Below are 72,089 nucleotides of genomic sequence, written 5' to 3'. Positions count from 1 at the left end.
AATATCAGAAACCTTAAGAGATATACCCAAACCTAAGCCTAAATTAAAATAACTTCAATCACAATATATATACACATCGCAATCATTGTAGAAGTATAATTTACTAGAACCTTATAATGGTCTTTAATAAAGATTCAGTGAAAATTAATATTGTTTGTAGTATTTGCACTATGCGTTTGTTTTTTGGTTTTTAGAAAAAAAAAAAAAAATAAATAAATCAGTACCTTAATTTGATGAAATTAGAGACTCTAGATTGTGAAAAGATTCCACTTCATATCTGGAGAGAAAGAAATTGAATGATTTAATATTTGCAAAATAGACGAATTGAAAAAATCTATTACCGAAAAAATTAAAAAACAAATAGTCACATATTAAAACCTTATTTCCTTAGCCCTAATTTCTGAATTTAAATTTGGAACCAAATTGAAAATTTTGAAAGATATAACAGATCTAATTTACCCAAAAAAAAAAAAGAGAAATAATAGAACCCATCAAAGGCGTTGTTTGTGGGTGGAGGGGACATTTTTTGGTTCTTGATGCCGAAGTCGGTATCATCTTCCTTCTTCTGCTTCTTTCTCTAGAAAAATCAAAAAGGTGAATGAACTCTGATCTTAGTTTTAACGAAAGTGAGTTAAAGATTTTTTGGGAGAAATAGAGAGGCATACTGTCAGAAACTAAAGAGTGCAAAGTTGAAAAGAGCAGATGGCAAGGAAGTTTTTTCTTTTGGCCGTGTGTTTAACGAATTGGAAGTTGAAACAGCGAATGACTTTAAGTTTTTTGCTGGGTTGCAGCACTTGGGTTGGAATCAATGGGTTTAATGTCTGGCTTTGAGTTTTTCATAGGATGTAACTTTTCAAATTAAACTCTATACGCGGCAGATTTTTAGGTGGAGATTTTTCCTACAGAGAGATGCTACGTACGTCTACAACATTTTTACAACAAATCACAGGTGGTTAGTTGTTATTGATTCAAATTTGAAACTAACATTCAGATTATTTTTTTGCCCTAATAATAACAACCAGTAATAACCTACCATTTAGGATTTATTGTAACAATGTTGTAGACATATCATTTCTCTTTCTTACATGTCAGAACCACCTTAATTGTAGGAAAAAACTTTTGCTTTTATATATAGTATTAGACAACTCCATTATCCTTGATGATTATGTAACTGATTCCTTAATTGCATGATCCTTGCTATCATCCATTAGCTCTTTGATCCTTCTTTCCTTTATCCTTGCTAGAAGCTTTAATTTCTTTATCTTTCCTGTGATCTTTTGGTTGTCGCTAATAAATTCATCCATCTCATATGGGGAAAATTATACAATACTTTGAAACCACACTAATGGTATATTCTCTTTCCTTTCACGTGAATAGTAAGTAGGTTTTACCATAAATTTCATTAATGTGACCCTTTATCATTTGAGAGAGGGGAGTAAAGTATCATTCTACTCTTGGTGGAGTTTGTACCATTTACTCACATTAAAATGTCTTACTTTAGTAGTTTAGTGGGAGAGAGCAGAGAGAAAGCGAGAAAAGACAGGAGAGAGAATAAAATTGATTTTACACAATGCTACAATTGTTATGTATATTTACTTAATTAACCAAGCTGTAAAAATTTATTCAAAATACCTCTCCAGGTATGGGGTGTTTTTTTTTTTCAACAATTAATATCATATGTATTTTGCATTTTGTTGGGTTTTAAACTAAGCAATAAGAATGCTCTTACGACGTGAGTCACTGGATTAGAAATAAAACACTACATAGGTTGAGGATGGATAGCTTCCTAATTTGTGTGGCAAACTAAAACCCAATTCCATCACAATAAGGGTTATATTGGTGTCCATAGCTGAAATCAATATCAATATCATATGGGTTGGTTGAGAACATAGAAAACTCTAATGACATATCAATTAAACTTACTCCTATTGAAAAACGAGGAATGTAAATAACAATATATATACAGCATCAGAGATAAAGGGAGAGAAGATCCGTATCTTGAAGTAATTGTGGTGTTGGAAGAGAATGGAGGTTTTACTGACTTAGGCGTGGCATGGTGACTATTCCGAAAATTGGCTAGGTCCCTAATATGGAATTAGTAGAATGAAATAATATATGATACCTATATAAAATTCAGTAGAAATTCTTGTAATAAAATAACTAAAATAATTGTGATAATGGTCAGCAAATAAGTTTTTATTTTTTTCCTATTAATCAACACATAAGCTTTTTTACAATATACACAAGTCTTTTATTTCTGGCTATATAGCTCTAATTAATTGGTGTGTGTTACTTAAATTAGTATTCTAGACTTAATAGATAAGATGACATTAAAATAATATATGTTTGGTAATGTAAGTCGGTTCGTAGGCTCTCTATTAACCTAGCCAATCAAGGATTCCGATTAGTGCAAGGAAAACAAAGTAAAAACCCTACCAAATATTTTATATATAACTCTCTTAAAATTAATTCACAAAATCTACATAGCTTATTCATTCCAAAAAAAAAAAAAAAAAAATCTACATAGTTTCTTTGTTTTTAATTGATTAACTCTCAACATATTCTATCATGGGTAAGGGTATCAACAAGATTCAAGCCACAGTGCAAGAAAGCCTCCTCCAACACCTTTACAACAAAGCAACAGGAAAATCAGACAGTACTACTCTCAAATTGAATATCCCAGAGTGTGACTTGTATGGTGATGAGCCTTGCAAGATTTGGAGTGATCATTATCATCATGGGACTGGTAGTACAACGTTGTTGTTAACTGAGAACAATAAGAACAACAAGAACAACATGAAGAAAAACGAAGAGCTTTACGTGTTCACAAAGCTGAAGAAGAAGAGTGTCAAGGGCACACGTTTTGATCGGACGGTAGGGGACAAGGGTGCATGGAAAGGCGAGGACTCCGGCGTCAAGATTTATTGTGACGACAAAACTAGTGCTCTTGAGACTGAGACGGCAACGCCGCCGATCAGGGTTCATGGGTTGAAGAAAAGGTATCGGTATGAGAGTAGTTCTAAGTCGGTGAACGATGATGATGGGCGTTGGATCATGTACGAGTATAGCCTTGATGCCTCCATGCTTCCACATGCAAAAGTAAGCAAATTAATTACTACTTTTTCAAAACTTTTTTTTATTTTATTTTATTTTTTGGGTGGTTTATTTTCACTATATATTTTAGACGTGCACAGCCTATAATAATAATTATATAGATAGATATATTTGGTTTTGGAGTAGACACAGAATCAATGTTTGATATCTAATTGATTTAATTGGACGTCTTTGGGCTTTAAAAAAATAATAACAATAAGAACAACAAAATAAAAATTGAACCAATTTAATAGTCTTATATAAGAAATAAAAAGATTTTTGGGGGTTAATTAATCATATTTCTTTTGAAAATTTTAGGTAAATTTAGGGGTAAAATTTTAATATTGGAGAGGGGGGCAACCATACATCTTTTGAAAATTTTAAAAAAAGTTTAGGGGTAATTTTTAATATTTGAGAAGTTTGGGTATAAGTTTTGGTTTATAATATTAAAGAACGCCAGGTTAACCCTAAATTAGTTTAGGGTTAGCATGATTGCTATACGAGTACATAGATGATAAAACTACAATAAATTTAGGTCTTTTGGGCATAATATCTCTAACAACATTAAATTTTCTCTGGTTGCTTTAGGTTTCTAAACGAGACCGTGTCACTAATAAAGTTGGTAGTTGCTAGGTTCTCGCCCTTCTGATCTGGGTTTTGGAAATTTTTTGGAGTTTAGATCCAACATGGGGCACACTAGAAATTAAGAAATTGGTTTTTATGTAAATAGTTTTCCGCAATAATATTTTCAATGGACCCACTAAACTTCATATATCAATAGGTTCTACAAAAAGATTATGATTGTAGACAATAATCACATCGTGACCAAGTTTCAATTCATTTTCATTTCAATTCTCTTGTAATATAAGTTCATGTACTTAATTGAGAAAAACAAATCCAATTACTCCTGCCACTGTTGTTTGGCTTTGCCTTTTATCTACTGTATTAGCATTATCCTATTTGAACATTTGTTAAAGACAACGTTGTTAACCCATCAGTGATGGTCAACTACTTTGATAGACTCTTAACTTAGCTATTAATTTGTGTACCTATTGCAGTTCCCAGATTATGTTCTCTGTCGAATTAAAAAGAATGATGAACCAGAAAAGAAGAGAAAAGTAAGAGAACCAGAGAATGCAAAGAAGATGAAAGAGAATAAAGGTGATCAAAGGACGAAGCCTGAGCATATACACGAGAAAACAAAGGTGGTTTCACTTGAAATACAAGAAAACAAACAATTGGAGCCTATATGCAACAACAATGGCATACCATCAGCAAAGACAACCACCACAAATCCTAGTAAGGTTGCAGCTATTGATGCTGAGTTGCAACCTGTCAGTGATAGAGTTATTATTGACTTGACCGATGATGATGATCACGACAATTCCGCTAGTGAAGATGCGGTAGTGATCAACAATATTGGAACTACATTAGTGGTAAAACAATTGGATTCAAAGGACTCACCCCCAGAGAAATTAGCGATTGAATCTCCTAAAGTGGATGAGTCATTGGAGGAGATTGACTGGGATATAGCATTTGCTGAAGAGCTAGTGGAAGGTCAATCACAGCCTATGCAAGAGCCAGGGATTGAGATGTTGCCTAATCTGTTATTTCTAGAGGATTGGCTAGTTATCAAAGTCTTAAAATGATAGGATAGGATAAAATTCAATTACATAACCAATATGTAACATGCACTTCAGTAACACTTTGTGTGCAGCATTTATGTTTCTTCACATGTTCAGGGATGTATTCAAGGATAATTGGTGACTAGTTGTAAATTTATTCACCAAGCAAGAATTTTCTTTTCATATGTTAGCTTTAGCATTTAACCATCCAAGCTTATTCAAGAGACAGCGATTGAGATGTTGACTAATGTGTATTTTTCAGGAGGATTGGCTTGGTTTCAAAAGCTTTAAATGATAGGAGATGTTAAATTCAATTAGTAACCATTAGTATCTATTGCAACATACATGATGTTTACTTGTTCAGCTTTTATAAACGCTTTGACATGTTCAGGGATGTTTTTAAAGATTATTGATAACTTGCAAATTCATTGGCAAAATGCAAGAATTTTCATTTCATATGTTAACTTTAGCATTTAACCATCTAAGCAGAGACATCAAATAAGATGAGTTGCTTGTGAATAGCTAAGATTTATTATTGTCAGCTTAAAGGGAGAATTAAATCCCATTTGATCACTTTCTATTCAAATAAAAAAAGGGAAAGAGTCTTCATGTTGGGCATGCTACAAGCTTTGTATTCTACTGACCCTTCGTGCGTGCTACAATCATGAAATCTTATCAAATGGATTACCAAAAATTATTTAAAAAAAAAAAATCACAAACGTAAGTATTCAGCTTGAAAATACAGATTCAAGTAACTGTTTACTAATTGCATATAATGGAGGAATAACATGAGCAAGCTTTTTGGGGTCAACTCTCCCGTTCAAAATTCAATATCTGAATCCAACTTGAAAATCTTAACTGTGAATCAGCAAGCCTTTTGAGGCCATTCAAATCCCACGTATGTCTTATAAACTACTCATTTGAGACCTACTGAAAGAACCTATGCAAACTAGTCAATTACAAAGCAATACATTCTCTCCTACACTTTGCCTAGGCACTTACTAAAGTGGAAGTTTTTCGTTGAAACAATGTATAATGTGTGTTATAGCCTAATCTGTATTGTTTGTTAACCAGCTTTCTTGATCAGCTGATGTCTCATTGATTATCTGGTGTTGAAATCCTGCGGGTGTTGTATGAATTGCAGTGGCTGCACTTGTGCCCTAAAATGTGGTAGCGAACATTGCTAGTATTGTTGCAATCATTGCAAAGAATTGAAACCTGCAAAATATACAAACAACTCAGTATGTTGTTTAGTAGACTAACTGCTTGCAGCAGTCAGATCAAAATAACCACTATACAGATTAGCATAGACTGTTTTGGTATATTCCAGATCAGGAATGATAAGAGGAACAAGCTATTAAAAAAAATCTCTCTTTTAGAAAGAGGAATAATTGTTGCTGCACAAGTAAGGCCCTCAATCACTTAAGTATATGTACCATGTTTTATGCACTTAGGTAATGCAAAGAACCAGAATAATCATCCTAGAGACACTTTGATAGACCAATAGTGGTAGAGTGGGAGGTGGGGTTTGAACCACAAACATGAGGCACCATAAAGGATGCTATTACTGTTGGGCTATCACTTGAATCCCCATCCTAGGGACACTTTTGGAAGTAGTTTTATGCAATTACCATCCAAATTGGCTACTTTTCTACTACAATAAATCATGAAATTTTGTCAGCCACACAACCTTTTTTTTTTTTTTTGGAAAGATAAGATAAGAATCGAAACCTATGGTATCCGCTCCATGATAGTAGCTCTTTACCATTAGGGTAAGACACCAATGGATTCTTTTCTATTTAGGCAAGATTCAAATCCAAGTCTCTTACCTGACAATAAGAGAATTTACCAATTGAGTTAACTAAAAATCAGGTCCAAACAACCTTTTAGATTTTAGAAAAGTATTTTTTTATGTTTTAATCGATGTTCACAAAAGGCTTTTAGATTTCGGATTCAAATGTCTAAGTTACATTGGAAGGTTTATTTGCACTCTATGCTTCAGAAAAGAAATGAATAATGAGTTACTGTGAACAGCCAGACGTGTCACTATTGAAAAAAAGAAAAGAAAAAAAGAACCACATTCTTCAGGGGATATTAAAAACAGTCTACTTCAGAGGTCTGGTCAGTGTATAAACATTCCACATAAAACAATTTTTAAAACTGACAAATCCTATCACAAACTACTATGAATGATCTGAAAGATTTTTATGGGGCAGTAAAAATTATTCTTCCTACTTTCTACGAGCTTCATCCAAATCAAGTTTAAGCTAATGTGGAATTTGAGGCATGAAATGCATACTTAAAAGCAAACTAATATAGAAAGGCATGGATGAAGAAACTACCTCATTCTGGTATTCCTCAGGCATGGCAGTAGCTTGTATCTGTCACAGGAGATACATAGCCATATTAACACAGAACCACTTTATACAAAAAGCAGGAGTGGGAAATAGTCATCACAAGCAGGAAAAAGATAATATTCAGCAATAATTACTAATTTCGTATAAACATACTACAGTCAACTTTGTGTATATAGACACATACATGCATATAACAAAGTCACACATTCCTTCAACATTCAGGGCTACCAAAAGCAGAGCTCTAAGGAAACCCACCCAAAAAGTGGGTTCTTTATGGTGCAAGAATTCATAGCATTTTCAATTCAAGCTAAGTAAAATAAGCAGCGTGTATTTTAGTTCGTAAAATCTTAAACTCATCTCCTTAGATCAATATATTCTTAACATGATGAGGACTTTTTTTTTTTTTTTTTTTTGGGGGGGGGGGGGGGAGGTATAAATCAATAGTTGGGGGTGGGGAAATTTGAACCTAGATGTCTCCATTGAAAACAAAAGGAGGTTCCAATTGAGCTACAAGCCTCTTGGCTAATATGATAAGTTATAAGATCTAAATACTAAAACTTATAGTAAGAGAAAAAGAAACTAAGATACCATTCAGGGTTCCTGCTACCTATGAAACAAACAAGCCAAGCCATATAGCTTCAACACTATCTCTTTTTTCCTATAAATAGCTTCAACACTATCTCACTTGATTGATGTAAGGTAATGTTCAAGCTCAACCCAATCCTTTTATCATTATACCTCAGACCACTACAATTGGAGGCTGGGATAATGTGATTCTAGATAACCATGCTTAATCCTGAACCCAAACTGGTTCCTTCTATTAGATAAATGGATAATTATACAAAATAAATGAATAAGAAATGCATCCTAGAGTTGCACTCTTTTTTTGCACTTTTCAATACAATTATTATTACTATTTTTTTTTTTTTTTTTGATAGGTAACTTTTCAATACAATTATTTACTAATCTAAAAAAAAAAATTGTATAATTCTACAAAATAAATGAATAGAAAAAGGGAAAGTATTCTTTTTGCAATAAAACAAGAAAAGTAAAAACTCCATACCTCCTCATCCAACGATCTCCAGTAAGCAGACATCTCACACACTGTCTTGGAGCAGATAGGACAACGATACCTAGGTGATAAATCCAACACATTTACAGATTATAAAAAATTGTTTTTATTATCAATAAATAAATGAAATAAAAAATTGCAAAAGCAAGCTGAAGTTAACTGATTCTGCCCTGCCATCTCATGAAAGCAGTCCATGTGCATTGTGTGTCCACACTTCATAATTGTGGTGCCTTTAATTGAGTCAAAAAGATACTGATGCATAAAAGTAAATAGTTAAAACATAGTTTTCTTCTAAACTTTAAAACAACTGTAACACTCAAAAGCTCAGACTTTTTTTTTTTTTTTTTGGAATAAGAAATCAAATTCACAGACCTCATAGCAAACAGGGCAGAAATTCTTCATGGAGTTCTCCACACATAAGTGATTATCACGCAGACTCACTGAATAGCAAGATCCTGAACTCAAGACCATAAAGATCCAAAATATATTCAAATACTAGCTCGAAATTAAAAAAAAAAAAAAAATACAGATAATATATAATATAAGCAATGAGGATCAAGTGTTCAATAATAAAAAAGACAAACATTAGGTAAGACTGCAACGAAACTAAACTAAAATGAGAGAACAGACTTAGACTTTAACATCTTCATATATGTTGATAGGATGTTCAGAAAATAAGGATGCCAATTCTGTACCACATTTAATCAAGTGGCAAACTCAAAGTTTGGAACATCAGTACTATAACAAGTAAATAACAATCCAATCTAGAAAATTCTTACGGCATTATTTGTTGGTAGTGCTCCAATCCGAATATTTCTTTTCACTTATCTGTTTCCTATTGGTAAACAGATAAACCCAAAGGGTCTTGAACCCACAACCTCACCTTCCAACTAGCTCTTACAACAACCTCCTAATCTTCACCCTTTCATCCATCTCACCATCATCTTTTCAGGTTCGTTCTCCCACCCACTTAGTGCCCAAATTTGTTTATACATACTGCTCTCCCATAAATTCTGGCAGAAACATAAATAAAAACTTCCACATGATGATGGCAATTCAATGAGTAATGTACAATTTAAAAGCATTCATGCAACATACAAACTCAACTTCTATATATAAATAGACACACACAAACCCAGCATTTTTATTGTACTTGCCCTAGATTTCTTCAAAGTCTTTACTCTGTTTGGATGCATAAAAGCCCAGCACTAATCATAATAAATTTCTTGTAGTAAAACGTCAGTGTAACCATAATGCCATCATATTAACCACCAATTGCATATAACTAACTTATATCACTAGAATGATTGTCCCATTAATCTGAAAGCCTGTTCTTAACAATCAATCAACAATAAAATGCACCAACTTCAAAGTAAATATGATTGGAAAAGAAACCGACCCAATGTTATGATAATCTAATAATCTTACCAAGGAATAACCTCACTTATATACAGGAAAATGAAAGTATGTATAACTGAAATACAAACAATCCCATAAATAAATCACTATATTAAAAGAGCAGCAAGGTAAGAAGTTATGTACCGCACTTCTTACAGTGAAAGAAGTTATCACGACCACCAACTCTGAAAGTCACAATTCAATTAGCATAAGACATTTATGCAGAAAACTGAAATCAGATCAACCCATGAAATTAATTTACAGATAACCCAGTTACTTACCTACAAATCCCACATTCTTCACAATGAAACTGCCCCTTATCAGTCTGCACAAACAGCAAGATTGTATAGTTTCAAATACTGAAAATTTTAACACCATGAAAAGATCCAGAAGCTTAAGTCTGCTTTGACCAAATAACTAATCAACTGAACAACTATCTTACATCATCATAGAATTTGCAAACGTCGCAAAAGTACTCTCCCATGTTGACACCACAGTTAGAACAAACCTGAGCAACCTGCAACACAACACAAAGACAATATATGCCCATTAACCCAATTCAGAAACATAACAAAAATCAACATATAAAAGGAGAGAAGAATCATTCAAACCACAACTTCAAACCTGCTGCTCAGTATTGCAAATCAAACATACAACCTGAAAAAAAAAATAATAAATAAATAAAAATCATATTCCACAACCATTTTCATTACTAATAACAACTAGCCTCTTCACATAAGCTATATGCGCAATCATAGGCTCTTAAAAACAATATAACAGTTTTAAGTTGTAACCGCAAGTAGTTATAATTTAAGTATTGAATGTGCGTCCTAATTTAGGGTGGCACTACTTCTAACTCAGGGTGGTCATGGGACCACCCTAACTTGCCAAAAAATGTATATATATACTTGGAAAAAAAAAAAATATATATATATATATATATATACACTAAATTAACCTATTTGGACCACCCTAATAAAAATATTGACCACCCTAACTTGAAAATTATAAGAATTTTGGTTCAATAAAAATAAGAGTGGTGCTACATTCACAACATTTTTACAATATTTTCACAACAAATATTATGTAATAAGCAGAAAGTGGTTACTAATTCTAATTTTGACTCAATATTGACATCAGTTTTTAACCCACTAATCACAAATTATTGCATAAGATTTGTTTTGAAAATGTTGTAAATGTAGCATTTCTCCAAAAATAATTTTGTCCCCACAAACATAATCCTTAAGCCTTAAAAAAAAAGAAAAAAAAAAGAAGAAGACTAGGCCAAACAAAAATGAGTTAACAAATTATTCAACAAAAAAACTATTCAAAAAATAAATAAAAATAATAATTCAAATTTGTAACTCTTTCAACCTGTTACATAAAAATAATCTCTAATTTCAATTTTCCTTGAAAAAGGGACTCAAGAATAATATTGTAGTTCATGAGTTTTCCTTGGCAGTGTTGGCAATTATGCTCTTTTTAGCTTTACAGTTGTAATAATTTTGCTTTCCTTAATGACTTAGCTTGTAGTTACAGCAAATATCATCAGTTTTTCTTACTCTTTTCTATTGTCATTTCAATTCTCATATTTTATTACTCTTATCACAACATTCTCAATTCCCACTTTATCTCTTATCAGTCCTTTTTTTCTTTTACTCTTTGTTAGTAGAAAAAACTTGTAATAGTTCTTTCTTTTTTTTTGTGACGTAGATATAGTCAAGTTATCTCTTTATTATTTTGTATAATTTAAGTTTCTTAACTACCACCCTAACAAATATTTCTAGAGCGGTCATTGTCCTAATTATTATTAATAATAAACCCCATCACCTACAATTTACAGAAAAACACATACATGTCAATATTGAAAACACATACATACTTGCTTAACATCTTGCCTGACCAGCTCATGATGATCTTTTGGGTTGCTCAGGTTGCTCTAAAAATCATCAAAATATTGAAAAGAAAAAAAAAAATACCCAGATGAAAAATTTTCGTATAAATGCAATTAGAAGTTAATTCACACGTAAACACCAACACACACACACGCACAAAAATAATATAGAAAGAGACCGTGACTTCATTGTGGCAGTGGCGGCAAGGGAAGATCTGGTTGCAACAGGGGGCTCGAATCTTGCATCGTCTCTTATAGTGCTCACACCTAAACCAAAAACAAAAAAACCACACAGACAGTTACTTCCATCCACAAATTTGACAAACAAAAACAAAAGCACCAAAAAGCAGAGAAAGTGGATGAGAGGGTGTGATGAAAAAGATGTTGTAACCCGTAATCGGATTTTCCAAAGTCCTTCGGTTTGGTAAGAGGAGTTAAAGCAGAGTCTTGTTGATGTTGTTGTTCCATTGATGTTATTGTTGGGGGTTATAGGGAGTAAGGAGGGACCGAGAGACAAATAGAGCTGAAAGATGAATTGGACAATTGGGTTTATTATGATTTTCATAGGGAAGAGAAGGGGACATTTTGTTTCTAATTTATATTTCCCAATTATTTTGTTCCATTTAGCCTTGGGGCTTTTGTTTACCTTTTTCTTTTCTTTTTCTTTTTTTGATAAAGTTTGGTTAAAATTTTCTTTATAGCAAAGGACTACGAATCTCATTACAAAAGTAAGGTATTTATATATTTTGAAAATTTAAATATTAAATTATATGTTTTTTATGTTCTTAATAAAAATACCAAATTTCATATCGATTGAATGTTATTTATTGTTTAATCCATAAATTTATTTTTTTTATACATAATTTTAGAATATAAAAATTTAAAATTTAAACATTTAATTGATAACATAGCTATTGATCTTTGTTTTTTTGAATTTTTTGCAAGTATGAAGGATATAAAATAATGTTATTCAATGGTTTATTTGTTGAAATTCACATTAAATAAAAATATATTAGGTAAAGTTATAGCCAAACTCTATCCTTCCTTTTTTGCATTTTTTTAGTTTGAAATTTAATTTTTCATAAGTATATTGAATAGTTTCAACTTACAAGTAAACCATTTGAATGAGATAGGATAATAAAAAAACTTTGACCAATATATCTTGCAACTCATGCTATTTGTTGTCCATAATCCATAACTATGGTTACCATAGAACATAGTAAGGGTTTTCTTATTTAATAATAATAATAAAATAAAAAAACCAAAATGGATGATTATGATCGTTTTAATCAACTTTAGTAGTAGTAATTGATAGAGGTGATTTCACGGTGAAAATTTTGATCTTGACATATCTAACACTATACAGTCATATAAATACCATGTCCAATTTTGTTCAATTTATTTTTATCCTAAAAAGGAATATTGGTTACAAATTAGCAATGTAAGATCACAATTAAAGGTTAGAACAACCAACTTTTGGTAATAACAATTAGAGATGTACACAGTTCAATCGGTGCATTCACTGAAATTGGCCATTTTTACACCGCATCACATAGGTCAATTTGTCTAATTACATTATTGCACTATTGGATTGGTCCTGAGTCTCCTAACCAACCACTTGTGGTCGAATTTTGTGGCGTCGGTGCAATCGGCCCAACCGGTTTGAGTTGATTGACCGGGTTATGCCAAAAAAATACTCTTTTTTATGTAAATATTTGTTAACCTACATGGTTGGGCCTTTTGAACCAAGGCAAAAAATACAATTATATTAAATAGGGGTCTTCACACGAGTCACATTTAAAAAATAATAATAATTGGTGAAACAATATTTTCATTTTTTTTAGATGAAAGATAGAAATATTTTCATTTTTAATATGGAAAATCTAATACTAAATCTTGTGCAAAGCCAACTATGAAGAACTTTCTATGATAACCCTTGTACAAAAGGTTTGTAGGTCAAATCATTAAAGTCCATACTTAGGGGTGGTAATTTTTATCTATATTCATGAACCCACCCATTACCCACATAATTTGAATAAGTGTTAACTCAACCCATTTGAATATTTAGGTTAAATGGGTAAAGATCCATTGGGTTATTTAATTATATGGGTCTTAATGAATAAACCCACTAAAACCTATTTAAAATTTAAATAAACAAAAAAAAAAATCTAAATTCCTAGAAAATAACCAAAATACCCCCATGAAACCTAAAAATGACCAAAATACCCCCATAACCTAAAAATTACCAAAATACACCCTAAACCTAAAAAATGACCGAAATACTCCTTGATGGGGATCAAAGGTTAAGTCATCCTTGGATGTCGTCCGTGACCAGATCACATCCAAAGAAAGCAATCTAAGAATGAGTGAATTTTACTCATCCTTTAACAATGAAATGGTCCAGTCTAGAATTCCTTTATGGATGATTAAATGCATGGACAAGTATATGTGTACACATAGACGATTGAATTACACTTGATAAATCCTACAGATAATTCTCCAAAAAGTTTCACATAATCATACCATGACACATTGTTCTTACTAAATAGAAGAGACTCCTCAGAATTCGCTCCATATACCCCATTTTCTCCGTTAACTGCCCATATCATCCATGATGATAATGGATCCAAACAAATGGACCCACTACTAACTCTCTATAAAAGGAACAAATTCCATTCATCTAAGGTAAGCTCTAACCATTCACTATTTTCCATCATTGTGTCCTAAAGAAAAAACTGATTTAACCATTGGAGGGTTCTTGGCCGGGTCACACCGATCACCTTTGATAGTTCTTTCTTTCTTTTCAGTACTCACTGTCATCACCATAGCCTGAAGCATTCCAGCCTACTAATTTTTGTGTATCATCACTCCTAAAACCTATTGTTGAGGGCAATTTTTTGTGCGTAGTCACGTGTCTTTTGTTAGAGGTGTGACTTTGCTAAGCTCGGATTTGTTTTAGGAAGTTCAACCCAAAACTCAACATTAGACCGCATAGACCAGTGGCTTCCGGTGCATTTTTAAACCTACAAAATAGATAAAACCCAAAGTCTTAGAATCATGATAATGGTTGAAATAAATAAATAATATATTTAATTGAATATATTTGATTAAATGATTAGTTGAACATCATTATTGTGTATATTAAGTGATGTCCAATAATAGAAAATAATTAATTAGATATCAAATGTCCAATAATGGGATAAGTCCAATAGTTCGTATCCAGCTGCAGTATAGTTCATATTCAATACAATAAGGTATTTCCAGCAATGGTCTATGTCCAAATAATATATGTCTATCAATGGTCTATGTCCAAATAATACATGTCCAGTAGTGATATGGATTCAATTTATTAATATATATATATATATATATATATATATATATTATTTATTTATTTATTTATTTATTAATGAAACATTAGTGAATCCATGTTTATTAAATGGTGAGATAATATTAAAGTAATTTGCATCCAGTGGTAAAATGATAATGGGTTAACATATACTTAATAATGTAATTTCAAATATGGAGAAAACATTGACTTACCTTTTATGTTTCTGACTCCAGCTGTATGGTAGTATTTCATTCTTTATATGATTTGTGGCTACAGCTGTATTGCATTAGTGAGCTTCATAGTTTGTTGCTCCAGTCGTATAACATCACTTTGTTCTTTATATGATTCGTGGCTCCCAGCCGTATAGCGTTAATGAGCTAATAACATTCCAGCGGTATAATAACATTAGTCGAGTGGTATAATAATAATGAATAAAATATACTTAATAATATAAATTTGAAGATAAAAATATAATGACTTATCTTCATAGTTTGTAGCTCCAGCCATATAACATCAGTGCACTTAACATTTCAGCAACATGAGAAAATAAGTCTAGCGGTACAATATGATATTATGAGTCTTTTCATGGTGACTTCATGATTGAAAGGGAAAAATGGGTACAACTGGAGGGAGAGAGAATATATCCAGCCGTGTGCATAGGTTGGTTAAGTTCATCCTCTTTATCATACACTTAAATGATTTTCTTCATATAATACTCTTTTGGTTTTTAGTCAAATATAAGTGTTATTGCCTTCTAGCAGAAGAACCTTTAGTATTAGAAATTTATATCTTTCATGAGAATGACTTTAATATAAAATCATTGTGCCTTCTAAGAGAAGGACTTTTAGTTTTTAATGTTCATATGCGTTCCATGAGAAAGGGCTTTTGTAACCTGTTCTTGGAAGAGTATTTGGTATCTTTTAAGATGTATGGAGATAGTAAGAAATATATATATTTTGTGAGATATGGTGTTTGTAAGATAAATTAGAAATATATGTAAGAAGTATGTATGGATAGTTTGTGAGGAATGTGTTTGTAAAAAATATGGAAGTATGAGATAAATAATACGAAAGTTAAATATAGTAAATATATGAGCTTATAGTTGCTACTGGAGTTGTTTTTTGTGTTATGACATTGATTATGTTGCTTTCTAAGAAGAGATGTATTGTAAGAGAAATAGAGAAAGAGATGGAGATATGTTTATGAGCAGCAAAATGATGATATTTCAAAATAATAGAGTATGGGTAATGGATAATGGTGTGGTGTAATAGGTGTATTGTAATGGTGTTATCTAAGAAGAGATATTTTTTTTAATAGAGATGGGGAAGTATAGAAATGCTTAGAGATATGGCCAACAAAGTGAATGAAGTTTCAAAATAAGGAGGTGAGAGATGAATGGATAATGGTTCTGTTAGTGTGTAGTTTAGTCCTCTTTATATAGAGTCAAGTATCTAACTAGATTAGAATTAATTAAAGAGAAATTTAGCAAATAAGGAAAAATCTTTGACAAAGTAAGTGGTTTCTTTAGTGGATTTTTGTCTTTTAGCCAAAAGAAGAAAATTTGAGACTTTAATGCTGCTGGAGCTGCTGTTACAGTTGTCAATCACAACTGTAGCTGCTAGATGATGTTATCTGAATGACATCTTCTGCTGGAGGAAAATATTTGATATTAAATTCATGGTTTGGCTGAAAATGGTAAGATAACTTTTACTGGACCTTCCTATTTCTAGTACTGTAGCTAGAGGCTAAAGATCTTAGTTTAAAATGGTAGGATTTCTTTTATGGGATCCTTACTTCTTTTGGTATAGCAAGCAGTTGCTGGAATTGACCATTAATAGGGAAGTGATGTCATTTTAGGACATGTATCAACTAATGAAGTTGTTGTTGGAGCTATTGCAATTGCTACTGGAGCTACTGCAACTTCTGTTGAAGCTGTTGCAGCTTCTGCTGGAGCTGTTGTTGGTATTTTTGGCTAAGTTTCCTCTTTTGAAAAATTATATGTTTAGTCCATATATAATTTTGGTAAGTAATAGACTAGTTGATTGATATTTGATAAAGTTTTAGAGATGTAATTATGATTTTTTTTATATTTTAACCAAATCTTGGAGAGTAAGGAGAGCATTTAATGCTAGATATGAGATATTAATATATATTTAGCCATGTGCTTGGAACTGATTTAAATGAAAATAATAATATAATTTATATGAAATACTATAATTACATTTTTAAACTTATATTATATAACATTAATTTTTATGTAAAGAGCATGAGGGGTTTTATCATTTTAAGTGTTATGTGATATAAGAGGCTTACCAAATGTTATCTATTGCATACTGACCCGTCAAAGTTCAGGGAATTGGGGAAGACATGCCAAACAACATCCTTTCCTTTATCAACTTTAAACCACTAGAGCTTTACTGGACATACTTCTTTGCCCTCCAAACCACAACTCCCAAAATTCCCCCGATGAGACTCATGAGCTTGGATCATGAACCAAAAATGAGATGTTGTGTCATGAGCTCAAACTATGGGCTTTGATGAGATTATATTGTCATGAGTTTTGGACCATGGGCTTCAGCGTCATTTTGTGAATATGGACTCTTTTGGGTTTTAAAAGAGATTTTCCCAAAATCCATGATAGTGTTGACATGATACAAGTCGTCAATGAAATGAAGTCATGTGGTGTGAAAAATTTGTCCTCAACACCTATAAAATGACCAAAATACCCCACCCCAAAACCTAAAAATTATCAAAATACCCCCTAAACTTAAAAAAATTACCGAAAACCTAAAAGATTACCAAACTACCTCGGTCATTTTTTAGGTTTAGAGGGTATTTTTGTAATTTTATAAGTTTTAGGGGTATTTTGGTCATTTTTTAGGTTTCAGATATATTTTGGTCATTTTTTAGGTTTCAGATGGTATTTTGGAATCTTTTAGGTTTAGGGGGTATTTTGGTCATTTTTTGGTTTTGGTGGGGGGTATTTTGCTCATTTTAGTGGTTTTTGAGCATATTTTGTGATTTTAGAAATATCAGGGATATTTTGGTCATTTTAGTGGTTTTTAAGCATATTTGGTGATTTTAGAGATATCGGGGGTATTTTGGCCATTTTAGAGGTTTCTTAAGTATTTTAATCATTTTAGAGATTTTTGGGATATTTTGGTCATTTGAGTAGTTTTTGAGCATATTTGGTGATTGTTGAGGGTGTGTTTCGTCGCCCACATGATGTTAGGGGAGTTAAGACCGAGACTCGACTTTAGGCTTGGAACATGGTCCAAAGGCTATCGATGAAATGTGAAAGGCCCATTTTGCTCAAAGTCTAGGTTGCATCCAACAAAGATTATAATAAGGCCCTAAAAATACCTCCTGCAAAGATAAGCTAGCACAAAAGATGCCCCACCACAACAAATGCTTAAATAATAGTCTAGCGGTAAGTAAGAAAAACGTCCAATGGTAAATGTTTGGAAAATCAATAAATATATTTGCATAGTAAAAATTATGCATTTCCTCCTTAATTGGTTAATATAAAAGTGGGCCCATTTTAACAAGTACACAAGAAGAAAAATGGTCCAGCAGTGAAAATGACAAACCTCTAGCAGTAGATATTGACAGATTAATAAGTGTGTTTACATGGTAAAAATCATATGCTTTCCTTATAATTATTAAGTCAACATAAGAAAAAACTTCCATAGTATCCAAAACATTATGACTTTCGTCATAATAACAATAAATAAGGATTAAAGGCTTCATAATTACAAATAAAAGAGGAAAAAATATGATGGAGTGAAGGAAGAGAGAGACTCCAGCTCAGAGCAGCACATATTGAACTAAGATTTTTGGAATATCTATATGTGGGGCATGAATGGTGTAGTGTAGGCTATTTTTGAGTGAGTGGGTATTTAAGCTTATGGTGATGTGATGGAGTTGATGTTGAGGCTAAGACTTTAATGGGTAAAGAGTTGTTTGTGACTGATTAAGAAACATTTATGGGCTGTGAATAAGCAGAAAAAAAAAAAAGGTAATGTTTGAAGCTAAGTGAGTGTGGGCTAAAGGGGATGATTTATGAGCTTGGGGAGAGTTGAACCACAAGTAAAGTGACAAGAAAATCAGAAATTTCAGATTGGTTGGTTGGTGTTTATTTTAAGGTGCTGATATTTTCTGAGAAGATGGAATTTGATGTTTATGGGTAAGTGTATATGAGCATTTATGGACTAAAGACTAGTTTCTGAACTAAGGGACTGACTTATGGGCTAAAAATAACATAATGGGTGACTAATTTTATGATAAGATTTTGTTGTTATCCATAAGCTGATGGTAGTTCCCTTTTATAATGAAGCTTAAGGGATTGATTAGCAAAAGTCCAAAAATGTAGGACTGATCAGGGGCAGGACAATAGATTTAATTATCTTAGGATTTGGCCAAAAATGGGAGATTTGCTTTTGGAGCTGTTTTGCTTCTTTGGGCAATGCCACATATGGGTAAAAATTAGCATAATCTTGCATTAAATGCTAAGAATTCTGAGATTGTGTTCAGCTAATGAGATTAAGGCAGGTTTTAAGGAGGAATCCTAGTACTGCAACTGAGAATTGGACCCTAGGAAGTAGGATTTAACACCCCAAACCAGGTGTCAAAGTTTAAGTCCACTTCAGAGGGTTCTACTGGAGATCCCTTTATGCCCTCCAAACCACCTGTTCTCAAATTTTCCCCTTTAGGATTCATGGGCTTGGCTCATGAACCAATTACATACATTTTTAGTAATAAAATAAACTATTTGGTTGAGAATTTCATGAGCTTGGAGGTCTTAGTTATGACTTCCTTGAGTTGGGACCAAAACTTGGGGAAGAAGAGTATTTATTGCCCATTAGCCTTTAGGTGTCAGCCTCTGATACTGTTCACATCAAAGTTGGCAGTGGGACAGGTGGCCAGCTTCTAATTTGGTTTGAGAGCTTGATTGCGTCTTGAGGTGACCTCCAGCAGAAGGCAAAATTGAATGGAGTTCTCTAGCAGGATTAGTTTGCACACATCGGTTGTTTTGGCTGAGATTTCATATTGGGCTTGGCCATGAGGACTGAGTATTTTGGTGGGGCTCGGACTTGGTGGTTCTCTCTATTTGGGCCTATCCTTTTACTTTCTCATTGTGAGCCCTACAAAATGGACAAAGCTACCATATATTGCCATGAATTTTTATTCCACATGGGCTTTAGTTGTTAGTAGAAATAAAATGAATTTATGAGTTTTAATAAATATTTATGATAGGTTTTAGGTATTAATTTCCATGGGTTTTAAATAACAACTTGTATAGTTTCTCATAATTTTTGCTATGGATTACTTTGTAAATGATATTTTCCTTAGGGCTTTTTAAATAATAACCTCCAATATTTTCTTGAGAATAATATTTACCATGGGTTTTAAATAGAGGCAATATCCATGGGTTTTAAATAAATATGATAACAACCATTATAATAGAATAATATGATATTCTCATGAGTTTTTCTATAGATAATCATAATGGATATGTAGGATGAATAATTACCATGAGTTTTGGAAATAAATATTATGAATGTTGTGACGTAAGATAGATAGTGAACATGAGTTTATAATATGACATGAAATAAATAAATGTCATGGATCTAAAATAAATAATCATAACTTTTCATAAGCTTTTGGGTTTTGAGAATAGATAATTCATAAATTTCATAAGCTTGTAATATTATAGTAATAGATTTAAGAATCTAAAGTATTGTTCATTATTGGACTTTTAAGTGAAATAATTATGATATAGTATTTTGCCAAGTATTAATAACCTTGGACTTTTGATAAAATAATGTCAAGTAGTTAGCTTGAGATTTTAATAGTGCCAAAGTAAGTTGGGTTTTTGATATTGTCAATAAGAATTGGGTTTTGATATTATCAATGAGAGTTGGGTTTAAATATTGTTAGCGAGAACTGGGTTTTGATATTGCCAATGAGAATTGGACTTTAATGTTGCCAATGAAAGTTGGGTTTTAAATATTACTAGCAAGAACTAGGCTTTGATATTGGCAATGAGAACTGGGTTTTGATATTGCTAATGAAAATTAGGTTTTGATGTTGCCAATGAGAATTGGGTTTTGATATTACCAATGGGAATTAGGCTTTGGATATATAAATTGCCATAGATTTAAATCATGGGCTTTGATTATGAATTTGAATTCTATTGATAAAATTGTCATGGGTTTAAATCATGGGTTTTAATTATGGATTTGAATTCCATTGATAAAATTGTTTTGTCATGGACTTGAATCATGGGTTTTTCAAATATTATCAAGCATAAGTATTCTTAGGCTTTAAATAAAATAAGATGTGTGTATTGAGTTCATAGGGCCGGTTTTGGGCTTAGCTAAATAATGATAATAAAATTGGATAAAATATGAGTTTTTGGGCTTTTTGTGATAGTTTATATCATGACCCAATTTAGATAATGAGATATGAAACATTTGTGATTAACATAATAATAGAGCAAAAAATATTTGGGAAAACCTAATAACTTATTAGTAGTATTTGAAAATACTTGAATAAAATTAGGTATATATATATATATATATATATATATATATATAAAAGTACCATAACAGTGATTTTAGAGAAATTAGGGGTATTTTGGTCATTTTAGAGGTTTCATGGGTATTTTGCTCATTTTAGAGATTTTGGGAATATTTTGGTCATTTTAGTGGTTTTTGAGCATATTTGGTGATTTTAGAGATATCGATGGTATTTTGGTCATTTTAGAGGTTTTATAGGTATTTTGCTTATTTTAGAGATTGTGGGTATAAGTTTGGTGTTCAAGGGTATATTGGTAATTTTGGAAGTGTATGGGTATTTAGGCCATCTTAGGTATTTAAGGGTATTTTGGTAATTTTGGAGGTCAAGAGGATATTCAAGTAGTTTTAGAGGTATGTGGGTCATATTGGATTAAATGGGTGGTTTACTAATTAAATGGGTTGGGTTGGTAATTGATAATTAATTTATATATAAATGAATCATAAATGAATGAATGGGTAATTACACACCCAACTCATTTATGACCCAACCTGCCCATTTGCCACCCCTAGTTCCTTGCCCACAAGACACTTGAAAACCCCATGAGTATATAGTGTGGTAGTTAGAACTTGAGACCTTAGGTTGTACAACACATTCTTTAAGTCTGTTGATCCCACCACTCGAGTGTTTCCAAATAATTTTATTTATTTATAATAATTCGATAGTTATAACTAGGGAGGGGGAGTTAACCCAAAATGTCATAGATATATCAAGAGATGCTAACAAGTTTAGCTACAAGGCTCTTGAAATCGGAAGGAAACTTATAAATCTTATTTTGTTAAGAACTTACAATTTTTACAACTTACTAAATAAAAACAATCCTAAAAAAACCAACTTAATGAAAAATAGTAATTAAGATCAAATGAATCATATCCTAATCTAATAAATGCTTTGACTAGTGATAAAGACTTACCTTTTTATTTAAAAAAAAATATATATATATATATATATAATTCTATTAACTATATGAAAAGCGGCTATGCCACTACAATGTTTATGCATTGTTCATTTCACTATTTTCACTGTTCATCTACAATGGAAATTTGGTGAGGCACTTTTTTTTTTTTTTTCATTTTATTTTATTTTATTTTAAAGTTTCAAATAGTAGCTATAGTACCAGGCGGCACTATAGCTACAGTAGTTACAATTTTTTTTTTTTTTTGCCTTCCGTTTGTACTTTTTTCCTTTTATATATATTGTTATATTGACACAATAAATTTCACAATATTTTCATAATTATTGAGATGTCAATTTTTTATAAGTCAAGATAAAATAATAAAATATAAAACTGTGACCGATCACAACTGAAAATAAATGTTTTGTGAAAACGTTGTGACACTTGCTAGGTGAATGTGTAAAAACTACAGTACTTTTGATTTGTTCAATATGTACTTTTTTTTTTCAATCATCGATTTGTGCTCTTTTTTCTTATATATCTATTAACTATATAAAAAGCGGCTATGCCGCTACAGTGTTTTGTCACTGTATATACAACGTTTTCCATTATTCATCTATAGTACAATTTTGGTGAGCCACTTTGTCTTTCTTTTCTTTTTTTTTTCTTTTTTTTTTTTTTTGAACCATAGCTACAGTACCAGGCTGCACTGTAGCTACAATAGTTACATTTTTTTTTTTGGGTCTTCCGTTTGTACATTTTTTTTCTTATATATATATATATATATATATATATTATTATACTGATATAACAAATTTCATAATATTTTCACAATTATTAAGGTGTCAATTTCTTATAAGTTAAAATAAAATAATAAAAAATGAAATTGTGACCAATCACAACTAAAAATAAATGTTTTGTGAAAATGTTGTGACACTTGTTAGGTGAATATGTAAAAGTTACAGTACTTTTTGTTTGTTCAATATATACTTCTTTTTTTTTTTTTTTTCAATCATAGATTTGTGCTCTTTTTTCTTATATATAAAAGCACGAATGCGCGTAAAGTGTTTTCACAATATACATCCAGTGTTTTTGCGCTGTACATCAACAATGCCATTTTGTTGAGCCACTTTGTCTTCTTCTTCTTTTTTTTTTTTTTTTTTTTTTTTTTAGTAACTACAGTACCAAGTTGGTTTAATCAACTTTGTTGAGCCAAAATTCACTATTCCACGTACAATTTGTTTGGATTGACTTTTTGTATATTTTTTTCTTTACACATTATTTTAAGTAAAAACACATAGTTTTGTACACAAAAACAAAAACAAAAATTTAGGAAAAAAACATTTTTCATCCTTTATGTTTGGGGTAGTTTACAATTCTTCCTTAAACTTTAAAATCATGGAATTTTTCCCTTAATATTTTGGAAAAGAGCAAATATATCATATTGTTATTTTCTCAGTTAAACCCTAATGGAAAGCTTATGATTCTTAAAATATTTTATTGTGTAATGTCTAAATTACTCCTGCTAAATTTTAACATTCTAAAAATTTTTTTTACATATTTTGAGTTTTAAATGATAAAAATTCTTAGAAAGTTAGAATGATGATATTTAATGACACAAGCCTTTTCTTATCTTTTTTTTTTTTTAATTTCTTAGCAAAACTCAGTTGTTTATTGTTGAAAAATGATGATATTCATTATCATTTTTAGAAGTTTTTAGAGAATAGATATATTGTCTTTAGCAAGTAGGTACTAAAAAACTATTATAGTTAAATAAATATGTATATGTTAAATAGCTACCCTAACTTTGTGGTTGATCAAAATTCTTAAACGAATGAGATTAATTTTTTATGACATAATTATCAAAATTCTTAAAATTAATATCTCTTTTGATTAATGTAAATCTCTATATATTTTAAAAATCAAATAATTCATATCTTTGTTTTGTAATACAAATAAATCTAAAATTGATCTTAATTACTACAATACTTTTTTTCCACGGCAAGCACGTTCCTTACACGTGCTGCCCTAACTAGTATTTATTTAAAACTAAACATCCCAAATTGAAGTACAACCAACCACCCTTTTTTTTCTTTTTTTTTTAATATCAACACATAAGAATGTCTAATATATCAATTAGACTTAGCAACTGATTTTCAAGGCTAATAATTGATTAATAAAATAGACTGTCAAAATTATCTCTATTTCACCTATGAAAATAGTCTATTTCATAGTTGATGTTTTATTTCTTAGGAAAATTATTAGGTATTCCCGAAGTATCATAAATGCGTAGTCCCCCCTCTCACACAGGGACGTAGGCAGTAGGGGGCGAGGGGGGGGGCAATTGCCCCCCCTTGACTTTGTGAAAACAGCCCCAGAGTACTATTACTATGATATATATTCAGATATTCTTAAGCAATTGACCCCTCTGACATTAGAAGAAAAAAAAAAAAAAACAAAAAAAAAAACAAAGAAGCAATCCTTAAAAGAATCAGACGCCAAAAAATAAGGGAAATGAACTTCCCTGACCCACCAAACCAACATATCATTTTTTCTAAATTTTTTATCCTATCCCACTTGTAACGATTTTTACCCGTCACTATTCAAGCATTTGAATTTCTTGCTTGTCTCATAAATGAATATATATCATAGATTCATAATAGTAGTTATACGAATAGTGAAATGCAGTTAAAATTGTTTAGTCTTTTAGATAGGAATAGGATGAAGCTTTTTACTTTTTACTTTTTTAGAATAAGATAGGATGAACCTAAATTACCTAACACCGAAGAACAATTCAAGATAATCTTTTTTTATTATACAATTCAATTAGTGGGTCTCATATATAAATAAATAAATATTAAAAATATTTAATCCTCTTATATTGTACCAAAAACCTAGAGCCTCCAACCCTTCATTATATTTTTCTTCTCCTCTATCTCTTGGCTTTTTAATGGTTTCAAAATATGAAAATTTTGTTATAAACTCAAATTTTAGATACTTAAAAGGATAGATAAATAAATGTTGAATTCTACATATTTTAAGAATCAATTAAGATGGTGAAAAAAAAAAAATATATATATATACATATATATATATATATATATATAATTTTACAGGTATTTACTATTTACTATACTCTTAAGACCATCAAATGAATCTATTTTTAAGTTTATTTTAATGAATCAATTAGATGTCTAAACTTTATGTATTTACATTACTCTCTTCTTTTAATTGTTAATAATTATGAACTAGTTATTTTTGTTTCTTATTTAAATGATACAAAACATATACTTGTAATTACATTTATTTACAATTGTTTATTTATTTTGTTATTGTTAATTTGTTGTTGATTAACATATTTAGAATATTTTTTCTTTTAATCTTGCCCCTCCTAAACTAAAATCTTAGCTCCGCTACTACTCTCACATAAATGGTGGATCCCACCATGAATTTAATTAGTGGGACCCACTCACCATTTATGTGAGTGGGGGAAATACGAGTACACAATAATTTCCTTATTTCTTATACTCCCTTCGTCCCAATTTGTTTATCCTGTTTGAAAAGTCAAACTTTTTTAGGGAACATCATTTATTGTCTTGTTTACCTTATAAAAATATATAAGTTTACAAAATTACCCTTAAATAAATTTATTAATTTTTTTTAAAAGTTATTCTTAATGAGGCAATTAAAAAGGTGCCTCAATTAGAATGACTTTTTAAATATTTGTTAGTTTTCTTTTCAAATAGTTTTGAAAATAAAGTAGGGGTATAATAGGAACATTGGTAAATTAATAACTTTTATTTTTAGAAATAGGACAATATTTTAGAACATCCTAAAATAGAATAGATGACAAACAAATTGAAAAAGATGGAGTATTTAAATTATCGAGTGTTGAGTACGTTGCATGTATATTAGGAGTTAGCACTGGCATATGATGAACTAGGCTTATACGAGTCAAAGAAAAGGCAAATTTGACAACTAAATGATACTAAACACTATGAGAGATTTCTAGGGAGCTTTACGATTGATTAGATATCAATATCCTATCTATATCACATGATTTTTATTTTTATATCAATATCCATATCCTATCCATATCAATTATCACATGATTTTTTTTTTTTTGGGTAGGTTGCTGTGACATTTAGAACCCTAGTCGGCCTACAGGCCATTAGCCTATATCACATGAAATTTGGGAGTGTAAAATGGACCCATAATACGAAATGACATGAAATGAAGAAAAAGTTAGGAATGAGTCATGAGGTTTGAAAGAGTACATGTAGGTGCAAACTCAATTTTCAAGTTATTGACAAAATAGGCTTTGTTGTACATAAGGTGGCCATTCAGGAACGTAGAGGAGAGGACCCCATGCTTTATGATGATACCAACGTGACATGTGAACCTTTAAAACTATATACCGACATAGTATTTATATTACACACAAATTCCTTTGATGTGGTTCGCTTGCCTTTTAATTAGTGCAGGTCTCATCGCCTTCGATCAGATTTTCCAGCGAAGATTGTGTGTACCACAAGCTTAAATATCGACTATGGCTGAAAATGAAGTTCTTTTTTGTCCTTCTCTGAATGATAAAAATTTCTTTGAGCTAGCCATGCAAAGAGTAGAAACTTGAGGAAAGAGACCATTACTGTGTCCTTTGAACACATCAATCATTAATAAATATATATATAAAAACTGAGACCTCATGCTAGAGAGCATGAAGTTTTACCATATGGCGCACTCTATGAAGAGAATTGAAATACCCTTAAACTACATTATAGATAAGAACAAATTTAAAATAGAGACTTTTTATTTCCTTTGGTTCCATGTTTCAAGACTATTTTTGTTACATTATTATTTAATGTTTTAAGACTAAGGGTTTGTTTGGATATAACTTATTTTGCTAAAAACATTGTAGCAAAATAATTTTTAAATGTGTAAAAAACTATTGTTCATTCTTTTTTTACTGTTCATATGCATGAATAGTGCACCGAGCGCTGGTCTTAAAAAAAAAAAAAAAAAAAGGCAGAAAACGCGCATTTCACAGCAAACGTGAATGTGGACGTGCTATCCAAACTAGGCTTAATATTTGTTTTATTTGGTTCAATGTTTCAAGATTTTTCATCTCTCACACACACAAAAAAACTCTTTGTATTTCCATTCACTCTTTTCACTTTTACTCCTTTATATACACATGTCCATAGCCTTTCATACCATCCCATCTCAAATACGCTTAGACAAAAAACGATGTCATTTACTTTCAACCTTTTAGTGACACCTAAATAACTCCAATGTTGTAGTATCATTTGATCGTAACCCGTATGAGTAGGCTAGGACCAAGGAAGGGGGCTTGTGCTTTTTATTCAGTGATGGTCGCTTACGGTTTTGATGTTGAAGTCAGACATTGTAGATTTTGTAAAGATTATGATTCGCTTGGAGTCTTTGGGTGTTTGAGATTTTGGTTTGGGAAAGTTATAAATGTATTTTTTTTAGAACTAAAGAAAAAGAAAAAGAAACATTCTAATTGATTATTTATGAAGTTAGCTATTTTTTTTTTAAAAAAATTTTGTGTTAGAATTCATAATTTGTAGGTTTCTTTGTAAGTTTATTTTACTGCTATTTTGTGCGGTATGAGCCATAGTGATAACAACAAAAATCAATGGTGATTTAAAAGTGTTTTTCGCTTTGTTTTAAAAGATATGAAAGCCCAACTAAAGACGATTGAATTTTGATAAATAAATGTGTTTTTAGCAAATTTCTCTTTGTTTAATAATGTTCTCTTTATGTTGATACTTACAAATGATTTTCTTAATTTCATTGAGATAATTAATTGGGTGTTTGTGATCAAGGTCTCTATATTTGGTTGTGAGAATAGAGTGGTTGAGAAAGTTTTTGATAGGTTGCTAAAATTTACGTAATTTTAGGATATAAAAGTATTATATACTTTAAATTCTTATTTGTAGATTTCAAAATCATTTAATCAGTTTGAAAAATAAAATCTATTTTTAATAGTACATATTATAATATATTATAATCTTAGAGTGTTATACAATTTTTTTAAAGAAAATATTAAGAAAGTCAAGTTTCAAAATTAACAATATTGTGGGTAAACATAAATATTATACAAAAAAAAAAAAGTATTAAGTATTATATATAGATTTTAATATACATAAAAATGATTTCAAATAAAATTGTAAAGTAATCTGCTTATCGCGCGGGATATCATCTAATGTTAATAATGAATAGGCATTAATCTTTGACATACTAGCATCAATGGATGCTGCTTTGCAATAGGCAGTTCAGTTTTTAATATTTGCATCAATGGTCTAATCTCCCAATAGCATTTCACTCTTCTTTTTAATTTGCACCACATGCAAAAATATATATAAAAGGCAACTTGCCAAAATTATAGATTAAATTAAACAATAAGGGTTCCGAAGGCCATGCAGCAACTTCACTGTTTGGCAAGAGAGGAAGATCCCCAATAATTTGCCATCATAATTCATAACTAAACTTTTTGCATTCATTTATTCTAGGGATAACTCTTTTGCACAAGTCGTTTGGCTGAAGGCTGGACAACGGGTTCAGTTATGAGAAAAGCTTAATTATACTTTTAGGTGAATTATTTTGCTAATGTCATATTGTGGAAAGAACTTTTGAAGTGCTGGTTGATCTTTTGAATTCATATAACTGCTGAAAGTCACATGAATTTTTGAGGATATTATTTTGATTTGTGAAAATTTATGTTAAATATCCTTGTTAGTTTATCTTTATGGTGAAAATCCTGCTTTGTCAACTGTTGACTTTTTTTTTTTTGGCAACAAATGAGGAGGAATTCAAATCCATATTCTACTCATGTAAAGAACAGAGAAATATCATTGAGCCACAAAGTTCTTAAACAATGTCGGTAATAACATACTTTGTGTGCGTTTGGCATTGATTATTTTTTTCAGCTTATTTTACTATTCAGTTTATTTTTGCTACTATTTATTGATCTCACTGCACTTTTTTGCACTATTTATGGGTCTTATTGTACAATTTCAGCTAACTTTTACTTTTATTTATAGTACTTTCAACAAAAAGTTTTCAGTTTCAACTAAATAAACTGTTTCCAAATAAACACTTTCTCTTATGGACAAAACTTAGGTACAACTTAGGTGCTGCTCTTTAAATTCTCATCTTAAAATTCAATTATGTGTTTATTTAACTAAAAAATACACTTTTACCCCATGAGAAAAAACATACCAAAATTTTAAAAAGAAAACCTAAAAAATAGTATCTAAATATTATACCTGAATTTTGTGCTTCTCTTGTACTAGTGGCCCATAAGCTGATTGAATTATTCCCATGATCCTATCGTCTTGGTGGTATGCCTAAATAACTTTGGTGGGTACTTCATGTTTACTTCAATCGCCAAATCAGATGGCTACTTTTCACAGTAAATTACCACCACCAAATTTCTCAAACTAGTAGTTTGGGAACTTAGCTTATATAATAAGATAAAATTTCTTTTAGGAGGGAGTGGTTTGACAATGAGAGCGGGCCAAAATAAGCCTTGGAAGTTTGTACTTCAACGACTTCGTCCACCTTCTTAGCTAAGAAAGCAAGTAAATAATAAACCCTTTTGATTGACAAAAAAGTTGAGATTGGAAACTCCTTCAGCTTTCAAATCTCAGCCAAAAAAAAAAATTGTAATAATTATGGCTACTTTTGCTACAATTTTTCTACCTTCAAGTAAGAATTATGGCAAAATTATGATGAGAAAAAGTGGCCAATCAAAAGTGAAATAATTAATAAAAGATCTCAACTACACGCTCAAGAATCAAGATACTTCTTGGCTTCTTGCTCAACAAGACAACATGTCTCTCTCTCTCTCGCGTATAGTCATACTATTTATGATGTTGTCCTACTTAGCGCTGTTTCAAAGCTACAACATTCAAACTACCCACCTTCTTCTTCTCCTTCTTTGAAGCAATAAATAGGCAAACCTCTAAACCCTTCGGAAAAAAAAAAAAAAAAAAAAAAAGAAGCAGAAAAGAAAGAAAAGCATGAAATAATGGACTTTTCTTCTTCTTCTTGTTGATTTGAAGGAACAGAGAAAGCAAAAAAGTACACAGAGCTCTAATACCCAAAACCCTTGAAACATAGAGCAAGAAATGACTGACTCTCGAGCTCAAATAAAACAACAAGACCAAAACATCATGAGCCCTCAAATTCAAAAGCGACTCTGTGACTATTGCTCAGAAACCACAGCTCTTCTCTACTGCCGAGCAGACTCAGCCAAGCTCTGCTTCCTCTGTGACCGTGAAGTCCACTCTACCAACCAGCTCTTCTCCAAGCACACTCGCTCACGTCTCTGTGATTCCTGTGATTCCTCCCCTGCTTCCATTTTCTGCTCTACAGAGTGCTCTGTTCTGTGCCAGAACTGTGACTGGGAACGCCACAGCCTCTCACTTTCACAAGTGCACAATAGGAGGCCACTCGAGGGGTTCACTGGGTGTCCTTCTGTGCATGAATTGTTGGGTATTGTTGGGTTTGAAGAGACGGGTCATAAAGCTCTGTTTTTGAAGGATGAGAGCACTGGTGGTGGTGATGGTTTTGATGGGCTTTCGGATTTTTTGGTTTGGGATACTCCTTGTGCTGTTAGTCTTGATGATTTGATTAGTTCGACGAGTTCGGAGCATGATTTTCAGGCTATGGAAGTTCCTCCTCTGCCCAAGGTCAATTATTCAACTTGTTCTTCTGCTTTATTTTTTATTTTTTAAATAAATTAAGTTGTTTTATTTGGTTGTCGTAAAAGAATACATTTAGTCAACTCTAACTAGTATGTTGGGTATCCGTGGTTGACCCCGAAAATTTTGGGACTAAATCTTGATATTGTTGTTGTTTTATTTGATTTCTGAGTGGTGAGAAAACAGAGGAAAAGTGATATGAACCACCAGAAATGAACTAGTAAGTCTGGTGTTGTATTAAGTTTGAGCTATTAATCCACAAGTATTACGTTAATTAGTCATTTATGGTTCTTACCAAGTATCATCCATTTTATTATTGTGTTAGACTAAGTGTAGGTTTTTACTTATGGGGTTCCTGTGAATTAAAAATTTGTATGATATGATATATATTTTTTTTTAATGAACTCTTTTCCTTTTGGCTTAGGAATGTATTGTTTATTCTTACAGTAATTGAATCTTATGATTTCTGATTTTGTTTTGACATTGAATTTCAGGTTCTTTTGCTGGGGTTTATTTGATTTTGGTTGAGGTTTTTCTTGGATATGTGATTATATGGAATGTTAAATATTTCTATAAAATTTTCTGTTAGACTACTGCAGTTTTGACTTGGTTCTGGGTTATGTTGTTGAATCAGAATCGTAATGCTGCTTGTGGGCTATACAAGGACGAAATAATCAATCAGCTTCGTGAATTGGTAAAGTTGGAACCCAACTTGAATTGTGAAAATATGGATGCTGAACCCCTCACTGGTTTCCAACCACTGCTGTCTGTACAAAATGTACAACAAGAAGATATGGTTACAGGTTTTGCAGATAATGCAGAGCCATTTGTTTTCCCTAGATTTGAGGTAAACTTCTTACTCTGTTGGTATTCTGCAAACTGTTTTCTGATGCTTGCCACCTTGCTATTTTCCATATTCAAGCTTTCTTTTGTACATTTGTCTAACATGGAACTCCTTGTCATTATGTCTTCTCATTTGATATGTATAGCGTTATTGTTTTTATTCTTTACTTCTTGATCACCAATTTAAGGTGTAGGAATTGTAAGTGTTAAATATTAGCTATGATATATTCCAAAGGTTTTTTTTTTTTTTTTTGAAGTCGATATATTCCAAGTTGAATATGCTTGAATAGATGCAGAAGAGGGAAGCATAAAATAGGAACACAAAAACACGAGTGTTACGTGGTTCAACCTTACGATCTATGTCCACAGAGGAAACCCTTAAAGGCTACATCTTTATTATATAAGAGTGTAGTACAAAACCTATGTTACAATGAATCATAAAATAGGTATACATATAGTAGATTAAATCCTAGATTAATAGACTTCTAGTACAAGTAGGAAACTTGCCTTACACACAAAGCAAAATTAGGTTTAGGCCTATGCTAATAGATTAATATATCTCTAAAACCCCTTCTCAAACTCAAGATGGAAGCTTGAGATTTGATAAGGTTGAGAAGATCCTTTAAATGAAGTTTGGCTCTGTAACAGTAGTTTGAGGAAGGCAATGGTCATGCAATATTGATGCGACTTCTAACGATGGCATGACTTTATCGGAGAGTCAAAGTAGTAGTGGGAAGCCAAAGAACCATGGCCACAGGAAGGTGGCTCTAATACCATGTTAAATATTAGCTATAATATATTTTATGTTGAATATGCTCGAATAGATACGGAAGAGGAAAGCATAAATAGGAACTCGAAAACACAAAGGTTACGTGGTTCAGCCTTATGAGCTACATCCACGGAGGAAACCCACATCTTTATTATATAAGAGTGCAGTATAAAACCTATGTTACAATGAACTATAACATAGGAGACTTGTCTTGCACACAAAGTAGAATTAGGATTGGGCCTATGCTAATATGTTGATATATCTCTTATAGTAAGAATTAGATCTTTACTTGTGAATTAGTTCTTGCCGAGGTCCTTTCTGAGTCAAACTAGCATTTTCCCAAGTGGATAATCTTACATACTAGTTTAAATCTTACTGTACATTACTTGTTAATTTCATTACTGAATCACCTTGCCAAGTAGTGACATATCCTACAATCATGTCATTGTGAAATGAAGTAACAGCATTTGATACCTGTGTCTTGTAAGATGTAAGATATGATGGAGTAATAGTCCATGTATGTCAATCTGATTCATTAACTCTACTGCTTTTCTTGTGAAAAATCAGATCACCAAATGGACATCTCACTTTCTCAGACCTAAAATTTTCTATGTTAAATGAGTTTGGAGACATAAAATACCAACGTAGCATGTTATTTATTCAGATAAACTACAGATCATTGTTAGATTCTATACCAATGCACCCTATCTGTTTTGTGTTATAACTTACAGTTTCATTTCTTTAATGTTTGTTGGGGCTTGAGTTTGTTCAGCCATTAGAGAACTTGTTAGATCTTTGAATTCTTCCAATTTCGCTATCTTGTTTATGAATATGATGTATTCTTTCAAAAAAAATAAAAGTGGAAAGTTTAAATGTTTTCCTTATTGTGCAGGCAAGTGCATTTCAGTGCTGTACTGGTGGTAGTGAGGCTGCAAATCATTTTTTTCTTCCTAATTCATCAACAAGAAGCTATCTTGAAGAAAGTCATGTGGTTCCTGACAAGCATTCAGATATTAGTTGCAGTGTCACTCATGCCAATGATGGTAGTGAAGGACATTCACGATACCCTATTAAATCTGAAACCTCATCAGCTTTTCAAAGGATTGCTTCACATGAGCTGAATAGCCAGGAGAGGGACTCTGCATTATCACGATACAAAGAGAAGAAGAAAACAAGGAGGTATCATAGCCCCACCCTTTGCCCACAAATGTATGACTTCTCAAATATTTGAATTTTTTTCGAAGTCTATCGATCACTGAAGTGTTTCATTTTGAGCCTCTTAAAAATTTCAAGAACTTAAAATGTTTCCAAAACATGGTACATATTTTTCTCAAAGTTACAATTGTAAGGTTTTGGAGTTTGCTTTGATTTATGTTAGCTTTGAAATGGAATGAGCTGAAATATTGAAATTGGAATGTTATCATGCTCTCATCAATGTTAAAAGTCGAGGTTATTGAAAAAGTAGGAACGAAAATGAATTTTTTTTTCTCCGGGGTAAGTCACACAATGGATGTCTTCTTGTTTCTAAAGTTACCCTGCTAAATTCTTTCTTATTTATTTATATGTGGCTCACATTTTTCATCTTGTAATCACATTTGGACCTAGTATAATGATGATCATTATGTGGAAACAACAGGTATGAAAAGCACATTAGGTATGAATCACGGAAGGTTCGGGCAGAGAGCAGGATAAGAATCAAGGGACGCTTTGCTAAGATGGATACTACAGGCAGGCAGTTGTAACATCAGAATTGCTAATCTTGTTTTGTTTACTGCCATTGTATTAATTATTAGTAAAACAAGTTTATCTTTCATCAGGTGAAGCGAATTACTATTTGTGTATGTAATAGCTTTTGAAGCTAAAGCTTGGAAAGTATTTTTGGATTTCACAATTTTCACTTAAGCTAAATGTAAAATCTAGAAAAATCATTAGCTTTTTAATGTTCACAATTTTCACTTAAACAAAAGTTACCTTTGGTCGGATTCTGTATAAAGTAGCTATATCCTATATGATAGTAACTGATTATGTGCTGAAATGTGCCTTAGTTGGAAAAGAGTTACGACTAATGCTTGTCCAAATTTTATAAGCCTCTCCCTTGTAACCAACACTCACTTTGCATACCAAATCATTGCATTGGGAACTTGTGCTTCTTTTATTCCAAGTACAAGGAAGATTCAGCCTTTGTTGCCATTTTTCTTAATGAAAGTTTCCGTTTTAGTTTTACATCCAGCACAGGCAACTTTGAGACCATCATGCTAGATATGGTTTTCATCTGCACCATTGATAGTAGGAACATGCACTTCAGATGATTGTAGTTACCAGAACATTTGGTATGGGACTCAAATAGAACTCATATTAGTAATGGAAGATTCTCACAGTGCGTAAAGTCCGATGATGGTCATGACCTTAACACATATAATTTAAGGTTTGGTCCAGATATACCACAACCAATAGGATTACAAACCACAAAACTGCAAAAAAAGAAAAAGAAAAACCAAACCACAAAACTATTGCAGATTGAGAATTACCAAACCTTACTAGATTATTTTGCTAGGCAATAGGCATAAGTGTGAATGGCCAAAGACTCAAACGTTAATCCAACCATATTTTTGATACGAGAAGATGGTTTTCAAGGGTGTGGTGATAAAATCCTTTTTTGTGATATAGACACTGGTTCTATCATTACCTTCTAATTTTATTTTATTTTTATAGAGAATTTTAATTAAGGCGTTCACTCCTAATGATAGAAGCTATCATCAGATTAAGACATCAATTAGTTTTTTGTGTAGACGGGGATTGAACTCTAGATCTCTTATTCAACCATTAGAGATTTTACCAGTTAAGTTAACTAAAACCCACCATTACCTTCTAATTGAGCTTGCCTATAATGCACTTAATACAAACTTGGGAGGATCATTTTTCAAATACATGACATGATGGCACTATGAACAAAACCAACTGCTCTTTGCGCTAGAGGATTGTGTGAATGTTGTTCCATTCTGATTTAATATGGATTATTATATCAAAGTTTTGGACAAAATTTGCAGAAAATTATCTTTTTAATATTAATTATTTAAATTGACTTGGTCCATTGGTGCCCATGCTAAAGTCTAAAGTCACCAATTACCACAATTTTTTCACCTTTAGACAATTGGCATTTGGACTTGAGGGTTGAAATTTAAGATCCACGTTTCAAAAACAAATTTTTAATACTTGAAAACTACAAGAAACTCTAATTGCAATCAAACAAAAACACTTTGAAAATAAATATTTAATATACTCAAAAAATGAAAAAAAAAAAAAAAAAAATACAAGAGCATTTTAATTGCAATTAAGTTTGGAGTTATTCTTAAAAGGGCCCCAGCCAATAAATGATAGCCACGTCTAAGAAAAAATGGCAAAAGGATATTTAGACCTGTCAGACAGCCGTGTGCCATCCCAACCATCTCAACTGGCTGAACCAGCTGAAAACGATCCTCTACGGCTCAATGGACGGGACTCCACGAACTCATCCAACCATTTATCACGCTCTGATCACACAGCCACGATTCCATCCACAAGGTTTGTAATCACGGAAACAGACGTACGATCCTATAGAACAGATCTTGTTCAAGTAAGGTCGTAAATTCTCTTCCTACGCTAAATAATATAAAGCACTATCTTATGTCATGTCTTTTCAATGTGGGACTCCTCTGTTTCGTCCGCCAAAGCCAAACGAATACTTTGTCCCTGTGAGCCATCCAGGTTCTAAGTTCTAAATATCATCATGACCTGGCTGCGCAATGATTGATAGAGGAGAGCATTACGTGTTAGTTCTTCTCTTCCATAAAAAAAATAAAAATAAAAATAAATAAATAAATAAATAAACCAATAGGAGAGCATTACTCCAACTTGAAAGTAATTCAACTATTTAAACCAAGTATATGGGCTTCCTGTGTAGATTTTTATTTATTTTTATTTTTAGGGATGAATAAAAATCAATAGATGCAAATTGCAATGGCTTCCTATGTAGATTACTTTAGGCTTACATTAATTTTACATGGAAAATAATTTGTATCTATAAAAATTAGGGGATCCCCAAACCCACGCCATTCTCTAGAGATTTTTTTTTTTTTTTTTTTTTTTTAGAGACGCCATTTTCTAGAGTTATATGCACTTCTTTAATTTTTCTTCTATTACCAAGAGTTTGGTTAAATTCAATTGATTTTCATTTGTATTGATATTTATAGACAATTTAAATGGCAGGACATGATTATTTATGTAGTAATATACTAACTTTTTTTTCATTGAAAACAATTTATCTTTAGCTTTTTTATATTCACAATTTTATTAGCTTTTTTATATTCACAATTTTAAATTAAACAAAAGTTACTTTTTTTTTTTTTTTTGGTGAAAGACGATATCATTAAAAACAACTAAGGAAAAATACAAGGTTCAGGACATATCCTGTTAAGGTACATCCCAATGAGGTCACCCGCAAAAACATCAAGAATGTCCACAGGCAGACTATCATAAAGCTTAAAATCATCATTCATCCTAAAACTCATCCTAGCCAAACCATCAACATACCAATTCACTTGCTTGAAACAATGCATAATCCGGACTTGCTAAAACCGAGTTATCAACTGCCTGCAGTCATCCAAAATGGGAGAGATGATGTTATTAACATAAGACAAGTTTCCTAACACATCTAAAACAGATTTGGCATCCACTTCAATTTCAAGAAGCTGAATATTAAGGTTGTAGCATAGCAGAAGGCCTTCTCTAAGCCCCCACAGCTCCGCTGCAAAACAACTAGTGTACCCAATTTGCTTGCTAAAGCCTGCTACCCAATGACCACCTTCATCTCTAATCACCCCACCACAGCTAGTTGACCCGTGCTCTCCCAAGGCTAAACCATCCGTGTTTAGCTTCTTCCATCCTTGCAAAGGCCTCTCCCAGCGGATCCTTTTTAACACTCTACGGTTCTGCACTCTAGGGGCTGCACACAGTGATAAAATTCCACTGCTTGATTAATAATCTCTACTGCCATATTCAGATTTCTGCTCCTCCTGTTAAAAAAAAACTTGTTCGTACTCTTCCAAATGCTCCATAAAGCGAAGGAAAAAACAACCTTCCATGGAGGGGTAATATTAAGACACTTGCCATTGGATCTAGCATTGGTAGTTGACAGCCACTCCAGCAAGTTGGAATGCCAAAATTCATGGTTGGAGGGTGAGACCCCTAACTGACTCTACACTTGCTTCAAATGATTGCAATCTCTAAGGGCATGTAAAATGGTTTCAGAACCATTACAACAGATGGGGCAAACATTGTTATGGACCACACCTCTCCTTTCTAAACAACATTTGACACCAATGTTGTTGTGTGCACACATCCATAGAAAGGTTTTAATTTTTGGCAATACGTCTGCCTTCCAAATCCACTTAGCTGTAAAGGTATCAAACTCCATAAACCCCATTGCAAGCCTATAAGCACTTTTCATATCTAAAGAGTTGTGGGGAGTCCTAGCCGAAGCCAATTTATCATTTCCACCACCTAAGATTGTTGTAGGAATTGCAAGAATCATTCTCTTAATATCAACAGGTAGCTCAAAGGGCAGTTTCTCCCAATCCCAGCCCGTTTCCATCATCAAATCCTTTACTTCCAAAAGACTAGCTTCCTGAGTAATAGGCCCTTGAATCAAATGCTGAAGGGGCCCCCCATTTGTCCAATTGCTATGCCAAATATTCAATTTGCAATCACTACCCACCTACCACTTACTGCCCTTATTGAAAGTATCCATCCCTTTTTTCATTGCAGCCCAAATTGGGGAACAAGGGAGTTTATCGACTTTGGCAGATACCCTTCTCCTTTGGCTGCAATATTTCATTTTCAAAACCCTAACCCACGGTGCCTCTCCCTTTGTATGAAACCTCCAGTTTAGCTTGGAGAGGAGAGCTAAATTCCTACCTTTGGCTGATTGTAACCCAAGCCCACCTTCATCCTTTGATTTAATCACCTTTTCCCAGCGAACCCAATGAATTTTCTTGGCTGTATCTGTTGACCCCACAAGAAGTTTCTATTAACTCTATCTAGTCAGTTCAAACCCCTCCCCGGCAGATAAGAGCATTGCATAATATATGAAGGTATGGCTGCCAAGGAAGCTTTTTTAAGTACTGTATGCCCAGCTAAGGATAAGAGATTTGCCTTCCACCCTTCCAACTTTTGTTTCACTCTATCCAAAATAAAATTATAGTCCTAGGAGGAAGAACCAGGATGTTTTAGCAGAAAACCAAGATATCTTCCAAGAAAAGGCGTAGAAGCAAACCCCAATATATCACAAAGGGATTCCCTAGTATCCCTGTCCACATTTAGGGAAAAATAGACCCGCGACTTGGTTTCACTCACAGTTTGCCCCGAGAATCTGCAGAATGTGTCCAATACATCTCTAATTGCTGAGCAATTCACACTGTCAGCTTTTGCAAATAAAATCAGGTCATCTGCAAAGAACAGATGAGAAAAGCCAGGCCGCTCTGAGAAGCCTTCACTGGCTGCCAAAGATTCTCACTACACTTCTCTTCAATAAGTTGCCCAAGATAGTCCATGCAAAGGACGAATAGATAAGGCAATAAATGATCTCCCTACCTTATGCCTCTAGAAGGGAGAATCTGGTCAAGGGCTTCTCCATTGAATAATATAGATGTAGAAACTGTTGACACACAACTCATGATGACATCTATAATATCAATTGGAAGATTTGCCCTAATAAGCATGTCTTTGATGAAATTCCATTCTAGTTTATCATAGGTCTTCTCCAAATCAATTTTTAAAGCCATATACCCTGTCCTTCCTCTTTTCTTCCCTAAAGAGTGAATAATCTCCTGAGCAATAATCATATTGTCAATGCCTTTCCTCCCTGGCACAAAAGCCGTTTGCAAAGGAGAGATAAGCTTATCCAAGAAAGGCGGCAATCTTGCCACAATAATTTTTGTAACCATCTTATACATCGTGTTGCACAAACTTATGGGTCTATAATTCCCCAAAGTCTCAGGGCCCTGAGTTTTTGGAATCAAAGCAATGAGGGTTCTATTCAAAGCTTCAGGAACTTTCCTATCCTCAAAAATCTTCTTCACCTCTTCAATCACTGAACTTCCCACCATGGGCCAAAATTTCTGAAAAAAAAAAAAAAAACCCCGCATGAAGGCCATCCGGACTTGGTGCCTTGAAGGGTTTAAGAGACCAAACAACAGCCCTAATTTCTTCTTCCGAAGCACTACCGCTAATGCTCTCCTTGTAATATCCCAATTTTGTTTTTTATGATTATCATTGTACCTTGTCATTTTTAATATAAATTTGAGGTACTATATGTGTGTGCACGTTAAGATGGAAGTAGACAATTTTGTGGTGCTATAAATAGGTGAGAAAATTAAAGTTTTAGTGCATACAATTTGGTGCGGCAATTAAAATAATAAATAAATAAAAGATGAAGATGTTTTATGGGCTTCTTGGAGACTAAAGAGATAAGCTCAAGTGGATTTTAAACTTCAACCCACTATCCCACCAAACCCACGTCTCTGATGTGTTAAAATATAAGGTGGAGGAAAAGATAAATTAGGGTTTTCATAAGAAGGGTTTCATCACTAAAAAGGCTAGGAGGTGTATTTTTCCTTGGAGTTAATTGAAGAGGCAACCAATTGTTCAAGGTATGATTTCTCACCGTTAGAAACAAAGAATTAAGGAGTTAGAATTTTAATCATGGAATTTCAAATCTTAATTATGAATATGGCTTTAACGTTTGGGGTTATATATATTAGGTAGCTTTATCGTTTTTCTTGGGTTATATATTTATATATATTAGAGGATGGCTTTAAAGACCTCAATAAAGTTAATCCAAAAGCTGCTGTATCTTTAGAGATAGTTGCAATTTGGGAAAAAAAAAAAAAAAAAAAAAAAGATGTCTTTAACGTTGTTTCGTTGGGATATAAAAATATATATATCTTTAATTCTAATTTTGGGCCACTGTGTGTAATCCATGAACTAGTCATAGATCAAAATTTTATTCATGGAGATGGCTTTCACTTGTTCATTAGAGTTATTTAATAAAATTCTAGGTTGCCCACTGTGTGAACAAGCCATGGATTACAAATATCTATTCAGGTATATGGTTCTTACATTTTCATTGGGGTTTTATATTAAATCCTAGGTCAATGATATTTTTGGTTACTGCATTCCTCATGGCAATATGAGTTTCGATTAATATAAGGGAATAGAGAAACTTTAATTTAGTGTTAAAAGTGTTATTAGTTTAGCAAAGTATAATCCTAGTGAGTCCATTTGTATAGTTCTATAAGCTTTATATTTTGTAGAAGATGTTAAGTATATTTCCATGATTGATTATAAGTCCTATTTAAGAGTATTTTGAGACTATTTGGAGGGTGTTTCAGCTGGACTTTCAGAGTGATTCAAGTGCAATAAGTAATTATGCATAATATGCACATATTTTATTCTTTAGGTTCTTAGAAGTTAAAGGTTTTCAAAAGTTATGTTTTTAAAGCTTACATTTTCTAAAGTTTATCGAAAGCATTATTTTTACATCATTGAAAGAGAAACTTCGACTTTTAGACAATGTTAAGAGAAACTTCGAATTTTAAATAATATGTTGAATGTCCAAATCTCATTTAAAAGATGATTTCTAAACTAAATTGTTTTCCGAAAATAATTGAGTTTCAAAGTAAGTTTTCTAAAAAGGTTCTTGTTCTTTAAGTTTGTTTAAAACCAAGTGATTTCAAAGTCATATCTTATTTTTCAAATGGTATTTAAGACGTTTCCTTTAGCAAATTGGGTTTTCAAACTTACTCAAGAATTGTAAAAATATTTATATAAACTCTTCCGTTCTTATTCATTCACTAAGAGAGTCAAGCATCCTTTGATTTATGTTCAATTCGATATTGTGATATTCGCTATGCATTTATATTTGGAATAATTGTTAATATTAAGAAAGTTATTCTATTTTGTATATAGTTTGTTTTGTGATATGTGACTCAAAATGAATGTTTTTAGAATTGATCAGATAAATGTGTAAATCCACTCACAGAATTGTATGTGAGAATATGTGTTGATCCCTCACCAGCAGGGGTTAGATGTTGGTATCCACTCACAGGATTGTATTTGAGAATATGTGATGTGTATATATGATGTTGTGCTCTGATCAATTATATGTATGTGTTTTCTAATGATTTTGAGATGTGATTATATATGTATTAAGTGATTCATTATATGTTTTGGAATAATTATTTTTGATACCATTGAATGAGTTTGTGAAAAAAATCAAAATACTCGTACTTTGCTTGACTCTATTCCGTTGTATATTCTGTATAATTACTTACTAGATGTGTGGCTCACCCCATCAATTACTATTTTTCAGATTAAAGTGTAGTTGGGAATATAGAACCTTTGGATCGCTTTGTAAGGTGCAAGGTAGAGCATGGAAGTTGTAGGCGATTTCAGTATTACTTGAAGACTTATGAATTTTAGTTACCTTTATTTTGTAATTTATGTTTTATACAATGGAGATTAATTCCAATTTGTGGAGTTTAGATTGTTGTAAGAGGTTTTTAAGAGTATTGTTTCTTTGGAGTATTAATTTATTTTGGATTAATTATGTTTATGGAGTTATATAAGTTTAGTAGGTTAGTCATGCATCTGAATTCATGTTCCATGGATTTGGGTCGTGACACTCCCTCTCCACCTCCGTAAGCCTAGGTTGCCAAGGCGATATAGTAGGGTCTGTTTTTGGTACACAAGAAAGGGAAGGCAAGTAAATTTTATTGAAACCACTTCTAATAAAAAACTCGATATCATCTTCCTCATGAATCCAATCATCCACTGCATCCTTGATTGCCATAATTTTATTCCTCTTCCTTCTAACAAGAGTTGAGACATGATAAAAGGAAGTATTACAGCCATCCTAAATCATCCAATTCACCCTGGATTTCAAAGCCCATAATTCCTCTTCTTGATTCAGCACTACATCCAACTCCTTAAGGAGCTCATTTTCCAAATTAACAAGGAAAGTAGAAGGTTTTAAGGCTAGGGCCCTCTAAATACCATTGATCCTTGACATCAAGTTCTTTTTCCAAATGAAAATATTGCCAAACTGGTTTTTATTCCACTCCCTAGCTTTAAGAGTAAAACAACTAATTGCAACCTCCAGGTTATTATTACTTTCCCACGCCTGATGCACAAGTGGAGGAAAGGTAGGATCTAGCAACCAAGCAGTCTGAAATCTAAAAGGACGAAGCTTACCAACATGGCATCTCGACTGCATCTCCAACAAAACTGGGCAATGATCCGAGTGGCACCAAGTGAGATGAGTTACTTTAGCTTCTGGATACATCAAACCTAGCTAGGCTTCACAAAATACTATCAAATCTCTCCTGAATCAAAGCCTGAACCTCCCTCCTATTAGTCTAAGTGAAACGGGGACCCACAAAACCAATATCAATCATGTTGCATTTATCTAAGCATTCTTTAAATAAGAGCGACCTACTAACACTCACCGCTCTTCCCCCAAATTTATCCTCATTTATAAGAGTTTCATTAAAATCACCTACTATTACCCAAGGCATATTATACAACTCAGCAACACTCATCAGATTATTCCATAAAATTTGCCTTTCGACACTCCTAGGGCTAGCATACACAGCAAAAAGTAACCAGTTGTTGTTAGTGAAACGTACCTTCACCTAAGTGTGGATTTCCTGCTCTGTGCTAAAAAGTAAAGATATGTCAACCTTGTCATCTCGGCACTCCTAGGGCTAGCATACACAGCAAAAAGTAACCAGTTGTTGTTAGTGAAACGTACCTTCACCTAAGTGTGGATTTCCTGCTCTGTGCTAGAAAGTAAAGATATGTCAACCTTGTCATCATTCCACAGGACCTAAAGGCCTCCAGCATAGCCAATGGTGTTAGTGTGGATAGCTCTGTCAAAAGGCAGCAAGTTCGTGATTTCCCTTGCTCTGTCTCCCCCAACACGGGTCTCCATGACAATAAGAATAGCTGGATCATAAATCTGCACCAATTCTCTGACACGTTTCTTAAAAGAAGGCTTCAAAGCCCCCTACAATTCCAAATTATAACATTCATCAGAAAACATATAAGATGGGGTAAGGCATTCATCATAGAGAGGCCTCAGCTTCGCCTCCTCCCTTAAGTTCCATCCAGTCTGCTTCAAGACCTCCCTCGTCTGACCCTCTCTTGGTTGCAATGTTGCCATGTGCTGTAGAACCCCCATATCCAATTCCTGTAAGGCTAACAGCAGATTGAAGCCCACTATTGGATGGAAAACTTGAATTAAACTCATGGCAGGCTTTTCCCCATTGTGAATGTAGCTATCAGATGCCCCTCTAGCATACGCCGCTACGTAAGACACTCCCAAGGCTCCTTGATCTTGGCACTGAACCACCCCATGGTTTGGGATGGTCGAATCATGGTCAAGACAAAATTCGGAATCTTCCCTATAGCGCCTTCCACATTTACTGCCCATCTCTGATGCCGTGGTGGTTGCGAGCTAAACGAGTTCAGGAGTTTTTGGTCTTGCCTTTGCAACTTCTTCCCTCACTCAATCCAACAAAAGCACCTTCCCTTTGCTAACTGTTGGTGCCGAGCTCGGAATTCCTACCTTCACCGACACTGCAAAAACTGCCCTTGGCTCGCCCTACTCTAAGCTATCTCCTTTTTACCCTTGACCGTGTTTGATCGTAAGGAGCTCTGTGTAGATAGAGTCCGACCTGTTTGAGTTTTTGTCTCCCCTACCTTATGGTTTCGGGCCGAGCTGGGTTAAGCCTGTTGAAAAGGCTTCTTTCTAATACTTTGAACCACAACCTCTATTTGGGCCTTATGCAATGCTACTGAGGAAGATAACTTCCTTTTACTCTTTCTAGTTTGCCCAACTTGCACTTCAGCCCTAACCGGACTTCCAACCTCTACATTAATAGTACTTTTGAAGACAAAATCCTTAGTCAGTCTAGGTGGGGTCCCACCACTCCTCTGGTTTTTTGTCCCCTTCTTTCTACGTGTAACCACTACCCACAACCCATACAAGTCTTCATGCACAGTCCCTTGCTCAGGTTCACGCACTGCTCTAGTGGTCCCCTCCATCCCCTTCAGACTGTCAGGCACACGCTTCTCATGTGAGCTAAACCTCCGATCACCCTGCTCATTTCTCCCTTCCTCCACGGACAGCGGTGCTTGCCGAACAAAATAAGGGCAATTTTCCTTCCTGTGGCCTATACGTCCACATCCAAAACAGAGTTTTTGAATACCTTTGTAGCTAATTTGTTGTTCTAATTTCCCTATCATAATCACAGTTATCAAAGGTTTCTCCACGTCCACTTGAATACGAATTCTTGCAAATCTCCCTCTGCATTCAGTCGCCTTAAAAGTATCGATTCTTAGGACGTTTCCAATGGCTTTCCCAATGTGATTCAACACCTTCGCGTTGTAGTACTCAATGGGAAGTTCATTTAATCTGACCTAAACAGCAATGGAAGACACATTTGCTAAAGCAAGCTTAAAATCTGACTCCCAAGGTCTGATGGAGAGGAAATGATCACCCAAAAACCACGGACCCTTCCTCAACACATTTTCAAAATCCTCCCTAAGGGAAAGTCTTGTGAGGAAAAACCCATGACCTAAATCCACACACTCCAGTCTCCCTGCTGGTTTCTATAAAGCCAAGAGCTTAACCTGGAGAAACTTTAGCCCCATGGCTTCCAAAACTCTTGCTTAAATTCCCTAGAGAATCTCACCGCAACAAGACCTTGCCTAAGTGTCTCCACTTCACCATCAAATTCAACGTCATCTTCCATAGCATCTTCAAGGCAGAAAGCTTGCGTAAAAGCCCCAGGAACATCCCCCAAACGTTTATCCTTAAATGAAGCATTTTGGCTCTGAGACCCCTCAGCGTAAGTAGGCGACGCTGGGTTCAAGCTAAGATCATCATAGTAACCAGCATGACTCACATCTTTGACCTTGTTCTTGCTACATGCTAGTTCCTCTTGTTCTTCGCGAGAGAGAGAGAGAGAGCATTCTAGTTCCATGTAGTTTGATATTTCCTTACAAAAGTTACCTTTGGTTGCTCATTGGACGTGGAATATGTGTAAAGAAAAAATTTACTACAAAATTTAAGATCATCATAGTAACCAGCGTGACTCACATCTTTGACCTTGTTCTTGCTGCATGCTAGTTCCTCTTGTTCTTCGCGAGAGAGAGAGAGAGCATTCTAGTTCCATGTAGTTTGATATTTCCTTACAAAAGTTACCTTTGGTTTCTCATTGGACGTGGAATATGTGTAAAGAAAAAATTTACTACAAAATTTATTGGAGCCTATGGCTACAACCTTACTCAATATTTTTGTATTGAAGGTGAATTTTGGTAAGTCCACCCTTGGAATATATCTTCTTATTATATTCTCTATACTTGCAAGATTTTTAGAAAATTGAAGATCAATAGTTATGTTATCAATAAATGATTTAAATTGAAAGTTTTTATAGTTTAAAATTACACATAAAATATAAACTTATAGATCATATAGTAAATAATATCCGATTGACACAAAATTTTATGTGTATTAAGAGTGTAAAGAACATGCAATTCAACTATTAGATTTTCAAAATATGTAATAATGTCTATTTTATTGAGTATGAAGCCTTAGACTACAGCCAATTTTGTAATTAAATTTTGTCCATCTTTATAACTGTTTAAAACAAACATACATTAAAAAAAGAAATTTTCATAAATTTGGGGGCCCTCCCAACATAGTGTGGCTCTGCATATTGACTAAAACGACTCTCTCTACGTGAATTTAGGGCAGGCCATTGGATAGCTTATCTTATCACCCAAACTTTGTGGAGAAGTATTGTTAATTACTTAGTCTGAAAGCCAACATATTTTGATCCATGAGATATACCAATTTGCGTTATTTTTAACTTTAGATTTTATGTTAAAAGTTTTGTGGTTGGATGAAATTATTCAAATTATCTTTATGTCAAAAATTTGGGTTCAATTTTCCCTCCCTCACTTGTGGTAAGAGAATTATAACAAATAACAACATTACCACGTTAGTAACTTTCTGTCAAGAGTCTTGGAATTTAATTGGCATTTTTTCATACATGCATAAAGTGTTTGGAGATCTAAGGGGGAAAGAGTTTGAATTGTAGGGTTAGCAGGATATTGTAACTTTCTAAAAATTTAAAAAAAAAAAAAAAAAAAAAAAAAAACATTAATAACTTTCTAAATCTATGTTAGTCCTATCTTGCTCTTCCATGTGATATCCAAAATAATCAAGTTCATACTATATTACAACTGTTTCATAGAAGCAGGGCCGCCCTTCCACTAGGCCAATTAGGCAATTGCCTAAGGCCCCCAAGTGGAAGGGGGGCCCCAAAATTTTAGAAAAGAAGGGGTAGTAGGGGCAAAATATATATATATATATATATATATATATATATATATATATATAGTTTTAGATGAATTACAAAAATTTAGCACATCCTTTTAACCAAAAAACAAAAAATTTGGTAGATCCGGTTAAACATTGGTTCTAAACAAAATCATTACCCAAAAATAACATTATTATCCTCTAGACAAACCAAAAATCAACAAGATAAACTACAAATCTGGCTTAAGAGATTAACCACAAAACGATCACAAATCCAACCAAATAAAACAACTCAAATCCCTAAAAATTTTACCGTTCCCTCTGCTCTCCGCCTCTCTCTGTCTCTTATTCTTTCTCTGATATTCTCTCCACTGTTCTCAACTGCTCAAGCAAGCTTCCTCCGCCTGGACTACCTCTCTCAACTGCTCAAGCAAGCTTTCTCCGCCTCTCTCATTCTTTCTCTGAATCTAATTCTCTGCTGTCCGCCTCTCTCAACTGCTCACCGTATCAGGTATAAATATATGGCGCTTCGCTTGGCTAATTGGCTTTCTCTTCATTTAATTTGTTAAGATAATAAGATTAGGCATTTGGGCCTGTTTTGTTTATGGCTGCTTGGACGTTTCACTTTTGTTTGGGCTTCAAGTTTTTTTTTTTTTTAATAAAGCCTGCGTTTTTTTTTTTTGGGGTTATAGATCGGATTTGTTTTGTGTTTTTTTGTGGGTGGGTCTTATTAATAAGCTTTGTGTTATGGTTGTGCTTAAATTTTTGTTATGGTTGTGCTTAAATTTTTTTTTTTTTTAATTTTAATCTTGTGTTTATATATATATATTTATATATTTTAGTTAGTGGTAATATATTGAATAAGTCTTTATTTATGCAGGTTGAGATTGCTAAAAACTTGTTATTGTTCGGTGAAATTACAATAATACTTTATATATAAATCAGGTTCTATTTCTCATTTGCACTACACTTGAAAGTTATTTTTTATTTTAGTCTTTATAAATATATTGTTTGATTAGAAATGTCTACTAGAAAATATGCATTTGAATATGAAAAACTTTAAAAAAAGAAATAAAGAAGAAAAATTAATTGAGTCTCAAAAAGGATTAATGGATAAATTTGTTATTAGTAATAAACAAAATTTAGATGAAAATATCACAAATGAGTAAGAAATTCACCAAAAAGAGTTAGAAGATAATGAAATAATACAATTGCAAGATAACAATGATGTTCAATTTTGCAATACAACAAATCTTGATAATGAACTTCAAAATAATTTAGAACAAAATGAAAATAATGCGAAAATGGATTCACATCTGCAATGAATTCATCTAAAAAAATTGCATTAGAAATGGAAATAGAACCTGTATTTCGTGAGAAACGTATAATTCATAGAAATAAACAATTTGATGAAAATGTTCATAATGAGACAACACATTCTGCTGAAGAATCTTTTAGAATTAATTATTTCTTATATATAGTAGATAAAGCAATTAGTTCAATTGAGAATAGATTTGAACAATTTCAAATATATGAAGATATTTTTGGTTTTCTATTTAACTTCACAAAATTGAAGTCACTAGATGATGATAGTTTACAAAAATATTGTCTTAAACTTGAAGATTTTCTCAAACATGATGTTTATTATAATATTGATGGTTTAGATTTATTTTCAAAGTTAAACGTTTTAAAAGAAATTTTACAAATAAAAGATTATACTCTAATTGACATACTAAATTATATAAAAAGATTAGATTCATTTTCAAATACATATATTGCTTATAGGATTTTACTAACAATACTTGTTATAGTAGCTTTTGCATAAAGAAGTTTTTCAAAATTAAAATTAATAAAATCATATCTAAGATGGACAATATCCCAAGAAAGATTAAGTGAATTAGCTATATTATTGATTGAAAATAAATTATTAGAAGAACTTGAATACAAATATTTTATTAGTCAATTTACATCTCAAAAGACAAAAAAAATAAATTTTAAATGAAATGTATTATAATATAAAAATATTAATTTAATTAATATATAAATATAAAAAAAGACTCCATTTTTGCTTCTCCGGTTCTGCATAGAAGCAGCAATTAATAAACCACACCTACCAGCTGTTTGGCATCGAATTCAATTAGCACACAGAAAAGCATTTACTAGTCCTTTCTTCTACTTCCTTTTTTTACTTTTGAATGCCAAGTTGCACATACATTTACTACTAGTAAAGTACCAGCACATAACAAGCTTTCTTACACCAAACCTAACTTCGTATAATTAATTTACCAACAACCCTATTTTTCATTTTGGTTTCTTGTGAAGTCCCAAAACAGCGAAGGCCACAAGCAAAAGAAAGGCAGAAGAACCAATCAGGGACAGAACTAAGGCAGCAGTGAAGTGGTGACAAAAGGCACCAAACATATCACACACCTTTCTCCATTGCACGTGTGAGTTCCCGTCACGGCCAATGATTCCAATAGCAGCCGCTGCACCATTTGCAGAGAAGAGTAGTGCCATTATGACAAGGTCTAGAATGCTTAATACCAATACTACTGCATCTTGGTTGAAGCTTGAGCTGACTGCCAATGAGTATAACAAAGATGCTGCTGCATATGAACATGCTATGGCATTTGATACCAAGAAGTACCTATATATTTGCAAGGGTAATAAAGAATTAGGGTCCCTATTTGATACCAAAGAAATTCTTAGAATACTGTGAGTAACATAATCTCTTTCAGAACATGGGAAGATGACGAGTTATAATCGGAAAGAACATCATTTTCACAAAAATATACTAATAAACTTTTTTATGCATCAATCACATATGGTCACATCAGTAGTTATGAAATACATTATACAAAATATTGTCCCTAAACTTATTGGACATCTTAAATTTTAATGACTCTTTTTCAGTATGTGCTTATCAGGCCATCACATACGCATTAGTTGTCATAACATTTGTATTGTCAAATACCAAGTGCTTAACGAAAACATTAAAAATAAAAGGATTCTTTAAAAGAATGTATCTTCAAAACCATAAAACTTTTTGTTATATTACATAATGCACTTTCTTTTATATGTATTTTTGAGATGAAAGCTATAGAGTTTATGATGATCTCAATGGTATAAATAAACACACGGTTTGATTTCTTCGGAAATAGAAGATCAATGATTGGACTATTTTCAGTACAGTAGTGGCTAGGGATCCAAAAAGTTCTACATGGAATAATGAAATGAACCATAGCATATATAAACAAGAAACAAGTTTGAGACAAGCTTACACAAAAGCAGACATATACTGCCACTTTGCAGTGAATTGAAGATGCAAGGTGGGTAAGCTTGGTGTAATAGTGATAGGAACAATCTCGGTCTCCTTGCTAACACCCACCACAACTGCTGCAACCAGTGTAAAGGCCAACGCAAAAAGTCTCAGGAAGGCATCAAAAACCCTTACTCTCCTTGGACTCTCTACCACCTTCACATCACTCCTCACTCCATCCATGTTGTTGTGCTTGCTGTACTACTAGTTCTACAAGAGAAAGAAAATAAAGAGAGTAGAGCAAAGGCAAAGAGTTATAGGAGAGGGTGAAAGACTGCATCAATGTAAATAAGATATTGGGAAAGAGTAGGTGGGAAAGTGAGGGAAGTAAAAGCTAGCATTGAAGACAAGTCATCTGCTTGTTTTAAATAACCATGAACAACATAGTGAAAACTATGCCAGTTCATTTGGTAAAAAGGTTTAGTAACAGTCACACTTGCAGGCTAATTAAACTACCTAGAATTATTCATGTCACGTAGAAGAGTAGAAGACTAGAAGGTGATAGCTAAAATATTTAGGTCTTGGGAAAGTTATGGGACTTATTTTGAAATGAACCCTGATGGTCTGCGTAGTCTAAAGACACAAATGTTTTTTCACATTTGTTAAAGTGGCATATTGTCATGCAGTGATTAGCGTAAATAAAAGTTTTCGTATGAAAATAATGCATCTCCCACAGAAACTTATCATCTTAGCAATTTTGAAATATTTTGTATTTCTAACATTATTTGAGTGACTTTAATATCAAGTATTAGAGAAGCCGATGCAATCTGCATTGGTTAAGTCATAGCCTCATCACCTCAACCACATCAAAAGGAATTTATTAGTGATTTCAAACCATGAAAAGTAATAGTTCTTAAACCAAACCAACGGTCATGTCGTCAACCCCAAAGATTTGAATTCAAAAACTCAACCCATAAAAGAATCTAACCACAAGGTTGGGTTCGTGTGTGAATAGTCTACTTACTTGAGGACCCACAAGAATGTGTTGTCACAATCATATATGATTTTGCATTTGTTGGAGGTTACTCTGAATGTGACAAGGGATTGTAGGTTCAAAACTAAACTGTATCAAACATGCTAGACTTGTTTAATTAATCCATATTAATTTCGTCCATTATTATCTACACCTGCACAACGAATGGTCCATTCTCAAAGTACCTTGCAGTTTGCACATAATTTAGATCTAGGGTCTGACTGGGCCGTCACACTAAAGAAAATCATGGGCTTCAATCCAAAAGTACAGCCCATCAATATGGGTTTATAGTTATTTAAAGTGCAAAATTTTGCTATAGTTTCGCTTAATATTTTTCATTTGAATGTGAATTTTAATAAATTTATCATTTGATAACATATATATATATATCCTCCAAGTTTGCAAAAAATTTCATAAAATTAAATATTAATAACTATGTCATCAATCAAAATTTTAAATTTTAAATTTAAAATAAGTTTATAAATTGAATAGTAAATAATATTCGATTGATACAAAATTTAACATATGTGTTAATAACATACAATTTAATGGGTTAAATTTTCAAAATATGTAGTTATGCTAGTTTTTTTTAATGGGACTTATAGCCAAACTTTGTCTCAGTAATCAGAACAAGAACTTATAGTGATATGACACTGTTATTAAATTATGTTTACATAATTAGGAAAGGCATTTGGCTATATGGGCTTTGGGATTTTTTTCCCACCCCTTTTTTTTTTGGGGTCACCTGTTACAATGGACAAGTAAAACTAAAATAGGAGAAGTTTAGATGAAGGCTAAACCTTACAGCTTATAGATAACAGAATCATATTAAGCAAGGCTACCCAATGATCAGACTGGAAGAAGCAAACCCAGCACAGGGAGAATTTACTAATTAAATCAAATAATTAAAGGTTTTTGTCAATAAAAAAAAATCACAATCGATCAGGTTGGATTGGTTAAATCATGAATCAATCTTATTATTTACTGTCCAAAGACTCCAAACCCCTTTGATTTGTTAAGATAATTGAATCAAATTAAACTATTTAATTCATTGGATTTGGTTGAATCAAACTCAATCAAAAAAATATATGTAAAACTAGTTTACCAACTCAGTCAATTTTTTTAGGATAAAAATTCACATTTTTTTCTTAAATACTCAATAAATTTGGATATTACTAATCAAAATATAGCATTTAGATTATTTATGTTAAATATTAGCATTTATACACCATGTTGAATATGCTAGAATAGATGCGGAAGTGAAAGCATAAAGTATAAAACACAATAACACACGAGGGTTACGTGGTTCAGCCTAACGGCCTACATCCACGGAGGAAACCCTAAAGGGTTACATCAATAATATATTATAGTGTAATACAAATCCTGTGTTACAATGAATTATAACATGTGTATATATAGTAGACTAAACCCTAGACTAATAGACTTCTAGTATAAGTAGGAGACTTGGCTTGCACACAAAGTAGAATTAGACTTGGGCTTATGCTAATGGGCTAAAATATCTCTAACACCCCCTCTCAAACTCAAGATGGAAGCTTGATGAAATCTTGAGATTTGATAAGGTTGAGAAGATCCCTTGAATGAAGTTTGGCTCTGTGACGGTAGTTTGAGGAAGGCAATGGTCTTGCAGTATTGATGTGACTTCTAACGGTGGCTTGACTATACCGGAGAGTTTTGACGGCAGCAGTAGGAAGCCAAAGAAGATGAACGCAGCGAAAAAAAACAACGAGGAAGACAAAGATTGCTCTTAAAAATACCACAAGGACAGAAAACCATGTCCACAAGAAGGTGGCTCTGATACCATGTTAAATATTAACATTTATACACCATGTTGAATATGCTAGTATAGATGCGGAAGTGAAAGCATAAAGTATAAAACACAATAACACACGAGGGTTACGTGGTTCAGCCTAACGGTCTATATCCACGGAGGAAACCCTAAAGGGTTACATCAATAATATATTATAGTGTAATACAAATCCTATGTTACAATGAATTATAACATGTGTATATATGGTAGACTAAACCCTAGACTAATAGACTTCTAGTACAAGTAGGAGATTTGGCTTGCACACAAAGTAGAATTAGGCTTGGGCTTATACTAATGAGCTAAAATATCTCTAACAATTTAATATATACTTCAAATTGATAAGTATATGAAATTCTTTCATACTATCATATTTATTTTAATTGTTCATAATAAATTTATTTAGAATCAAACATTGAACCAAATTCCAATAAACTAGTGAATGACCATCTTTCCCGTGCACTTACTGGTTTATTCTAAAACATTGACCCATTATTGTAATATTTTAGGACCAAAAAAATTTAAAAATAAAAAATAAAAATCTTACAATATTTATTGATGAGGTGCAGACTCGTCAGTCTCAGTAGGCAGATGGAACTCCCCGTTAGTGCCTGGTTCTCTTCAAGAAAGGTGGTCACCGGTGTGGTGCCTGCCACAATATCTCTGATGCCAAAGTTAGAACAATCAAGCTGTTCACAGAACTAAAAAGCAAGAAGTATATTTTCAGAATCTTAGTCTCGTACCTTATTCTGCAGATGTTAGAGTTTTATATCTGTGAGCCTGACTGCTAGCCGTTGGAGTGTAAATGCTCTTCTTTCATAACGCCTCAAGCCCAATTATGGGGCTTTTATTAGCCTCCAACGGTCTGCTTTGCTGGTTTCGTAACTGCCCAGGTTACTTGCTGGCACCATTGAATGACCTTCCTTTCCTCGTCGTTGATGGTTTGTTCGTCGTCATGGGGTACCCTCGTCATTACGCTGACCTCGTCACTATAACGTGTTCTCGTCAATCCCATCAATTGCCCCCCAGGTTCTGTGGTCGTCAGTGACGTGTCATGAGGGCCACAGAAGGTGAAAAGTTTCGTTCATTGAGTTGTTTGTGACGCTTGGGGTTTCATTTCAAATTTAATGATGGATGGCGGCGCGGTATGGAACGTGGCCACGTGGCATATGCTGATTGAGGGTATTAATGGCATGACCCTTGGGTTTCCCGCTGCTTTTCAGTTTCCTTGGGTTTTTGGGTTTAAAAAACTTTTCTTTTCCTTCATTCTGGTTTTTCTTTCTCTTCCTACTCCGAGCGTTTGTCCCTTTTGTTTCGTTTCTGCCACCATTCCGATCTCATTCCGATGATTTTGACCTTGCTCCGGCGACAAATTTCTCCGGCCTCGACTGTTCCTCTTTTCAAGGTACGCTATTTCTTCGATTTCTCAGATTATTTTTTTATGAACCTCTTTACAAATTCCTGATTTTCCCTTTGTCTTTTATTCTTGTTGTTTTTGTGTTTGGGCGTTTAGGATTGGGTACCCCCTTTTCATGGTTAATTCTTCTGAGGTTTGGGAAGCTTGCCCCTCAGTTTCTTTCTTTTTTGCTCGCTTAGGGGCGGCTTTGGGTGTTTCTGGGGACTTTTTTCCTTTGATTGGGGATTATCTCTTTGAAGGTAGTGGTTTGAGTGTGGTTTTAGGGGAGCTATCTTCGATTTTGGGTCGGTCATTGGCTTGGTTTGAGAGAGAGACGAAGAGGATGTCTGAGGTGAGGTCCAGTGAGTTAGACACTGGGTTGTCGTCTAGCGGCGGCCTAGTCGAGGGTGATACAACCGTTTCTACCCCTCGTCAGGTTAGGGCTTTTTACGCTCTCAACGAAGAGTGTGGGCTGGACGTTGATACAATGGCCAGGTTAAAAGATAGGTTTCAATTTCCTGCGCGGGTTCGCATTCGTCAGCCTGGTCCTGATGACCGGGCTTGTCATTTCTTTCCTGGTGAAGTGTGTCTCTACGAGGCTGCTTTCACTTCAGGACTTAGGTTACCCGTCCATCCCTTTGTGATGGAGCTCCTGGATTACTTTGGCATTGCCCCCGGGCAGCTTATGCCTAACTCCTGGAGGATAGTTATTAATTGTATGGAAATATGGCTAGCGGCCAATGAGGACATGATCAAAGTAAGTGAGCTCGTCCATATCTACCGTTTGAAGGAATCAAAGGAGTATGGATATTATGAACTAGTTCCTTGGACGAGGGGGAATAGAATCGTTAAGGGTTTAGCCTCGTCATTCAGGTACTGGAAGTCACGTTTCATTTTCGTGTCCGGGGATGGCTTTGAGACCCCTTCTAGCGAGGCTTGGGGTGATATCCCAAGGTTGCTTCGTCGGTGAGGAACCCCAGACTTAGGTGCGTCTATGTTTCTTCCTGTCTGTTTATTTTTGTCTTGCATGTTTGGTCGTCATTAACCGCTTGCTCATTTTCTTTTGCAGTTAAGAAACGCCCAAAGTTGAAGAGCAAATACCGGGGTCGTGTCCAGAAGGCGACTGAATACGCGAAGACGATTGAGAGCTGGGAAGATCTTCTTGATCCGCGAACACTCTCTTTCTACTGTTTAGGCCCGGATCCGTCTCCTTACGTTCTGCGCAGTATTACCATCGAAGAGAAGAAGAGTAAGTGTTTTCTTCGTCAGTACTGTCCTTTACCTGCATACTTTGGATTTTTTTTTTTTTTTTTTTTTTTTTTTTAGAGATGATGACCAAATTTAATAAGGACATGTATGCCAAGATGAGGGCCAAGAAGGATGAACCCTTGTCCAATCTTGGCAAGAAGATAATTCGCGTTACGGGGAAGGGACCATCTGTTGTCCCGCCTGCGGATGCCACTCCCATCGTCTCAGGAGTTGAAGGCGCGAGGGTGGCCTCCCCAACTACCTCAGTTGAGGAAATCCTTACCTCGTCGTCGAAAAGGCCGAGATTGTCTGCCAAGGACAAAGAGAAGGAAAAGGTTGGTTCGTTCGTCTTTGACGACGAGGGAGCGGCTGTGGAGCGGGCACATAACATTGTGCGGGCTGAGGACCTTAGGGTCTTTTCTGGAGTGCCTGTCAATGTGGTTGCGGGTCAGCACGTCCATAAAATTGTATAGGTAAGGTCGTCCACACGTTTTCCTTGGTTTCCTCTTATATCAATCTTCACTTTCTTTTTTTTTTTACTGACGCATTTATCTTCCTTCGTCAGGTGTTGGGTGAGAGCCTTCACCTTGCCTCTGAGTATCTTACTCAAGAGGCCAAGGTGGCTTCTTTGACGTCCAGGATGGAGGCTCTGGAAAAGGAGAATTCCGCACTCAAAAAGGACCTCATTGAGTCCATGGACGGGGCTGCAACCTTGAAGGATCAAGTCAAGGCTTTGAACTCTGATCTTAGGGTTGAACGTCAGCTGAATTTGGAGAAGGACGACCAACTTCAGGCGGCGAAGGAAAAACTGAAGACGATTGCAGCTAGGTCCGTCGAGGCTTTTCAGCAAACTGAAGAGTATTCCACAGTACTCTCCAGTTGGTACTTCAAGGGCTTCGAGCTCCTTCATAGATACCTCGTCAAGCACCCTGCTGGGGTTGATCTGCCGACTTTGGATTTGGAAGTGGTGGATCAAGAGATGGCTGCTGACGAGGCCACCCAATCCTATGTGCCTGTAGGTGATGCTCCTAGTGACGATGTCCCTAATGCTGAGAACACTCCTGCTGTTGACGACCCGGTTACTGACGCTCCAGACGCCCGAGCTTGATCCTTAGAAAAAATTTATCACTTATATTTGCCCATTATGTTTTAGGCCCTTTTTTTTTCTTTTTTTTTTGGAGATGTACATATATTTTTATTTATTTTCAAAACAATATCTTTTGGCCCTGTTAAGAGAACAAGGATAATTGCCCTATGTTTTTGGGCTTTTCTATGATTTAATGTTTATCTGCTTTTGTGGTTACACTACTGTTTGTGTTTGTGCCCATGTGCATGATTTAGCATAAACTTCTTAGCGTACCTTGTATTTGGCTGGTACTTAGTGCAAATTCCTTGTGATTTGCTCGTCATTCTTTATCCTTGTTGTGGATATCTGTCCTTCTTCTTTTTCTTTTTTTTCTTTTCCTTGTCAATGTCCTTGGTTCGTTCAGTGGGACTTTGCCATTCGCGTATCCCTCGTCAGTGATTTACATCCGTCTTGGCGGAATCTTATCACTTAGCTCTTTTTTCTTTTTTTCTTCTTTTTTTTTTTTTTTTTTTTTTTTTTTTTTTTTTTTTTTTTTTTTACGTTGACTTATATCCCATTAAGGAATCTCGTCCCTTAGGGCTTCGTCAGTGATTTACATCCGTCTTGGCGGAAGTCTTATCACTTAGCCTTTTTTTATGGTGACTTACATCCCATTAAGGAATCTCGTCACTTAGGGCTTCGTCAGTGATTTACATCCGTCTTGGCGGAATCTTATCACTCAGCCTTTTTTTTTATGGTGACTTACATCCCATTAAGGAATCTTGTCACTTAGGGCTTCGTCAGAGATTTACATCCGTCTTGGCGGAATCTTATCACTTAGCCCCTTTTTCTCATATTCGTTGGTGTTGTCGTCAATGACATACACTCGTCAAGGTGGACTCTTGTTAGTTTGACTTACAATTGACTGGACCTGTCTGCATAAAGACATCAAAGGATAAGAAATTTTTATTGAATTCAGGAGCAATTGCCTTTGTCTATTACATTTACTGGTGGTACTTTTTTAAATGCTCAATATTCCATGGTCGAGGGAGCCTTTGTCCGTTCATGGTTTCCAGGTGATAACTTCCTTGTCTTGAGTAGTGAACGACTCGATATGGACCTTCCCACGTAGGACCCAGCTTTCCCTGGGTAGGGCTTTAGTTGCCATGGTGGTCCTGCGTAGGACGAGGTCACCTATGTCCAGGCGTCTCAGTTTGACCCTTTTGTCATAGTATTCAGCCATCTTTCTTTGATACTTCGTCATCTTGCTGGATGCGTTGACTCTTACTTCGTCCAGACAATCTAGGTTCAGTCGTAGTTCATCGTCATTGATCTCTTTGTTGAAGGTTCCACGCCTGATACTTGTGACCCCTACTTTGACTGGGATTACTGCTTCTGTACCATCAGTAAGACTGAAGGGGGTTTCTCCTGTTGGGGGTTTGACGGTGGTTCTGTAAGCCCACAGGACATTTGGTAGTTCTTCTGGCCAGGCACCTTTCGCATCGTCCAGTCTAGTCTTGATAATCTTGAGCAGCGTTCGGTTCGTCACTTCCGTCTGCCCATTTGCCTGAGGATGCCCTGGGGATGAGAACTGATTCTTGATCCCAAGGCTTGAGCAGAATTCCCTGAAGCCTTGACTGTCGAACTGCCTTCCATTGTCTGATATGATCGTCGAGGGAATCCCGAACCTGCAGATTATGTTCTTCCACACAAAGTTCTGGATCCGAGCCTCAGTGATCGTTGCTAGGGCCTCTGCTTCAACCCATTTCGTAAAATAGTCAATTGCAACAAGAAGGAATTTTACCTGACCTTTACCTTGGGGCAGAGGACTGACGATATCGATTCCCCATTGTGCAAATAGCCATGGGGAAGCTATGGTCGTCATTTTCTCTGCTGGAAGCTGCTACACATTCCCGTATCGTTGGCATTTGTCGCACCTCCTGACGATCTCAGCAGCGTCCACCTGCATGGTTGGCCAAAAATATCCTGCCCTTACCACTTTGTTTACTAGGGATTTGGAGCCGGCATGGTCGCCACAAATTCCTCCGTGTACTTCCTCCAAGATGTATTTGGCCTCTTCCTCGTCGACGCACTTCAAGTAGGGCATTGAGAAGCCTCTCTTGTACAAGACGTCATTCAGGATCGTGAATCTAGCTGCCCTCTTCTTGATCTTTCTGGCTTCTTCAGTATTTTGAGGTAGGTGTCCGTCCTGGAGGAAGGACATTATGGGCGTCATCCAGGTGTCGGTGCTCTGGATGGTGAAGGTTGCAACTTCCTCGATACTAGGGTGTTTTTGGACTTCCATCGCCAGGTCCGTGCTAGTCCCTTCTTCTTTTGATGACGCTAGCTTTGACACTTCGTCAGCCCCCATATTCTGACTTCTTGGGATTTGTATGAACTCCACTGTATCGAATTCCTGAGCTAGCTGTCTTGCCAATTTGAGGTACTTCTGCATCCTTTCTTCTTTTGCCTCGTATTCTCCCTTGATCTGTCCAATCACTAGCTTTGAATCACTTTGGATCAACAAATTTTTGGCACCAAGAGCTTTCCCAAGTCTCAGTCCCGTCAGTATTCCTTCGTATTCAGCTTCGTTGTTGGTGGCTGGGAACTTTAGCTGGACCCCATATTTCAGCACTTCTCCGTCGGGGGTGGTTATGATGGCCCCTACTCCCCCCTTCTTTTGGGCTGACGAACCATCAGTCTGTATTTTTAGTTTATCTGCTTCGTCGGTAATCCTGTCTTCGTCAGGGAACGTGAATTCTGTGATGAAGTCCGCCAGAGCTTGTGCCTTGATTGCTGTTCTTGGATGGTACTCAATGTCAAATTGACTAAGTTTAATTGCCCACTGGACCATTCTCCCTACTGCTTCTGGCTTGCTCATTGACTTCTTGATTGGTTGGTCCGTCATTACTAGAATAGGATTTGACTGGAAATATTGCCTAAGCTTGCGCGAGGCCACTATTAGTGCAAATGCAATCTTTTCGATCCTTGGGTATCTGGACTCAGCCCCTTGGAAAGCTTGGCTGACGTAGTAAACCGAGAGTTGCTTCTTGCCCTCTTCTCTAATCAAAGCTGCACTTACTGCCGAGGCTGATACCACCAGGTACAGGTATAGGTTTTCTCCTTCTTTGGACGGGCTTAAGAGAGGCGGACTGCTCAGGTATTGCTTCAGCCCTTGGAACGCCGCTTCGCACTCGTCGGTCCAAGCAAAAGCCTGCTTCAATGTCTTAAAGAAGGGCAGGCATTTGTCTGTGGCTCTAGAGACGAACCTGTTTAAAGCTGCTATTCTTCCTGTGAGTTTTTGAACATCCTTGACGGTTTTGGGTGAGGCCATGTCAATGATAGCTCGTACTTTCTTTGGATTTGCTTCTATTCCTCTTTGGGACACCATGAATCCCAAGAACTTCCCCGAGGCTACCCCAAAAACACACTTGCTTGGATTCAACTTCATCTGGTGTTTTTTGAGGGTTGCAAAAGTTTCCTCCAAGTCGTCCAGATGCGTGAGCTCTTCCTTGCTCTTGACGAGCATATCGTCCATGTACACCTCCATGTTCCTGCCAATCTGTTGGCTAAACGTCCTGTTTACCATTCTCTGATACGTAGCTCCAGCATTTTTCAGCCCAAAATGCATCACCTTGTAACAGTAGAGTCCTTGGCTTGTGATGAAGGTTGTCTTCTCCTGGTCTTTTTCAGCCATCTTTATCTGGTTGTACCCTGAGAAGGCGTCCATGAACGTCAGTAACTTGTGTTCAACGGTGGAGTCCACGAGCTGGTCTATCCTTGGTAGAGGGAAGCTGTCCTTTGGGCATGCTTTGTTTAGGTCGATGAAGTCTACACACATTCTCCACTTTCCGTTCGCTTTCTTTACCAGGACGACGTTGGCGAGCCATTCTGGATAATATACTTCCCGAATGAATCCAGCTGTCAAGAGTTTGGTTACTTCCTCTGCCACTGCCTGATCTCGCTCTGGGGCGAAGGTTCTTCGTCGTTGCTGAACGGGCTTCCTGCTGGAGTCCACATTCAGCCTATGCTGGATGACTTCTAGAGATATGCCCAGCATATCCTCGTGACTCCATGCAAAGACATCTAGATTCCCTTTAAGGAACTTTATGAGTCTCGTTCTCATCTCGGGGCTTAGCGTCGTCCCTATTTTCGTCGTCTTGTCTGCATTCCCTTCTACCAATTCCATTGTTTCCAAGGTCTCCATCCCGTCTTCCTCTTTTTCTTCAATCGTCCACATGTGGTTCTCCTTTCCTGCCAGCACTGCCTGATAGCATTCCCTTGCCAAGACTTGATCACCTTTCACTTCACCCACGCCGTTGTCTGTCGGGAATTTCACCTTCAAACAGTAGGTTGACGTTGCCGCCTTCCACTTGTTGAGGGTGGGCCTCCCAATGATGACATTGTAGGATGAGGGGCAATCTACCACCAGGAAGTCTACTTGTTTGGTTAACTGCAATGGGTAGGTCCCAGTCGTCACCGTCAGTGTCACTATACCCCTGGGGTAGACCCTGTCTCCACTGAAGCTGACGAGTGGAGAGTCAAAAGGGCGAAGCCTTTTTGGATCTAATCTCATCTGCTGGAAGGCTGGGAAGTAGATAATGTCCGCTGAGCTCTCGTTATCAATAAGGATCCTTTTGGTATTGAACCCTTCTATATTCAGTACTATGACCAGGGGATTGTTGTGGGGCTGCTTTACTCCCCTGGCGTCTCCTTTACTGAAGGACATGTCTTGGCATGTTCGTCGGTGCTTGGACGGAGGCATGGTGTGGACACTGTTCACCTGTCTATGGTATGCTTTTTTGAGTGATCTAAATGATCCTCCTGAGAATGGTCCTCCTGTGATCGTGTTTATCTCCCCGATCACCTTGCGTGGAGGCTGGGATGGATGGTCGTCGTCCCGAGTGAAGGATTCACGCTGGGTCCTGTTGTCGTCTCTGAACTTGCTATATTCTCCTTTCTTTACATACTTCTGTAACTTTCCTTTCCGTATCAATTCCTCTATTTGCTCCTTCAGGTCTCTGCAATCTTCTGTGTTGTGGCCGTGGTCTCTATGGAACCGGCAATACTTGTTCTTGTCACGTACATTAGGGGATGAGTGTAATGGCCTGGGCCATTTGAGATAATGCTCGTCCTTGATCTGCGTGAAAATCTTGTCAACAGGCATAACCAAAGGAGTAAATTTTACCGTCCGAGGATTTCTGTCGTCCTTCCTTCTATTCCCGTCATTGTTCCGACGTTCTGGTCTGTCTTTCTTTTGCCCCCTACGGTCGTCTTCCCTCTTAGACTTGTCTCCTGGCCTCTCAGTATCTTTTATGGCAGCTAGAGCATCTTCCGCGTTCATGTACTTTTGTGCCTTCAAGAGCATCTCCGCCATCGTCTTCGGGGGGTTTTTTGCAAGAGAGGCCACGAGGTCTCTGGATTTCAACCCTGCTTTGAAGGTCGTCAGCTGCACCTTGTCATCAGCTTCGTCTACTTCCAGAGTTTCCCGGGTGAATCGCTTGACATATGACCTCAGAGTCTCCTTCTCTCCCTGTCTTATGGTGAGTAAGTAATCTACTGGCCTCCTTGGGCATTGTCCCCCTATGAAGTGGCGCAAGAAGGCACTACTCAGCCGATCGAAATTGTCTATGGACGAGTTTGGCAACTTAGTAAACCATTCTCTTGCAGCTCCTTTGAGAGTCGTCGGGAAGGAATGACACAATATCTCGTCAGGTGGTTGCTGAAGACCCAGAGTCGTCTTAAAGGTATTAAGATGATCCTGTGGGTCCTTGAGTCCGTCGAATGGCTCCAATTGAGGCAAGCGAAACTTTGACGGCACGAGGCATTCAAGTACCACAGCAGTGAATGGCGAATCCGTAGCCCTTATCATTTTGTCTACGCTTCGGTCCGTCTTCTCTTTGATAGCGCTCCTTAGTTCGTCCATCTCTTTCCTCATTTCTCGAAGAAGATCTGAGTTCTGTTCATCCGGAGTAGCTGGTCTTCGGGGGGTTCCTCTCCGTTGACTATCCCCTTCTTCCTCCAAGTTATCTTTGGACCGGTTCTCTTCCTGTTGAGCTTGTTGAACCTGCTGGAGCCGCAGCTTCATTTCCTAGTTCTGTTTGGTGAGTTCTTCAATGGTGGCTGCAAGGGCCTGGACTTGCTGGGCCAAGGCTGCTGAGTCTGGGTTGGATTCCATCTGAATGTAGAGAGTTGATAGGAGCTACGTTCTCAGATATGAATCTGAAAATATCGTTCCCCACAGACGGCGCCAAACTGATGAGGTGCCAACTCGTCAGTCTCAGTAGGCAGATGGAACTCCCCGTTAGCGCCTGGCTCTCTTCAAGAAAGGTGGTCACCGGTGTGGTGCCTGCCACAATGTCTCCGATGCCAAAGTTAGAACAATCAAGCTGTTCACAGAACTAAAAAGCAAGAAGTATATTTTCAGAATCTTAGTCTCGTACCTTATTCTGCAGATGTTAGAGTTTTATATCTGTGAGCCTGACTGCTAGCCATTGGAGTGTAAATGCTCTTCTTTCATAACGCCTCAAGCCCAATTATGGGGCTTTTATTAGCCTCCAACGGTCTGCTTTGCTGGTTTCGTAACTGCCCAGGTTACTTGCTGGCACCATTGAATGACCTTTCTTTCCTCGTCGTTGATGGTTTGTTCGTCGTCATGGGGTACCCTCGTCATTACGCTGACCTCGTCACTATAACGTGTTCTCGTCAATCCCATCATTTATGATGAACAATGTTTCTACTTTCTACTATGCCTTTATAATCCGACTTCACTCTTTAATTTTTTTTTTTTTTTTAATTAATTTCATAGAAGTCTAGAAACATTTAGAAAATATATCAGATCGATTATGATGGTCATGTTGGTGCTAAATCTGAATGGCAAGAAAGTCATGAAGTGAAAGATGTGAACGAAACAATCGTCTATTAGCAGTTGTCCTAGTAGATGCAAATAAGCAAATGTCTAATTAGAGAAACCAGGCAAATTATTTTTGACTAATTTGAAGGACCTGAATATTCTACAACAGGTCATTATTATGAATTATTTGGACATTAAGTAAGCAAATTGAATATATGTGAATCACGTTTTTGAAATCCTTTATTTAGCTTTTGAGTGATCTCTTTGCTCACCCTTTAATATCGAGTAATTTATTAGGGCATTTTCTGATCCTTGATTCACTAGTCCCACCTCATTATAGTATCATAAAAGTGTAAAACTTAAAACCCATATCTCTCTCTCTCTCTCTCTCTCTCTTGCAAAGAAAAACAAATAATGGCACACGTCCTGATTGTCATGAAATTATTGATCTAAACGAAGAAAAAACACATCATTGTGCTAAATTTAGCTTGTTAAACAACTCGAGATTTTAATATGCTTTATTGTTAATATGTGGATGTCACATCCTCCATTACTCTATTTAGTAAAATCCAGTTTGATATAATAATCTTATAAATAAAATAATTAAGCGTGTACGGTATGTGTTATTCCATAGATACCAATGCAAATGAGGATGTAAGTCATAGATAGTATACTATATATATACGTACTGATAATAGTTAATGCAAACTATTAACTTCTAAGAAAAAGAAACTACATAATTATGATTCCCTTGATCGTATTGATTGGATTATATGATTGTGTGAGAGTGTTGTGTGGTAGTAATATGTTGAATCCCATGGGAATGTATTAGGTTGATCTAGATTACACAAACGAGTATGTGGAATTCTTTTTGAGAAAGGAGTATGTGGAATTCTAATTGCAAGTTGCAAGTAATCTTTTTTCCTACTATAAATCCATAATAAATGTATTGCACACACACAACAAAAACTATTGCAAAAATTGAAACTGAGATAGAAATAATGTATAAATGAAATTTAATGGGAGAATGAAGCTCAAAAGCTAAGAGTTCATAACACCACCGGTTTCTATGACCTGCAAGAAACAATAAACCAACAAATTCAACCAAGTGATCCTTATTTCTTTTATTGGTAAATTATTTCATGCGCCCAAAGTCATATCAATAGTTCAATATACTATATGCTTTTCCACAAAATTTTCCTGTCCCGTCTGGCTTGTCTTATTCCGTTATGTTTGGCACAATTTTTATTCTTCCTGAAGATGTAACAGGGCAAAGATTGGTTTCACTAGCCTCTCCTCGTCTCACTTTGCTTTTTCCTGAAGGTGTATATATTTATTCCATTTATTTTAATTTACATATTTTATTACCATCCTTAAAACGTTTGCTTCATCTTTCTTTTAATACACACACGACTATGTTTCCTTAAGTATAGAAAAATACCTCCAACCTGTCTCATCCTGATTTGCCCACTCCAAATCCATGCGAGGTTTTTCAGCCCCAAATAAGAGACAAGAGAGGGACGGGGCAACAATGATCCAACATATTTCTCTCATCGCCTTCCCTCACATGATGTGTTAAGGGATGCTAGCTGCTTTTTTTTTTTTTTTTCATGATTGGGATTAAAATTAAATTGGCAATGCAATCTTTGCAAATTCCATCATTATAAGATTTCACATTGGATTTAGAAATGAGGTTCTTGCTGATATATGCATAAGTAGACAAAATTTTTTTTTTTTTTTTTAAATGGCCCTTGCTTTTTGTAAGAATAGAGCCTATAGGAGCAAAAGCAAATTAGTCTAGACGTGGAGACCAGTCATGAATTGGTTGTGACCAATTTAAACGTAACGTACGACTAGTGGACCCCTCTCATCTCACATGCTAATTCCAATCCCTCAAGAAAGGGCTTTGGGAGTAAATGCAAAACAAACTCTCTATTACTTCCACAACTACTCATTATTACACGTTATCGAATGACTCGACACGCTCACTTTTTAGTCACATTTTATCCACTCATACACGGTCCCAAATACCACGTGTAAATCCTAATTAGAGCAAGATATGGAATTTATTTGATTCATTAAAAAAAATTTAAATAAAGCTATGGAATTTATCTTTTTGGTTATTGATTCCAAGGCTTCTTTTATTTTTAATTCTGTACTATCAAACTGTACCATTTCATTTTCAATGACATTATGAACCAAATGAACATGAGGGGCATATATACTGATAATTACAGATAAATTGAAAGTTGAAATTTCAACATTCCTCTAAAGAAAGAAGATAATTACAGATGAAATGTTCATATGATAAAGTTCTAATGTAACATATCCCCAAAAATCAAACATTAGAATAGCTCCAATATTCAGTTTAAGAAGAATTGCTAGTAAACGTATATATTTTATTGAATAATATTGTTAGGGACACAATATTCTTGTTGTTTCACTTATTTTGATTAGAACAACACTACTTTCACGTGAGTAATACCATTTAATTGTACACTAACAGCAAATTTACAATTAGCCATGTCAACATGAAAAATGCTGTGTACTTAAACTTTTTGATATATTTTGATAAAGCAATTTTCATTTAGTCACCTAGGCTAACAAGGAAGATCCTAAACGTTTCCTCAATAAAAAAAAGAAGGAAGATCCTAAACGGCTCCTAAAGCAGCTATCTAGTGAAGTTTCAGGTGTTATAGAGAAGAATAAGTGAAAAACCTAGAAATTAAGTTTCAAAAATGGCAATAATAGAGCTTCTCTAGTTCTGGCCCGCAAATTCCCTCAATCATTATTTCTTTAACAACCCAGAGCCAAATAACCAAAAGCAAAAAAAAATATTCATAATTCATGCATGGAAATATGGCATGCCACCCTTAGCAACACCTTTCCGTCTCATATATAAATAAGCACCCAATACCAAGAGTTATGCCAAGCTCTTTTGTTGATCCTCAACAACCTCTCCATCCTTAGAATCCAAAAGGGCTTCACATCAAGAATGGCAACCATTCATGCTGTTCATTTGGCTTTTGTTTTCGGCCTCCTTGGTACTTACCTTAATTTTCTCTCCTTCATTACCAAACTTTCCTGAATTCAGTTATATATACTATCATTCTCTAATGCTATTCTCTATTTCTCATCCTATACAGGTAATATTGTGTCCTTCCTCGTATACCTAGCACCACTGTACTCTCTCTCTCTCTCTCTCTCTCTCTCTCTCATATATAAGCTTATATGAAGTTGCATTTACATCATTGTTTTTTAATCCTTCATTACCTTTTGCTTGTTAGGCCAACTTTTTCTAGGATATGCAAGAAAAAATCAACAGAGGGGTTCCAATCACTGCCTTATTCAGTAGCACTATTTAGTGCAATGTTAACCCTTTACTATGGATACTTAAAGAACCGGGCTATTATGCTAATCACCATCAATTCCATTGGGTGTGCCATTGAGTCCATATACCTTATCATATTCATGATATATGCACCAGGGAGAGCCAGGGTACTATTTCTTACTCTAACATGTTTTCATATATGATAATCATGTTGTTTTTATTATAGGTTTATGACATATGATTTGTTTCTTTCTCTACAGATTTATACCGCAAAACTGCTTGCCTTTTTTAACCTAGGACTTTTTGGGATGATTGTGCTTTGCACCTCCCTCCTAATTAAACAAAGTTATTTGAGGCTCACAGTTGTTGGATGGATGTGTGCAATCTTTTCAGTCTGTGTTTTTGCTGCTCCTCTTAGTATCATGGTAAATTTCTTACACAAATACAAATTAAATATGTTTTGCTTTAAGTATTCCATAAACTTCACCATTTGTTGTGGTTTTTTACTTTTTTATTTTTTGTATATTGTGTGTGTTTTTCAGAGACTGGTTATAAAAACAAAGAGTGTGGAATTCATGCCCTTTTCACTGTCATTTTTCTTGACGATTTGTGCTACAATGTGGTTCTCCTATGGTTTATTGATAGATGATTTCTATGTTGCGGTAAAGTGCCTTAGCTAGTTCTCTTTGTTTAATGTTATACTTTATTCTTTTCCTTAATTTCTTTGCTTAGAAATTCATTAATTTGTTTCTTCTTGTTTTGTGTTATTAGACACCAAACATACTAGGTTTCACATTCGGAATTGCTCAGATGATACTGTACATCATTTACAAGGATAAGAAGAACGTTGTGTTGCCAGAATTTAAGGTTGAAGATGCTCCAAATGGCACCATACCCAGCATCGAACTGTGCACAGACGAGACGCCAGGGAAACTCAATGCCATGAACCAAACGCAAGAGTCTAAAATAGGTAAAGGGATTGATGATGCAACTACTGAGGCAGCTGAATTAAATGTGTGAGTACCCACAATGAAGTGAACAAGACATGTATTGCCCAAATGCAAAAAAAATAAAAGCTTCTACTTGGTTCTAGAGGAGTGGTTTGGCAAAAGAAAAACGCAAGTTGTTTCTGTTTTTAGGGTCAGGTTCTTGTTGTTTCTTACAGACCTTCATTATTGGTGTTGTCCGACTTACTAGTATTCAATGAATCAGTTTATAAGGCTTATGTCAACTATTTCAAACAACTATTAATTATAAAATTAAGTATAACTTCTTAGTCCAATGGTTTTCTCCATCTCTTACTAGATTTCAAGTTCAAAATTGATCAAAGTGTGTCTGTCTAAGATTTCCCGACTCACTGTCACATTTTAATGAAGTATGTATATCCTCGTACTTAAATTTGATTATGTTTATGTGGCAATGAAAATTATGAAATACAAGAGGAAAAGAAATAGCCACCGGCCCACCACATGCATGGTCATTGGCTCAATTTGAAAAAATAATCTCCTTTAGGGTTTGTTTGGATATTGTTTATTTTACTGAAAACTGAAAAGTTATTATTAAAAATACTGTAACGAATAATTTTTAATAGACAAAACGCAAAACGCATGTTAGGCAAACTTATTGCCGTGGGACTCAGGATAGGCAAAATGCGCGTTTTTTAAGCTAGCTCAAAACTTATTGCCATGGGACCCAGGATTTAAAACACAAAACGCGTTAGGCAAACGCACACTCAATAATATAAATTCAAAATTGAATTCTTTTGAAGTGTGGAATCAGCTGTACAAATATTGTTTACTTTGTAATTGTTTCTTGAGGAATGAAATTTTCTTATTCATAAATTTAAAAAAAAAAAATGATATTTGTTTTAGTGAAATCTATATGGACTATTACATTACATTGTTTATTTGCTACTAAAGAAAGAAAAAAAAAAAAAAATGAAATTGAGTGGGTAGTGATATAAATTATAAATAGCAAATACTTCATACTTTTTTCTTTTACTACAAATACTTTTATGTGATTTTAATTTACATATATTACTTTAGGGATATGAAGTTAATTACGCACACTGCCTTAATGATCCATATCGATGCCTACTTGTCTTTGATCTTATAGAAATGACTACAGTATACTTTTGGTTCTTAATATTTGATCTTATTTTGATTATTTGACCCTAAACATTTGGTTCCATTTCAATTAATAATTTTACAATTTATTGTCAGATTAGCTTTGAGTCACATCACTCATTTTATGCAAACTATCGTAACAAACTACATCACCCATATGCTTGGACCAAAAAAAGACAAAACAAAGCCATAGCAAACCATGGCATTAGAAAAAAAAAAAAAAGAAAAAAAAAAAGACTAAAATATATTTTTGGCCCATTCCGTTTGATGTTTTCATTTTATCCCTTAACGTTTTAAAAAGTATCATTTTCACCCTTAACATATGGTTCAATTTCTTAAAGGCCCTACGTTAAATGGGTTATATATCAAGGTCCTTTTGGCACATAACAATATATAAAACTGCTAATGGTAATAGATATGGATAACAAGGTTTTTTTGAAAACGAAACCAAACTTTTAGGGGACAAATTGAAACTTTTAAAATGTTAAGAATCAAAATAAAAACAATTCCAATTGTTAAAGCGTGAAAAGGCCCAAAAATGTATTTTGGTTTATATAATTATTGTTCCTTGTTTCCTTGCACCTTCTTTTTTCATTTTTGGTAAATTCTCCATCCAAACGTTACCATGTATTTAAGAAATCAACAGCAATATGTATTTTGTTCATATCTAACTTAGATGTGAAACGGTTCAACCAAAATAGCATATACACAAATTAACTAAGTCGATGTGAACTTCATGGTCATGATTGGCTAGTTACTTTGATCCCTTTGTTAACCAAGTAATATACTTTACGGAATCTAGTTGCTGCATCCAGCCTTGTGTTTAATTATTGGCATGAGATAGCCGAAAGAAAGAAAGAAAAAATGGTATGACTTTCTTCATATATCAATCAATTATCAATCCCACGTTGGAATTCCTTCGAGTTTAAGAGGACTTACTTGGATCCCCACTAGATTATAAGAGAAAAGCAAAATTAAGGAATGTACCTTGATTGGCAAATTAGCTCTCACTATCCATTCATACTAGGCATGCCACCATACAATACGACTTTTTTTGTATTGCAAAAACTTGAAAGTTACTATGTTATGGCCACTGTATTGAATCTTTCAAACGCATAATTATATTGAATTTAATTTTCCTTAACAAGATAATATTGTTTGTGTTGTACTGTTATGTACATGTCTTGTATGTGCCATTTATTTCTAGCTAAAAGAGTTATACTAATACGCAATGTGGACATCTTCTATTTTAACAAAGCTTTTATTTTGGGACTATTAATTATCGATTTCAAATTTGCACTTTTCCTGTGTGGCACGAGCACTAATTTTAGGTAGCTGATAAAAAATTAGTTGTATCTTGCAACCAAAAAAAAAAAACTGCTCTATATTTTGAAATTTCCCACAAATTATTTTGTCCTTAGTTTCCTCCATATTTTGTTTGTTCCTTTGTATAGTTAGCAAGTGAGGTATTGTACTACAAGTTGTGCAATGTAGAAAATCTATGCGCGATAAGTTGTTCAGAAGTTATTTAAAAAAAAAAACTCTACAGTTTTTTTGGTAAATAAAACAATCTATGCATAAACTCATCAAATTATATTGTTTGAATTTAAGTCATAGTTTAGTGAAAAAAGTCTCTCATTCAAGTCATTTGGTAAACATAGTTGTAAAAATGTATATATGTTGCAAGTTATTTGGAAGAAAAAGAAACTATTCGCTTGCAAATAATTCATTGAGTAAAAAAAAAACCTATAAATTAAATTAAGTCATTACATAGAATATGTACTTCAAAATTTTCTTGTTATAGATTCTATAAATAATAATAATAATTAAGACATTATATTTTAAATCTTAAAATAAATTAAATCATATAATTCCAAAAGTTTAAGTTAAAGTGTTGAACTCTTAAAATATAAAACTACTATAAATTAAACCATACAGTTTTGTGAATTTCAAGTTGAACTCAGGATTTAAAAAAAAAAAAAAAAAAAAAAAAAAAAAAAAAAAAACGTATCAATTTAAACCCTAGGATACAAAATTTTCTTGTTATAGATGCTATAAATAATAATAGTAATTAAGACAAATTATATTTTAAATCTTAAAGTAAATTAAATCATACAATTCCAAAAGTTTAAGTTAAAGTGTTGAACCCTTAAAATATAAAACTACTATAAATTAAACCATACAGTTTTGTGAATTTCAAGTTGAACTCAAGAATTTAAAAAATGTATCAATTTACATGGATGTGTTAACAATTTTTAACTAGTTCAAATTTAGCTCACCAATATTATTTTTTTACCTACCAATAACAATTTGTATCTTCTCTCATCAAAAAAAAAAAAAAAAAATACAATTTGTATCTTCATCTATGCTATTATTTAAGGGGTTTCCCCTATTTGGACCGGATTTTTTTTGTTCCAAAATATCCCTACAACCTACATTTAAATAGGGGCAACTTAGTAAAAATACATCTTTAACTCCCACTAAAACATTGCCTAAACAGAACCACTCTTTTGATGGTTTTCAAATTACTTTATCTATTTCTCAAAAAAAAAATTACTTTATCTATTTATTAAAAAAAAAATTAAAACAAACATACGTTTATTTGTAAAAATACATCTACTGATTAAAAAAAAAAACAAATGCCATTATTGCAAAATATATATATATATATATATATATATATATTTACTTCCACGTAAAACATTATCTACAAAATAGGATCACACTCCCAATACACTCACGTTGGTTTTTAAACTGCTCTATTAACTTCCTGAGAACAACTTTTATTAACTTTTACATTTCCAGTTTTTATTTTTTGAGTTTGAAGCTATATCCTTCTTCTTCTTCTGGAAATATCAAACAAAACAAATTTGGATATGTATAAATTGCTTTGTTGGAAATAGACTTGATTACCTGACCGGATAAGTATATATGAGCAAATA

General features: G+C 34.4%; 5 protein-coding genes and 1 non-coding gene across 7 annotated transcripts; 3 read left to right on the top strand and 3 right to left on the bottom strand.

Moving 5' to 3' along the window:
* Positions 1-2,568: 2,568 nt before the first annotated feature.
* Positions 2,569-4,742, top strand: LOC115970433. Its single transcript, XM_031090070.1, has 2 exons — positions 2,569-3,099; positions 4,152-4,742. The coding sequence occupies exons 1-2, from the start codon at positions 2,569-2,571 to the stop codon at positions 4,740-4,742; spliced, it is 1,122 nt and encodes a 373-aa protein (XP_030945930.1).
* Positions 4,743-5,451: 709 nt separating this feature from the next.
* On the bottom strand, positions 5,452-12,027 carry LOC115971878 (E3 ubiquitin-protein ligase MIEL1-like). The gene is made up of 12 exons (XM_031091979.1): positions 11,831-12,027; positions 11,619-11,706; positions 11,428-11,484; positions 10,170-10,202; positions 9,988-10,062; positions 9,827-9,870; positions 9,690-9,730; positions 8,520-8,602; positions 8,308-8,399; positions 8,139-8,208; positions 7,061-7,099; positions 5,452-5,936 (listed from the first exon to the last, which is right to left on the bottom strand). The coding sequence occupies exons 1-12, from the start codon at positions 11,905-11,907 to the stop codon at positions 5,814-5,816; spliced, it is 822 nt and encodes a 273-aa protein (XP_030947839.1). The 5' UTR covers positions 11,908-12,027; the 3' UTR covers positions 5,452-5,813.
* An 18,102-nt stretch (positions 12,028-30,129) lies between these two features.
* On the top strand, positions 30,130-34,549 carry LOC115971668 (zinc finger protein CONSTANS-LIKE 13). 2 transcript variants are annotated; one of them, XM_031091673.1, is made up of 4 exons: positions 30,130-30,964; positions 31,611-31,823; positions 33,481-33,797; positions 34,225-34,549. In XM_031091673.1, exons 1-4 carry the CDS (start codon positions 30,401-30,403, stop codon positions 34,328-34,330), a joined length of 1,200 nt encoding a protein of 399 aa, XP_030947533.1. In that variant the 5' UTR covers positions 30,130-30,400; the 3' UTR covers positions 34,331-34,549. The 2 variants fall into 2 exon arrangements, with proteins under 2 accessions (XP_030947533.1, XP_030947534.1); XM_031091674.1 differs by having other exon boundaries at positions 30,134-30,964; positions 33,481-33,767.
* A 1,451-nt stretch (positions 34,550-36,000) lies between these two features.
* LOC115972669 lies at positions 36,001-36,211 on the bottom strand. The gene has a single exon (XR_004087530.1). It is a non-coding gene; the product is annotated as a small nucleolar RNA U3 (small nucleolar RNA).
* A 12,876-nt stretch (positions 36,212-49,087) lies between these two features.
* LOC115971901 (CASP-like protein 1E1) lies at positions 49,088-50,802 on the bottom strand. Its single transcript, XM_031092002.1, has 2 exons — positions 50,292-50,802; positions 49,088-49,657 (listed from the first exon to the last, which is right to left on the bottom strand). Exons 1-2 carry the CDS (start codon positions 50,510-50,512, stop codon positions 49,312-49,314), a joined length of 567 nt encoding a protein of 188 aa, XP_030947862.1. The 5' UTR covers positions 50,513-50,802; the 3' UTR covers positions 49,088-49,311.
* Positions 50,803-66,420: 15,618 nt separating this feature from the next.
* On the top strand, positions 66,421-68,303 carry LOC115969808 (bidirectional sugar transporter NEC1-like). The gene is made up of 6 exons (XM_031089424.1): positions 66,421-66,734; positions 66,837-66,873; positions 66,978-67,188; positions 67,282-67,446; positions 67,564-67,683; positions 67,793-68,303. Exons 1-6 carry the CDS (start codon positions 66,686-66,688, stop codon positions 68,039-68,041), a joined length of 831 nt encoding a protein of 276 aa, XP_030945284.1. The 5' UTR covers positions 66,421-66,685; the 3' UTR covers positions 68,042-68,303.
* The last annotated feature ends 3,786 nt before the right edge of the window (positions 68,304-72,089 follow it).

This window comes from Quercus lobata, chromosome 12, assembly GCF_001633185.2.
Source record: "Quercus lobata isolate SW786 chromosome 12, ValleyOak3.0 Primary Assembly, whole genome shotgun sequence".
Classification (NCBI taxonomy): Eukaryota; Viridiplantae; Streptophyta; class Magnoliopsida; order Fagales; family Fagaceae; genus Quercus; species Quercus lobata.
The sequence above is the reverse complement of the archived record's forward strand: the minus strand, read 5'-3'. Positions and strand labels throughout refer to the sequence as shown.

Bases quoted from the DNA above. Each gene is read 5' to 3' on its own strand.
- LOC115971668 (XM_031091673.1), top strand. From the start codon at position 30,401: ATGACTGACTCTCGAGCTCAAATAAAACAACAAGACCAAAACATCATG. The intron at 31,824-33,480 runs GTAAACTTCTTA...CTTATTGTGCAG, and splicing joins TTGTTTTCCCTAGATTTGAG to GCAAGTGCATTTCAGTGCTG. The intron at 33,798-34,224 runs GTATGACTTCTC...TGGAAACAACAG, and splicing joins CCCACCCTTTGCCCACAAAT to GTATGAAAAGCACATTAGGT.
- LOC115971901 (XM_031092002.1), bottom strand. From the start codon at position 50,512: ATGGATGGAGTGAGGAGTGATGTGAAGGTGGTAGAGAGTCCAAGGAGA. The intron at 49,658-50,291 runs GTAAGCTTGTCT...GCAAATATATAG, and splicing joins CAGTATATGTCTGCTTTTGT to GTACTTCTTGGTATCAAATG.
- LOC115970433 (XM_031090070.1), top strand. From the start codon at position 2,569: ATGGGTAAGGGTATCAACAAGATTCAAGCCACAGTGCAAGAAAGCCTC. The intron at 3,100-4,151 runs GTAAGCAAATTA...TACCTATTGCAG, and splicing joins CCATGCTTCCACATGCAAAA to TTCCCAGATTATGTTCTCTG.
- LOC115969808 (XM_031089424.1), top strand. From the start codon at position 66,686: ATGGCAACCATTCATGCTGTTCATTTGGCTTTTGTTTTCGGCCTCCTT. The intron at 66,735-66,836 runs GTACTTACCTTA...CATCCTATACAG, and splicing joins TTTTGTTTTCGGCCTCCTTG to GTAATATTGTGTCCTTCCTC. The intron at 66,874-66,977 runs GTACTCTCTCTC...TTTGCTTGTTAG, and splicing joins CTCGTATACCTAGCACCACT to GCCAACTTTTTCTAGGATAT.
- LOC115971878 (XM_031091979.1), bottom strand. From the start codon at position 11,907: ATGGAACAACAACATCAACAAGACTCTGCTTTAACTCCTCTTACCAAA. The intron at 9,871-9,987 runs GTAAGATAGTTG...CTGTTTGTGCAG, and splicing joins TTTGCAAATTCTATGATGAT to ACTGATAAGGGGCAGTTTCA. The intron at 7,100-8,138 runs GTATGGAGTTTT...CTCCTGTGACAG, and splicing joins GGAGATCGTTGGATGAGGAG to ATACAAGCTACTGCCATGCC.